The sequence below is a fragment of the Tachyglossus aculeatus genome, unplaced genomic scaffold, assembly GCF_015852505.1.
Source record: "Tachyglossus aculeatus isolate mTacAcu1 unplaced genomic scaffold, mTacAcu1.pri scaffold_166_arrow_ctg1, whole genome shotgun sequence".
Lineage (NCBI taxonomy): Eukaryota > Metazoa > Chordata > Mammalia > Monotremata > Tachyglossidae > Tachyglossus > Tachyglossus aculeatus.
The window spans coordinates 352,018-424,106 of NW_024044889.1; the positions used below are offsets into that span (position 1 = coordinate 352,018).

General features: G+C 44.9%; 2 protein-coding genes and 1 pseudogene across 2 annotated transcripts; all 3 read left to right on the forward strand.

Moving 5' to 3' along the window:
* Window positions 1-11,931: 11,931 nt before the first annotated feature.
* On the forward strand, window positions 11,932-13,122 carry LOC119923269. The gene has a single exon (XM_038742727.1). The coding sequence runs from the start codon at window positions 11,932-11,934 to the stop codon at window positions 13,120-13,122; it is 1,191 nt and encodes a 396-aa protein (XP_038598655.1).
* A 25,298-nt stretch (window positions 13,123-38,420) lies between these two features.
* LOC119923265 lies at window positions 38,421-39,630 on the forward strand (annotated as a pseudogene).
* Window positions 39,631-48,916: 9,286 nt separating this feature from the next.
* Window positions 48,917-49,846, forward strand: LOC119923270 (olfactory receptor 4P4-like). The gene has a single exon (XM_038742728.1). It carries the CDS (start codon window positions 48,917-48,919, stop codon window positions 49,844-49,846), a length of 930 nt encoding a protein of 309 aa, XP_038598656.1.
* Window positions 49,847-72,089: the final 22,243 nt, after the last annotated feature.

Here is a 72,089-nt window from a genome sequence, read left to right on the forward strand (position 1 = left end):
AGGAGGTAAGATGGGGGGATGGAGAGGGGGACGAGGGGGAGAGGAAGGAAGGGGCTCAGTCTGGGAAGGCCTCCTGGAGGAGGTGAGCTCTCAGTAGGGCTTTGAAGGGAGGAAGAAAGCTAGCTTGACAGATGGGCTGAGGGAGGGCATTCCAGGCCCGGGGGATGATGTGGGCCGAGGGTCGATGGTGGGACAGGCGAGAACGAGGTACGGTGAGGAGATTAGCATCGGAGGAGCGGAAGGAGCGGGCTGGGCTGTAGAAGGAGAGAAGGTAGGTGAGGTAGGAGGGGGCGAGGTGATGGAGAGCCTTGAAGCCCAGGGTGAGGAGTTTCTGCCTGATGCGCAGATTGATTGGTAGCCACTGGAGATTTTTGAGGAGGGGATTAACATGCCCAGAGCGTTTCTGGACAAAGACAATTCGGGCAGTAGCATGAAGTATTGATTGAAGTGGGGAGAGACACGAGGATGGGAGATCAGAGAGAAGGCTGATGCAGTAGTCCAGACGGGATAGAATGAGAGCTTGAATGAGCAGGGTAGCGGTATGGATGGAGAGGAAAGGGTGGATCTTGGCAATGTTGCGGAGCTGAGACCGGCAGGTTTTGGTGACGGCTTGGATGTGAGGGGTGAATGAGAGAGCGGAGTCAAGGATGACACCAAGGTTGTGGACTTGTGAGACGGGAAGGATGGTAGTGCCGTCAACAGAGATGGGAAAGTCAGGGAGAGGGCAGGGTTTGGAAGGAAAGACAAGGAGTTCAGTTTTGGACATGCTGTTTCTCAATGCTGAACTAGATGTTAGGCAAGTTCGAATGACAAATAAGGTAGAAAACAGAGGTGAATTCGATTCAGCCTCCTGAGCTGCAAGAGGAGAGTAAGAGTGAATATGTAGTTACTGGGTACCCCTGAGAGAGCCTAAAGTTGCTGCTCAATGTTAATTGCTTTTTTTGTTCAGGACCCTAACAGACATGCTCAGAACTGTTTGTTCCAGGGAAGACCCCTTGTGCTACAAGACTCTCCACGAGTTTCCTAGGAACTCTAGTAGTTTAGAGGTGCAGCATGGCTTAATGGAAAGAGTATGGGCCGGGGGGACAGAGGGCTTAGGCTCTAATCTACATGATTGCTGTATAATCTTAAGCAAGTCACTTCACTTCTCTGTGCCACGGTATGCTCATCTGCAAAAGTGGGAATTCAATGCCTGTTCTCCCTCCTATTTGTCTGTAAGCCCCATGGGGAGCAGGGACTGTGTCTACTATGATTACCATGGTTCTTCCCCAGGGCTTAAAACAGTGCTTAACAAATAGTAAAATTATTTATCTCTAGTTATCTGACCTATTCTGGGTAGTCTTTGAGAGTCCTGCTCACATTTGTTTGCTGTTTCACAGCAAAAGTGAAAAGACCATTCTCTACATTGCACACATACGGACCATAGACTCATGGTGGGGAGGGAATGTGTTCCCCAATTTTGTTATATTGTACTCCCCCAATCACAGAGTATAGTGCTCTGTGCATGGTAAGTGTTCACTAATACCATTAAATAAATGATTGAATGAACACGCTCTCTGCCCATGAAGATCTTACACTCTAATTGACAAGAGAGACATAAATATCTTTAGAACTAGGGCAGTAAAAATCAACGATTGGATGTACAATCAATCCATGGTGTTTATTGAATACTTCCTGTGTGCAGAGCACTGTACCAAGTTCTTGGGAACCTGGCCTGGGGCTGGAGTTGGTGCCAGCTGTTGGGGCCAATGCTACTAAGGTCAAAGGTTTCTGAGAGGGAGAGTCACCAGAGAAAGATGGGAGGTGGTGGGAGTGACAGGGTGGTGAGGCAAACAGGATGAATTGGTTTGGCTTTGAAGACCCACACTCTTCAGATAAGGGGAACAAATAATAATGATAAATGAGGTTTTTGTCAGGCACTTACTCTGTGGCAATCACTGTAATAATAATAATAATGAATAATAATCACTGTAATAATAAGAATAATCCAAAATCAATTATTCCAAATTTTCCCCTTTATGTCTTAGTAATACCACGGTTTGTAACCCAGAACATTTCTTTACACCAAATTTCCATTTACCCAATTCATTCAAAATTATGATGGAAAGGAGCACATAAGTTTTCTTTACATTCCTTTTTTTTTCGTTACACATAGTTCCACAGTGAACATAATAAGACAAATATCTTTTCTCAGGCCATCACCTTTATACTGGCCGGATATAAAGATGAACGTTTTCATTCAATTTGTTTATATATCCCTTTGCCAAGTTAGCAAAATCTACATAGTTAACACAGTAGAATCTCTGACACAGTATTTGAAGTACCATCTAACAGGCAAAACTATCACCTTCTTTGCATTTTCACGCTCAACCAATTGAGAATTCACTTTTCCCTTAACGAGGTCCATACTTCAAAATAAAGTGAGCTGATCACTGTTTGAGGTAGGCGCCTTCACTCAAAGAAATTTTCCCTTTTGATCTTCTAAAGTGGTAGCTCCAACCACACTCTCAAACTGTGGAGCTACGCAAATTCCATTAGGAATTCATCTCTTCCTCCACGCAGTACATATTTCCACACAGACAGACGGGTTCAGTCTATCCTTCCTGTCAAATGATAATTGCCCTAGGTTTGCACCCTGGAATTCCTCGGCAGGGAATTCCTCACCCACCTCCGGGCACGGGCCACCCAGCCCAACCTCCCCTCGTCCTCTTTTCTCTGGAGGCCTCTCCTGCCCTGGGCCAAATTTTTCTGGGCTTTTGGACCAGAGCCCCCAGCCAGCAGAACACCACCACCTGAGGCGGGCTCTGGGGAACGTACATGCTGGAGCCCCTCATATTTCTCCTCCTCCTTCTCATCTTCCTCCTCCTCCTCTGTCTTCTCCTTCTCATCTTCCTCCTCCTTCTCGTCTTCCTCCTCCTCCTCTGCCTTCTCCTCCTTCCTGTCTTCCTTGTCAATCAATCAATCAATCAATCAATCGTATTTATTGAGCGCTTACTATGTGCAGAGCACTGTACTAAGCGCTTGGGAAGTACAAATTGGCATCACATAGAGACAGTCCCTACCCAACAGTGGGCTCACAGTCTAAAAGGGGGAGACAGAGAACAGAACCAAACGTACCAACAAAATGAAATAAGTAGGATAGAAATGTACAAGTAAAATAAATAAATAAATAAATAAACAAACAAATAAATAAATAAATAAATAAATTGAGTAATAAATATGTACAACCATATATACATACATACAGGTGCTGTGGGGAAGGGAAGGAGGTAAGACGGGGGGATGGAGAGGGGGACGAGGGGGAGAGGAAAGAAGGGGCTCAGTCTGGGAAGGCCTCCTGGAGGAGGTGAGCTCTCAGCAGGGCCTTGAAGGGAGGAAGAGAGCTAGCTTGGCGGATGGGCAGAGGGAGGGCATTCCAGGCCCGGGGGATGACGTGGGCCGGGGGTCGATGGCGGGACAGGCGAGAGCGAGGTACAGTGAGGAGATTAGCGGTGGAGGAGCGGAGGGTGCGGGCTGGGCTGTAGAAGGAGAGAAGGGAGGTGAGGTAGGAGGGGGCGAGGTGATGGAGAGCCTTGAAGCCCAGGGTGAGGAGTTTCTGCCTTATGCGCAGATTGATCGGTAGCCATTGGAGGTTTTTGAGGAGGGGAGTAATATGTCCAGAGCGTTTCTGGACAAAGATAATCCGGGCAGCAGCATGAAGTATGGATTGAAGTGGAGAGAGACACGAGGATGGGAGATCAGACAGAAGGCTAGTGCAGTAGTCCAGACGGGAGAGGATGAGAGCTTGAATGAGCAGGGTAGCGGTTTGGATGGAGAGGAAAGGGCGGATCTTGGCAATGTTGCAGAGCTGAGACCGGCAGGTTTTGGTGACGGCTTGGATGTGAGGGGTGAATGAGAGAGCGGAGTCGAGGATGACACCAAGGTTGCGGGCTTGTGAGACGGGAAGGATGGTAGTGCCGTCAACAGAGATGGGAAAGTCAGGGAGAGGACAAGGTTTGGGAGGGAGGACAAGGAGCTCAGTCTTCGACATGTTGAGCTTTAGGTGGCGGGCGGACATCCAGATGGAGATGTCCTGAAGGCAGGAGGAGATGCGAGCCTGGAGGGAGGGGGAGAGAGCAGGGGCAGAGATGTAGATCTGGGTGTCATCAGCGTAGAGATGATAGTTGAAGCCGTGGGAGCGAGTGAGGTCACCAAGGGAGTGAGTGTAGATTGAGAACAGAAGGGGACCAAGCACTGAACCTTGGGGAACCCCCACAGTAAGAGGATGGGAGGGGGAGGAGGAGCCTGCAAAAGAGACTGAGAAAGAACGACCGGAGAGATAAGAGGAGAACCAGGAGAGGACGGAGTCTGTGAAGCCAAGGTCAGATAGCGTGTTGAGGAGAAGGGGGTGGTCCACAGTGTCAAAGGCAGCTGAGAGGTCGAGGAGGATTAGGACAGAGTATGAGCCGTTGGACATGGCAAGCAGGAGGTCATTGGTGACCTTTGAGAGGGCAGTTTCCGTGGAATGAAGGGGACGGAAGCCAGACTGGAGGGGGTCGAGGAGAGAGTTGTTGTCCTCCTCTGTCTTCTCCCTCCTTTTCTGTCTTCTCCTCCTCGTCTTTCTCCTCCTTGTCTTCCTCCTCCTCATCTTCTTCTTCCTTTTCTTCTTCCCCCTCCTGCTCTGTCTTCTCCTCATTCTCGTCTTCCTCTTCCTCCTCAGTCTTAACCTCCTTCTCGTCCTCCTCCTCCTATTCTGTCTTCTCTTTCTCGACTTCCTCCTCATATTCTATCTTCTTCTCCTCCTCTTCAACTGTTCCGGCCAAGTTTTGTAGAGCACCGTCCACTGTGGGGTATGCCCTGTGCTTGAAACTGTGGTGGTCAGAAGGATAAAGAATTAGGGACTGGGGACTCCTGGCATCCTCCCTCCACTGCCCCCATCTCCAGCCTGACCTGGGCGGAGTCTCTCTTTCAGCCCCCTATCCCTGGCTGGCCCAAAGACATATCGGACCACTCCTCGGCCCCCGACCGCCGCCTCCTAGTAGGGAGCCCTGTCCTGACCTTCCTCTTTCCCCATACCCAACCCCTTCCCCAGAGCCCCTCCACCCTCTCTCTGACCCTATTACTCCCTGGGGCTCTGCCAGGCTCCTTGTCTGACTCTCTCCGGTCTGATTATTCCTTCTTCTGATTCTCCCACATTTGACTTTCACTTGTCTGATCCTTCCCCTGGCTGACCCTCCCGGGTTCGACTCTCTCTCCATCTTCTCTCCCTTCCATTTCATTCTCTAGTGTGACTCTTCCCATCTGCTCTCCCTCATATGACCTTTTCCCCTTCAGACTCATCCCCATCTGACTCTCCCTTGTCTGAACTTTCCCCCCAACTGATTCTCCCGAGATCTGATTCTCTCCCTTCTGACTCGCCACCCCCCCACACCAGTATGACTCGACCCTCGTCTGACTCTCCTCCATCCAACCCTTCTGCATCCGGCTCAGATCCTTCCCCATCCTTCCCCAGACTGAGCCCCCTCCTTCCCAGACTGAGCCCTCTCCTCCCCAGGCTGAGCCCCCTCCTTCCTCTCCCCCTCCTCCTCCTCCCCATCCCCCCGCCTTACCTCCTTCTCCTCCGCAGAGCATCTGTAAATATGTATATATGTTTGCACATATTTATAACTCTATGTATTTTATTTGTACATATTTATTCTGTTTATTTTATTAATATGTTTTGTTTTGTTGTCTGTTTCCTCCTTCTAGACTGTGAGCCCGCTGTTGGGTACGGACCGTCTCTATACGTTGCCAACTTGTACTTCCCCAGAGCTTAGTACAGTGCTCTGCACACAGTAAGCACTCAAAGAATACAACTGAATGAATGAATGACTCTCCCCCTTGTGACATCACCCCATAAGACACTCACCTTATTTCCTCTCCCTCCTCTTCCTCCTCCTCCGTATCCTCCTCCTTCTCGTCTTCCTCCTCCGTCTTCTTCTTCTTGTCTTCCTCCTCCTCCTTTGTCTTCTCCTTCTCGTCTTCTTCCTTCTCTTCTATCTCCTCCTCGTCCTCTTCCACTATTCGGGCTAGATTTTGTACAGCCCCGGCCATTATGATGTATGTCCTATGCTCGTAACTGTGCTGGTCAGAAGGACGAAGAATTAGGGACTTGAGACTTCTGGTCTCCTCCCTCCACTGCCCCAATCTCCAGCCTTAACTGCGCGGAATCTCTCTTTCAGCCCCAGCCCCCGGCTGGCCCAGAGACATACGATCTTTTCCAATTCTGACTCGCCCCATCTGACTCACCCCCATCTGACTCTCCCAAGTCCGAACTTTTCCCCAACTAATTCTCCCTAGATCTGACTCTCCTCCTTCTATCCCTTCCCCATCTGACTCTCCCCCTTCTGAGACCACCCCATATGACTCTCTCCTTTATCTCCTCTTCCGCATCTGATTCTCCCCGCTTCTGACTCTTCCCTCAACTGGTCTTACCACCCCCTGTCTGATCCTCCTCCATCTGACTCTCCAAACCTGTTACCTCCCCACGACTGACATTGCTCCCCGCCTCTGATTCCCTCCCCTCATCATCCTCTCCACTGGGCCTAACCCTTCCCTCCGGCTGACTCTCCCCAGGATCCCCATCAGCTCAGGGTACCCGGGAAGCCGGGGAAGAGATCAGCATACGGCTCTGTACATAGTCAATGATCAATTGAAGGAGAGAATGGGGGGCCGGGACCTGGCCCAGTCCTTCACTTGGACTCCCCTCTTCCTCCTCCCTTCCTCCCAGGTCCGGAGCACCTCCAGGCCTTGTCTCTTCCCTGGACTTACCGCCTTTCCTTCTGGCACTTGCAGAATCTCTGCTGGCTCCGGATCTTCCAGTACTGATCCACCGTGGGTACTCCAGGAAGAAATCTGCCGCGCGGGAAAACGTACCATCAGTGGGGATGGGCGGTGGCCCTTTGCTCCCCGCCACGTTCCTCCGTCCCCATGTTGTATCGGCCCCTGCCAGGGCTGCCCTTGTGTTCTGCTTTATCATTTCCTTGCTCCCGATGTGTTTACCCCAGGCCTCTCCCCCGCCGAAATTGTTAGACCGGAAGACCCTAAGGGGCGAGGACCGAGCCTGATTCCAAGTCGGGGGTACTCACCCTGCGCTAATTTCAGTGTTCTTTCAACAGGAAGCACCCCATCGATGTCAACCCCGCCTTGTCGTTCCTGCACAGGGAACAGTGCCCTTTAGACGGCAGACCCCAAAGAGGCCCGGAATGAGACCCTCCCCCATCCCGCCAACCCAGGGACCCTACCCCGACAGTGAGGCCCCCATTTCCAGCCACTCCCCGAGACCCCCCTCCCACCCGCAAACACATTGATGCTCCTCACCAGGGCCGGGACGGGTCCTGGACTCGGTGCTAGGCACAAAAAAGTCAATACACGCAGGTTTAACGAAAACAAAATGGGTCCCAACTTGAGCCTAGTAACAGCAGACCTACTCGTTCAGCTTTCTCAGACAGACAGAGCCCACAGGGGCGGGGTCGGAAAGAGGGGGTTCACTTGCCATGCGTACAATTATTGAAGGGCGTGGCTCAGGGGAAAGAGCCCGGGCTTTGGAGTCATAGGCCATGGGTTCGAATCCCATCTCCGCCACTTCTCAGCTGTGTGACTTTGGGGAAGTCACTTCACTTCTCTGGGCCTCAGTTACCTCATCTATGAAATGGGAATTATGACTGTGATTCCCACGTGCGACAAACCTCATCATCTTATAACCTCCCCAGCGCTTAGAACAGCGATTCGCACATAGTAAGCGCTTAATTAATGTCATTATTATCATTATTATTGGTCAGTTGGGGGCGGGGCTGGTCATGAATGGACAGGACATCACCTGACCTTGGGCCCTGAAATGTGGCTAAAGAGCCCGGCCCTGGGATTCAGAGGATCTGGACTCTAATCGCGGCTCTGCCACTGTTGTGCCATGTGAGCTTGGGCAAGTCACCCCACTTGTCTAGGCCTCAATTCCCTCGTCTGTAAAATGGGGATTAAACTGTGAACCCCATGTTGGTCAGGGACTGTGTCTGAATTTTTGGATCTTGCACCTACCCCAGTGCTCAGTAATAATGATGATATTTGTTAAGCTTGATAAAGTGGTTGGTGCACAGAAATGCTTAATAAGTACCACAATCAGCATTGTTGTTATTATTTTTTATTATAATATAAAATGATAACAGTAACAATAAAATGATTGGGAACCAGGGACCCAAAGGTTAGCGCAGCCTGGGGAGGGACCGCAGAAATCTCTTAGCCAGAATCTACATTGGGAATTTCCCCTTTCCCACCAGGAATCTCCGTTCCCTCCCCACTTTTCATCTGCATCCTCTACTCTGGAACCCGATCAGACGAGCGCACTGAACCACCACTAACATGGTCATCACAACACCTTCTTTAGGATTTGGTAAACGCTTACAGTGTGTCAAGCAATGCACTAAGCACTGGGATAGCTACAGAGGGGCTCACTGGTAAGGAGAAGGAAGGACAGCATTTGAAATCCCTCTTGACAGATGGAAGCTGAGATACAGAGGCCTTAAGGAACGTATTCAAAGTCACTTAGTGGGCAAGTGACAGAGCTCGGATTAGAACTTTCTCTTATGAAATCTCTCGCTCCGTCCCTTCTCCCCTCCTTAACTTCCATCTTCAACCGCTCACTCTCCACTCGTTCCTTCCCTTCTGCCTTCAAAAATGTCCACGTCTCTCCCATCCTATAAAAATCCTCTCTTGAGCCCACCTCACCTTATAGCTATCGTCTTATCTCCCTCCTACCATTCCTTTCCAAACTCCTTGAACGAGTTCCACGGACACTACCCTCTCAAAGGTCACCAATGACTTCCTGCTTGCCAAATCCAACGGCTCAAACTCTATCCTAATCCTCCTCGACCTCTCAGCTGCCTTCGACACTGTGGACCACCCCCTTCTCCTCAACACACTATCCAACCTTGGCTGCACAGACTCCGTCCTCTCCAGGTTCTCCTCTTATCTCTCCGGCCATTCATTCTCAGTCTCTTTTGCGGACTCCTCCTCTCCCTCCCATCCCCTTACTGTGGGGGTTCCTCAAGGGTCAGTTCTCGGTCCCCTTCTGTTCTCTATCTACACTCACTCCCTCGGTGAACTCATTCGCTCCCACGGCTTCAACTATCATCTTTATGCTGATGACACCGAAATCTACATCTCTGCCCCTGCTCTCTCTCCCTCCCTCCAGGCTCGCATCTTCTCCTGCGTTCAGGACATCTCCACCTGGATGTCTGCCCGCCATCTAAACCTCAACATGTCCAAGACTGAACTCTTTATCTTCCCTCACAAACCCTGCCCTCTCCCTGACTTTCCCATCACTGTTGACGGCACTACCATCCTTCCCGTCTCACAAGCCCGTAACCTTGGTGTCATCCTCGACTCTGTTCTCTCCTTCACCCCTCACATCCAATCCGTCACCAAAACCTGCCGGTTTAACCTCCGCAACATTGTCAAGATCCGCTCTTTCCTCTCCATCCAAACCGGTACCCTGCTCTTTCAATCTCTCAACCTATCCCAACTGGATTACTGCATCAGCCTCCTCTCCGATCTCTCATCCTCCTGTCTCTCCCCACTTCAATCCATACTTCACGCCGCTGCCCGGATCGTCTTTGTGCAGAAACGCTCTGGGCATGTTACTCCCCTCCTCACAAATCTCCAGTGCCTACCAATCAACCTACGCATCAGGCAAAAACTCCTCACCCTCGGCTTCAAGGCTCTCCATCACCTCACCCCCTCCCACCTCACCTCCCTTCTCTCCTTTCCCAGCCCAGCCGGCACCCTCTGCTCCTCTGCCGCTAATCTCCTCACTGTGCCTCGTTCTCACCTGTCCCGCCGTCGACCCCTGGCCCATGTCCTCCCCCTGTCCCGGAATGCCCTCCCTCTGCACATCCGCCAAGCTAGGTCTCTTTCTCCCTTGAAAGCCCTACTGAGAGCTCACCTCCTCCAGGAGGCCTTCCCAGATTGAGCTCTCTCCTACCTCTCTCCTTCCCCCATCCCCCGCCTTACCTCCTTCCCCTCCCCACAGCACTTGTATATATGTATGTATGTCTTTATTACTCTATTTATATTATTTGTACATATTTATTCTATTTATTTCATTTTGTTAATATATTTTGTTTTGTTGTCTGTCTCCCTCCTCTAGACTGTGAGCCCGCTGTTGGGTAGGGACCGACCATCTCTATATGTTGCCAACTTGTACTTCCCAAGCGCTTAGTACAGTGCTCGGCACACAGTAAGCGCTCAATAAATACGATTGAATGAATGAATGAATGAACCTCGGTCTCCTGACTGCCAGTTCTCTGTAATGTCCACCAGGCTAAGCTACTACTACTATTACTATTACCACTACTACTGTGGTTCCTACTGCTTCTATTATTAGTATATCTGTTACTGTTTGCTACCCCTCTCGGTGGGGTGTAGCGTAGGTGTCACTGTCTCACTCTGTCTCTGCCTCTCTCTTTCCTCTCTCCATCTGTAGCTGGTTGCCCTCTTTCCCTGCGTGTGCTCTTTCTCTCTCTCTCTCTCTCTCTCTCTCTCTCTCTCTCTCTCTCTCTCTCTCTCTCTCTCTCTCCATCTCGCTCTCCGAAAAGCATCTCTGTAGATTTTCCTTCCAAGGAACTCGCTGGTTAACTTCCTCTGGCTACAAGGGTCTACCGAAATTCTGGGAATTATGGAAATGGGAAACAAAATAATGCGGATATTAGAAAGAGGATATAGTATCATCATCATCATCATCATCATCAATCGTATTTATTGAGCGCTTACTGTGTGCAGAGCACTGTACTAACCGCTTGGGAAGTACAAGTTGGCAACATATAGAGACAGTCCCTACCCAACAGTGGGCTCACAGTCTAAAAGGGGGAGACAGAGAACAAAACCAAACAGTATGTGTTTGACCACAGGGTTCCACACACATTTAGCGCACAAGAATGACTAGAGTGGCTGAATTAGAACATTTGATGGGCATTTATTCCCAGTTAAAACGTTACCTTTTTTAAAGCTCAATTCTTTTTTGAAATCACCTATCAGATTATCGACATTATAAACACTTTCAGAACGGACTATTTTTTCCATGATACGGTTTGTCTCTGTTGCCGAAATGTACTTTCCAAGCTCTTAGTACAGTGTTCTACAGTGTTCAGCGGTCAATAAATAAGATTGAATGAATGGATTTTCACCAGTCATGTATTTACATACTAGTTCTTCAGAAGACATTCCATTGATACATACCATAATTTTATTGGTAATTCAAGTGACAAACCATGAGGCGTTCTTCATCTTGTGGAAGCACATTTTCCAGTTTTTCTAGTCAAAAGTTTCTAATTAAAGAGTTTTATTTCACTAGAATGATAAATTGATAATTTATCAATTTAATGATTTATAATTTTAATGATTAGAGCAGAATCATTTTGCTGGGGAGCACTGTCAAACTCTTGAAACAAAGTGCTCATTTGGGAGAGATTTAGAGGAATCTTAAAATACTATGAAAATATGTGTATACATATATACATACATAGAGTTTGGGGTATTGTGGCAACTGCACATCTTTTGGGACACGAGAAGACAGGTCAAAGTAGAAAAATGGTCCTTTCAAATTACACCACAAACTTGGAAAAAGATGTGGAGAAAATGTGGAAGTTGGGTGAGTTCTCACTCAAGAGAGAATGACCTATGAGTTAAAGGTGAGAACACTGACTCCTTCACACATGGAACTTCCCAGAAGAGGGAGCACATTCTCTCTATTACAGCGAACTAGGAGGGCGTGACACAGAAACACTGATTCACACCTCTTTCTCTGAAGAGCCTCGGTGTCGGGAAGAGGGTCCATAAATACTGAGAGTTGAGACTTCGCGGTAGTTCTTCATTCGTCGCTGCCTGGACCTGTGCAGACTGCGAGCGGAACCCGTACAGAACATGAAGATCTCTGCGCCACAGAGACGCCTCTGTGGCATCATCTTCGGAGACTCCACTCCGGCCCCGGAGCACTGCTGCGAGCAACGCTGTTGCTGCGAGGGCCGGATCTACTGCCGCCAACTCTTTGGAAGCCCCGACCTGTGGGAGGACCAGAGAACCCCGGATGGAGAATCCGAGGCCAAGGAAGGCCTGAAAGAGCACAGATGGCCGGAAGAGACTCAGGTCCCTGCGAAGGGGGACGGGCTCAGTTCTGTGGTCCAGAAAGAGGATGACCTGGTGCGACAGGGGGAAGGTCAGAAAAGGCAGGAGAAACTGTGGAGGGATGAGGAGGAAAACCAAACAGAAGAACTTGGCCCACTGGAGCAAATGGCTCTAGAGTTGGAGAGGATGCGGGAAATGTATTGGGAAGAGAACGTTAAGCAGGACCTCCGGGAGACAGAACAAAGTCCCGAGGAATGGCAGACCGAGGAGAAGGGGACACAGACGGAGGAGGGGGAGCCGGAGTGGCCGGTGGAGATGGACAGTGAGGCGAGTGGCGAGCTGGTCCAGCAGGAGACAGAAGAAACTCCTGAGGATGCGTGGAGCAAGGAGAAGGGAACGCAGACGGAGGAGCAGGACTCCGTGGGCCCGGAAGAGGTGAAAGTGGAGGAGGCGGAGGAGCCGAGGCCCAGAGAGAAGCGGGAAGAATCAGCCGGGGAAGAAGATGGGCTGAGGGCCCGCGGAGCCCATGGGGGCGCCGGGCCCGGCCTTCGGAAGCTACCCACGGCTCCTTGGTTTCCGGGCGGGAGCCATTGCTGCGACTGGCTGTGTTCCTCCCTGGGATGGGACTTGTGCCTCCGTACGGGCCTCCCGGCCGATGTCCTGGCCCTGCTCCCTGGCGCCGAGGCCGAGGGAGGCCATGGAAGCTCCGGCCTGTGGGAAGCGGCTCGGGGGCCTCCTCGCGGGGACAGGCCCCAGCCTTTGCAGGAGGCCGCCCATCCCTCGAGGGAAGGATGGCGGGCGGAGCAGAGGGGAACGCAGACAGACCAACAAGACCCATTGGACCAAGAGGTTCTAGTGCTCGAGTGGGTGTGGGAGAAGGCCGGGGGCCGAAACGGCGAGCGGCATCACCGGGGGACATTGCTAAGACTGAATGTTCTGCTCGACGTGTCCGGGCCAACGGGCACTGCCTCCCCTCGGGGCGGGCGCTGACCGAGTGAGGCGGCCCCCGGGGAGCCCGACTGGGGTCTGGATTGAGGACCTTTGTTGGCTTGGGCTCCTCTGAAAGACTTTTTATGATCACGTGTGTGGCTTGTGGGGGTTAAGGGGTTTTTCAATAAAGTGCTATTTTAGTTACAGTTATGTCCCTGTCTCCTGTGCTGAAGAAGTGGATTTTACCTCGATTTGGGGCAAAGACATTATTGCCCTCATCGTAGGGCTGGGGTGCGTTTTGGGAGGGCTGGGGCTCTGCTCCGTGCTCACTAGTCAATATGATCGCAACTCTATGCCCCCACATACACTGTAAGGCCTTCTCCCTTCACATCCTAGAGAAAAGAGTTTTGCAATAAAGTGCAATTTTAGTGATCATTCTATCTCGTGTGTCCTATGCTGAATAACGAATGTACACTGATCAAGAGCAAAGGTAAATACCGTTGCCCTCATCCTAGAGGCAGGGGAAGGCCTTGGCCTGGCTGCGTTTGCCCTGAAGGGATTACAAAGGATTTACCACATTTTTGAAGTCATTCCACCTCTCCTACGTGGCGATGCCATACGCAGTTCGGCATGATGGCATCACGGTGTCCCACCGCACCACTCCACCAACATCGCAAATCCTTCTCCCTTCACATCACCAGATCACAGCCCTCCACTGACTCTAGGCTTTAAATTAAACGACGTTCACCACATCAAGATCTCCAAGGACATATGCTAGGATCTGTTGATCAAAGAGCGGTCGATCCAGGAAGAGATTGACAGCAAAGGGAAGGAACATCCTAGCCTCGGGTTGCGATAAACCCTGACACTTCTTTTTTCAGTCACCTCTCCCACTACCTTGTCCCATTGTCCAGGATAATAGTAATAATAATGATAATAGTATTTGTTAAGCGCTTACTACGTTCCAAGCACTGTTTTAAGCACTGAGGTTGATACAGTATAATTAGGTTGTCCCACGTGGGGCTCACGGTTTTAATCCCCATTGTAGAAATGAGTGAATTTAGGCACAAATGAGTAAAGTGACTTACCCAAGCCCATACAGTAGACAAGTGGTAGATCCTGTCTCTGTATGTTGCCAACTTGTACTTACCAAGCGCTTAGTACAATACTCTGCACACAGTGAGCGCTCAATAAATACGATTGATTGATTGAGAATTCACGTCTTCTGACTCCCAAGCCCGTGCGCTTTCCATTAAGCCACGCTGAAATGTGTCTCAGGAAAGGTGCTGGAGTATGATTGGCAGGGGTGGGACCATATCCAAAGAAGAGAAGACGGAAGATGGATGAAATGGGAGTTGGCAATGTTTCCAGTTGGGGACATGGCCTGCGGCTGCATGTCCGGCCCCATCTGAATCCCTCATACCCTAGGTTCAGTCCCTGGCTCTGCTCAGATCAGGTCAGGTCAGGACAAGGGAGAGAGACCTCTCCCATCAGCAGCCCTTCTGCCACCAGGAACTGTGTCTCTCTAGGGATTGTGGGGGTAAGCCACCGGAACATCTCGACTGAATTAGAATTAAATTAAAAGACGCTCACTGCATCAAAATCTCCAAGGACAAAAGCTGGAACCTGCTGATCAAAGAGCGGTCGATCCAGGAAGAGATTGACAGCAAAGAGAAGGAACACCCTCCCCTTGGGTTGCGATAAACAGTGACATTCCTTTTCTCAGTCACCTCTCCCACTACCTTATCCGTTTGTCCAGGGTAATAGTAATGATAATGATAATGGCATTTGTTAAGTGCTTACTATGTGCTAAGCACTGTTGGAAGCGCTGGGGTAGATACAGTGTAATCAGGTTGTCCCATGTGGGGCTCACAGTTTTAATCCCCATTGTATAAATGAGTGAATTTAGGCACTAATGAGTAAAGTGACTTACTCAAGGCCACACAGCAGACAGGTGGTAGATCCAAGGTGAGAATTCACGTCTTCTGACTCCCAGGCCCTGTGCTCTTTCCATTAAGCCATGCTGAAATGTGTCTCAGGAAAGGTGCAGGAGTATGTTTGGTGGGGGTGGGACCATATTCAAAGAAGAGAAGACAAGACAGGAGATGGATGAAATGGGAGTTGGCAATGTTTCCAGTTGGGGACCTGGCCTGCGGCTGCATTCCCGGCCCCACTCACCTGCGTCCCTTATCCCCTAGGTTCAGCACCTGGCTCTGCTCAAATCAGCTCAGGTCAGGACAAGGGAGAGAGACTTCTCCCATCATCAGCCCTTCTGCCACCAGGGACTGTGTCTCTCTAGGGATTGCGGAGGGAAGCCACTGGAACATGTCGATTAAATTAGAATTCTGTAGAATTAGAACATATGATGGACATTGATTCTCAGCTGAAACCTTACCTTTTTAAAGCTCAACTCTTTGAAATCATCTATCAGATTATCGACATTATAAACACTTTCAGAACGGACTATATTTTTCCATGATACGGATTGTCTCTGATGCCGAATTGTACTTTCCAAGCGCTTAGTACAGTGCTCTACACACAGTCAGCGCTCAATAAATAGATTGAATGAATAGATTTTCACCAGTAATGTATTGAAGTACTAGTTCTTAACAAGACATAGCATTGATACATACCATAATTTTTATTAGCAATTCAAGTGACAAACCATGAGGTGTTCTTCATCTTGTGAAAGCACATTTTCCAGTTTTTCTATACAAAAGTTTCTAATTAAAGAGTTTCTTGAGTAATTAGGCCTTCCTTTGCTCATAATAATAATAATAATGATGGCATTTATTAAGCACTTACTATGTGCAAAGCACTGTTCTAAGCGCTGGGGAGGTTACAAGGTGATCAGGTTGTCCCTCGTGGGGCTCACAGTCTTAATCCCCCTTTTACAGATGAGGTAACTGAGGCACAGAGAAGTTAAGTGACTTGCCCAAAGTCACACAGCTGACAACTGGCGGAGCTGGTATTTGAACCCCTGACCTCTGACTCCAAAGCCCGGGCTCTTTCCACTGAGCCACGCTGCTTCTCATGGCAGAGATACTCAATGTCATGATATGCTAACTAGTCAAACCCAAAAGCATATCAAGCATTATATGCGGAATGTATTTTCATGAAAAATGGGATGGAAAGTATGGGGTATCCAATGGGATAAGAATCTCTAAATCTCCTGCTACCCCACCCTGAGGAACGGTTGTCCAGGGGCAATTAATCCTGATATGTCACTGTAGAATTAGAACATGTGGTGGGTATTCATTTATTCGCAACTGAAACTCTTGCCTTCTCTACAGCTTAAATGTTTTCTTTTAAATCACCTAACGGATTATAATAACTTTCATTGGAAATTCAAGTGGCAAACCATGAGGCGCTCTACACCTTGTGAAAACACATTTTCCAATTTTTCTAGTCAAAAGTTTCTAATTAAAGAGTTTTATTTCATCAGTTTTATTTGATCAATAGTGAGTATGATTTGAGTGAAATTATTTTATGCTTGGCATATAGTAAGCGCTTAGCAAATATCATCATTATCATCATTATTTTTGTTCTAGGAGGGCACCGTCCAACTCTTGAAACTTAAAGTGCTCATTTGGAGATATATAGTGGAACCTTAATAAACTATGAAAATATATTTGTCCATATATATATATATATATATGTATACATACATATATATATAAAGAAAAGGAGTCCGGGGATTCTGGCAATTCCACAGAAGAGGGGAAACGAGAAAGGTCAAAAGTAGAAAGATTTAGGTAAGGCCATAGTCCTTTCAAATTGCACCACAAGCTTGGAAAAAGATTTGGAAAAGAGGTTGAAGATGGGTGAGTTCTCACCCCAGAGTGAATGACCTATGGTGTGAATTCTGCCTCCTTCACGCATAGAACTTCCCAGAAGAGGGAACACATTCTCTCTGTATTCCAGCGAACTAAGATTTAGAGGAATCTTAAAATACTATGAAAATATGTGTATGCATATCTACATACATAGAGTTTAGGGTATTCCGGCACCTGCACATCTTTTGGGACACGGGAAGACAGGTTAAAATTAGAAAAATTTAGGTAAGGCAGTGGTCCGTTCAAATTACACCACAAACCTGGAAAAAGATGTGGAGAAAAGGTGGAAGTTGGGTGAATGCTCACGCAAGAGAGAATGACCTATGGGTTAAAGGTGAGAACACTGACTCCTTCACACATGGGACTTCCGAGAAGAGGGAACACATTCTCTCTATTCCAGCAAACTAGGAAGGCGTGGCACAGAAACACGGATTCACACCTCTGTCTCTGAAGAGCCTCGGTGCCGGGAAGAGGGTCCATAAATACTGAGAGTTGGGACTTCGCGGTAGTTCTCCATTCGTCGCTTCCTGGACCGGTGCAGACTGCGAGAGGGACCCGGATAGAAACATGAAGATCTCCGCGTCACAGAGACGCCTTTGTGGCATCATCTTCGGAGAATCCACTCCGGCCCCGGAGCACTGCTGCGAGCAACGCTGTTGCTGCGTGGGGCGGATCTACTGCCGCCAACTCTTTGGAAGCCCCGACCTGTGGGAGGACCACAGAACCCGAGACGGAGAAGCCGAGGCCCAGGAAGGCCTGAAAGAGCACAGATGGCCGGAAGAGCCTCAGGTACCTGCGGAGGGGGACACACTCCGTTCTGTGGTCCAGAAAGAGGATGACCTGGTGCGACAGGGGGAAGGTCAGAAAAGGCAGGAGAAACTGTGGAGGGATGAGGAGGAAACCCAGGCAGAAGGACGTGACCCATTCGAGGAAATGGCTCTAGAGTTGGAGAGGATGCGGGGAATATATTGGGATGAGAACGGCAAGCAGGACCTCCGGGAGACAGAACAAAGTCCCGAGGGATGGCAGACTGAGGAGAAGGGGACACAGACGGAGGAGGGGGAGCCGGAGTGGGCGGAGGAGATGGTCAGTGAGGCGAGTGGCGAGCTGGTCCAGCAGGAGACAGAAGAAAATCCTGAGGATGCGTGGAGCAAGGAGAAGGGAACGCAGATGGAGGAGCAGGACCCCGTCAGCCCGGAAGAGGTGGAAGTGGAGGAGGCGGAGGAGCCGAGGCCCAGAGAGAAGCGGGAAGAATCAGCCGGGGAAGAAGATGGGCTGAGGGCCCGCGGAGCCCATGGGGGCGCCGGGCCCGGCCTTCGGAAGCTTCCCACGGCTCCTTGGTTCCCGGGCGGGAGCCTTTGCTGCGACTGGCTGTGTTCCTTCCTGGGATGGGACTTGTGCCTCCGCACGGGCCTCCCGGCAGATGTCCTGGCCCTGCTCCCTGGCGCCGAGGCCGAGGGAGGCCATGGAAGCTCCGGCCTGCGGGAAGCGGCTCGGGGGCCTTCTCCCTGGTTCAGGCCCCAGCCTTTGCAGGAGGTCGCCCAGCCCACACGGGAAGGCTTTCTGGCGGAGCAGAGGGGAACGCAGACCGACCAACAAGACCCACTGGGCCAAGAGGTTCTAGTGCTCGAGTGGGTGTGGGAGAAGTCCAGGAGCCGAAACCGCGAGCGACATCACCGGGGGACATTGCCGAGACTGAATGTTCGGCTGGAAGTGTCCGGGCCAACGGGCACTGCCTCCTCTCAGGGTGGGCGCTGACCGACTGAGGCGGCCCCTGGGGAGCCCAACTGGGGTCCGGACTGAGGACCTTTGTTGGAATGGGCTCCTCTGAAAGCCTTTTTATGATCACGTGCGTGGCTTGTGGGGGTTAAGGGGTTTTTCAATAAAGTTTAGTTACAGTTATGTTGCAGTTATGGTTATGTAAATTTTAGTTACAGTTTTGTCCCTGTTTCCTGTGTTGAAGAAGTGGATTTTACCTCGATTTGGGGCAAAAACATTATTGCCCTCATCGTAGGGCTGGGGTGGGTTTTGGAAGGGCTGGGGCTCTGATCCGTGGTCACCTAGTCAGCATGATCGCAACTCCTATGCCCCCACATACACTGCAAGGCCTTCTCCCTTCACATCCTAGAGAAAAGAGTTTTTTTAATAAAGTGCTCGCCTGGGGTCCGCACTGAGGACCTTTGTTGTCATGGGCTTCCCTGAAACAAGTGTTCTATGAACATCTACGCTGCTTGTGCGGCGTAAGGGTTTTTTAAATAAAGTGCTATTTTAGTTACAGTTATGTCTCTGTCTCCTGTGTTACAGAAGGGACTTTACATCGATTTGGAGCAAAACACCCTAATCCTAGGGCTGGGATGGGTTTTGGGAGGGCTGGGGCTCTGCTCCGTGGTCACCTACTGTGCATGATCGTAACTATGACCTAATATATGTCCTAATATACCACTGTAAGGCCTTCTCCCTTAACATCCTAGAGAAAGGAGTTTTGCAATACAGTGCTATTATAGTGATCATTCTATCTCGTGTGTCCCATGCTGAATAACTGGAATGTACACTGATCAAAAGCAAAACACCGTTGCCCTCATCTTAGAGGCAGGGGAAGGGGCAGCCTTGGCCTGGCTGCGTTTGACCTGAAGGGATTACAAATGACTTACCTCTTTTTGGAAGTCATTCCATCTCTTCAAACCAAGCTTTGGATTCCAATGAGTGTTGAAACTGTTATCGGGTTGGGAGGGCATTAGAAGCCTGCTGCAGTAATGAAGGTGAAACCTTTGGTAAAGGCTTCAATGAGCGTTTTAGCAGTTGGTCTGCAGAGGAACGAGCAGAGTTCAGCAATGTCAGGGAGATATAGCTTCAGGATCTGGTGAGAGACTCAATATGTGGGTTGATTGAGGCAGCAGAGCAAAGGCGCTTGCCAACGCTATGGAGTTGTCATACAGAGAGAAAGATAGCGTCATCGACAGTGGCAGGAAGGGCAGGCAGACAGGAGAGAGCTGGCTATGAGTGGGAAGGGGAGGTGTTGTGTTTTGGACATGATCAGCGTCATAAAGGATGGAGAAGTTGTTTTGGGGCAGAGCAGAAGGTTGAACTAACGCAGGTGAGGGAGGGGTTGCTATGGCACTTGCGTTTAGACAGGGGGCTAATTGTCATAGAAGGTGGTATTGATTTATGACTAGTTGTCGGGATCAAGGCTCTGTTTTGATGAATCCTTTCTCTGGTACGACCCCATAGGTTTCGACCCCGCGCAGGTGCTGAAAATCATGCTAAACATGGCAACTAGGTTCTGACTGCTGGTTGGATTCCCTCTCAATAGGGCCGTCCACGACATCCATACTGTATCACTCAGGTGATACATCTCTGGGTGGAAATCATAGTAGGCGTGGGGGTGGGCAGGGGTTTCCGTTGTATGATTCATTTATATCATTATCTGGACTGTAAGCTCATCGTGGACAGGAAATTTTGTCTGTTATGTTGTTATGTTCTTGTCCCCATGCGCTTATTACAATGTCCTGCACACAGTAAGCACTCAGAAAAATTGGACTGATTGATTCTCAATTTCTTTCTTCCTTTCACTCATTCTTTCTCTTTCATTCATTGTATTTCTCTCATTATAGCTCTCTTTCTTTATTACTCCCTCCCTCCCTCCCTTCCTTCCTTCCTGCCTTCCTTCCTGCCTTCCTTCCTGCCTTCCTTCCTGCCTTCCTTCTTGCCTTTCTTCCTTCCGCCCTCCCCTGTTGGCGTGATTTCTTGAGATTCTCTCATCTATCCAAATTTAGCCTTTGTTCTCCTTTTTCATGAGTGTTCCTTTCCAACAGAATATGGTACCAGTCTTTGTTACTTTCCCGGCATTAGGAGGTGATTCCTTGAATCACATTACAGCCCTGGTTTCCTGTGAGTGTTCTTGGCTCGGATGTTCTCTTCCCATTTACCGGGAACGTGGATCTACACGCCAACTGCTACTACTGGCTAGTTTCTTTCTGCTGAGCACGGTAGTCCCTGTTCCCGACACACTCTACTGCTCATATTCCTAAGGTGTACAGCACAAGGAAATGTAGAATTCATCAGAGTTGGCAGGCACGTTCCGTACCTATAATGAGCTTGGTGTCAAAAGAAGTAACGTGGCTCAGTGGAAATAGCACGGGCTTTGGAGCCAGAGGTCGTGGGTTCAAATCTCTGCTCTGCCGACAATTGTCAGCTGTCTGACTTTGGCGCAAGTCACCTAATTTATCTGAGAGGGCTCATCACCCTGTGGATATGTTTTGAGCAATAACAACCTACAAGGCTGCATCATTTCACTGGACTGTCCCTGATGCTATGTCTATTCTTTGAATTCAGAGAGGATTGCTGCAGTCCCCCAATGAATTTATCATCTTCCATGTGAGCCTGACTGGGGTTCAGACTCTGAAGAGACTCTTGGGGATAAAAACATCATCAAGGTGAATTCCTACTGTGGACAAAACATCTGCCAGTGGTTCATCCAACATTGAAGTTCACAAAAGGTGTTCATTGAATGGTGCACTTCCCTTGAGAGCTTTTGATAGAATAGAGAGCCTTCCAATCTCTGCCATTCAGAATGGCAGGACCACCCCAGGTGATTGACAGCTGCTTCTGGGAAGTCTCCCAAGTCTTCCTACTCAGTCTAGAAATTCCCAGCAATGAGGAGCCTCTATCTGCAGGCTGGACCAGGAAAGAGAGGCAATGGACAGACCACCTAGATAAAAAATAGTAATCATTATGGTATTTATTAAGCTCTTACTCTGTGCCAGACACTGTATTACGTGCCGGGATGGGTAGAAGCAAATCAGACTGGGCACAGTCCCTTGTCCAACTTGGGGCTCACCCACATATTTGGTCTTTTAGTTGTCACTACAGTGAATCAATCTTTGCAATACTTCTTGTCTCTCATTTTGTCATTTTAACTTCCTTGAAATCTCTCAGGTCTGAGGGGAGATGCACAGCTGTTTCACTTGCACTACCCACATCACTGTTATCTTATTTTTAGTACATTTTATCTTTGTGTGTGTTTGTAACCTACATCCAACCCTGTCCATCAATGACTGACAGCAGTATTTTATTCTATTATAAGTCCCATGTTAAACCCCTAAACATACATTCTGAGAAATTCAGAAGTGAAAAGCTTCATGGAAGAGGTATGGTGCAGGAAAGTGACTGTTATCACCCATAAATGTCTCAGTACCAAATTAATTTATTGGTATTTGCAGAAATTTGTTAAAATAGATTTTCTGTTGATTTTTTGAGGAGAAATTTCCCCACTATTGATCAAGAAGATGCTTGACACTGAAATAAGTAGATCATACACGCAGACAAGCACAGTCACCCTTCTCTCCCATATTTCATGTTCATATTAATGTCAGTCTCCACATCTAGACTGTAAGCTCATTATGGGCAGGGAATGTGCCTGCTAATTCTCTTGTATTACACTCTCCCAAGTGCTTAGAACAGTGCTCTGCACACAGTAAACACTCAATAAATACGATTCTTTGATTGATTGATTAATTGATTGTTGGCAGAGAGAGTGGGTGATCCAAGAGTCAAGTCAACGAAGTCGTCTTCTCCATGTTCGGTAGCTGTCACAAGGGAGTGGTGGAGAACACCTTCCCTGCCCCTAAACCTGGATTCAGAGATGCTGAGATGCTTTAATTCTCTTGGGGGAATGATTTGGGCTGGGAAATAGATAGGCAGGGATAGGGCTTTGGTGATTTGCTCCAGCATTCCTTAGCTCCCCCAAAATGCCCCAGACATAGCCTTTTACCTCATTGATTTTTCAATGCTTCGAGAGGCCTTACTTTGGCCAGCAAGTAGCCAGGACTTGCTGGTTGTGAGTGGCCAATCAATTCTCTGAAGTAACCAAATGCAAACCTCCTATAGAGATGGAGAGGGATAGAAGGAAGAGTTGAGATGTTCTTTCAAGTAAGAGGGGAAGAATCACACCTTACTTGTAAACTTCAATTTCAAAATTTGCTTACAAATGGGTCTCCAAATATTAGATCCTGCTGGACATGCTCCCTCTAGTTATTTGTAGCATATCCCGTGGCTTGCTGGAAAGAACCCGGGCTTTGGAGTCAGAGGTCATGGGTTCAAATCCCGGCACGGCTAATTGTCAACTGTTTGACTTTGAGCAAGTCACTTCACTTCTCTGTGCCTCAGTTTCCTCATCTGTGAAATGGGGATTAAGACTGTGAATTCCCCGTGGGATACCGTGATCACCTTGTAACCTCCCCTGCTCTTAGAACAGTGCTTTGCACATAGTAAGCACTTCGTAAATGCCATTATTATGATTAATATCTCAAGAGCCCAATTCTCCCTTCCTGCTGATCCTGGTGCCAGGTCATACTTGTCAGTTTCTTGCACTCACTACCGAGTCCCCGAAAGGGTATGGCCTCCACGGTATCCTCAGCAGGATACATATGAAATAGTAATGATAATTATAATTGTGATATTTGCTAAGGGCTTACTATGTGCCAGGCACTGTACTAAGTACATACGCAAATCGGGTTGGTTGCTATCCCTTTCCCATGCACGATTCACAGTCTCAATCCCCATTTTACAGATGAGGTAACTGAGGCTCAGAGAAGTGAAGTGACTGTCCCAAAGCAGCAGATAAGTGTTGGAATATGTTGAAATGATATTAACTCTTTAACCAGCAGCAGGTATGTGACAGACAGAGAAGGGGTTGACGGGTGGTGTTATTTGCCTAAGAGGTATTTGATTGGATTATGGATGTACCTGGGCTCCCCTACCAAATTGACCTCCATCTTGTTAAAGGGGGTGATTTACAACTTGCTAATGAGTCTTGCTAATGAGTTGACGAATCCTTTGGAAGATTTCTCAGTTCTAGAATGCAAACTGAAGCAACCTGGGAGGACTTGGGTTCTATACCTGGCTTTGCCACTTGTCTGCTTTAGGTCCTTGTGTAAATCAGTTTTCTGTGTCTCAGTGACCTCATTTATAAAATGGGGATTATGTCAGTAAACCCCATGTCGGATGTGGACTGTATCCAACCTGATTAGCTTGTACTTACCCCAACACTTATTACAGGGCCTCTATATACCGTGATTTATTTATTTATTTATATACCTATTTATTTATTTCTATTAATATCTCTCTCCCCATCTGGACTATGAGCTCTTTGTGGGTAAGGAATGTCTCTGCTTGTTGTTTTACCATACTGTCCCACGTGCTTAGTTTAGTATAGTGCTTTAGACACAGTAAGCACTCAATAAATACAATTGAATGAATTAATGAATGCCTGGCATACAGTATGCACCAAAAAATACCATTAAAAAATAAAACATTACAAAACAAAAGAAAAAAACAAACTCGACAGTTTCTTACCTCTTTTCACCAAGACATAGTAGAGCATAAGGGATGTGGTTTCAGCCAGTCAGGAAATCATATTTATCGAGTGCTTACTGTGTGCAGAGCTCTTAACTTAGCGCTTGGGAGAGTAAAATATAACATTATAACAGACACATTCCCTGCACACAATGAGCTTTAAGTCTAGAGGGGGAGACAGACGTTAATATAAATAAAATTATAGATGTGTATGTAAGTTTTGTGGGGCTGGGAGGGAGAAATAATAAAGGGAGCAAGTCAAGGTGACGCAAAATGGAGTGGAAGAGGAAAGGAGGGATTAGTCAGGGAAGGCTTTTTGGAAGAAATGTAATTTCAATGAGACTTCAAAGAGGGGGAGAGTAATAGCCTGTTGGATATGAAAAGGAAGAGCATTGCAAACCAGAGGCGAGATGTGGGTGAGAGGTCGATTGCGAGATAGATGAGATTGAGGTACAGTGAGAACGTTGACATTAGTAATAGGAGAATGAAGTCTACAGGAAGATACCAAGTGACCTGGGGCCTTGTGTGCTTTGAAAGACCACTTTAATGGGACACCATCTGTACTGCTGACTGATTCCCATTCTTAAGTGGATGTTATCTACATAGACCTTCAGTGTAGATGAGCTGGCATTTGTGAACAATATTTTCATCCGTGCATTCTGTCAGAATTAATGCATTATTTTTGGCTAAATCCGTGTAATACCCTTGAGGAAAGGTTCTCTGTGGGTGTGAAATATTCCTCCCCCACAAAATGCGGTCACTGGGGGCCAAGGATTGGGTAGGTTTGGGAACAGAACAGGGAGCATCCATGAATACGACTGGTGAATCTGGACTAAGCTGCCCATCAGAAAGACTCTTGCCTATCAGGCAAGCAGGAAGGCAAGGTTGGAGTGCAAGCCCAACTTTTGCCTGAATTTAAAGAGAAATCTGTTAGAGAACAAAATAGAACATTCAGTAACACCAAGTGGATTTACCATGTATAATAAGACCAAATGTTAAATCAACCTGAAATGGATTAGTTTTAATAGATCCTGTCCTCTCTTCATCTTTGTTTTTGTTTTCTGAACTGATAATTTTGCTTCCTGTTGCCAAGATGTAGCACTGGCTCCTTTCCTAAGGAAGCATTCTATTTGTCAGATTCAACTCTTTTGTCCTCTAGATTATAAGCTTGTTGTGGGCAGTGAATGTGTCTTCCAACTCTGTTATATTTTACTCTACCGAGCACTTAGTACAATGCTCTGCTCAGAGGAAGTGCTCAATAAATACCATTGATTGATTGTGGCTATTAACAATGTTATCAACCTAAAGTGCCCACTGATGTTGTCTTCACTTGACAAATGTGTGAAATCAGAGATGCAAGTCAGGCAAGCAAGTGAGCATTCTCTTTTGCTTGAAATACATAGACAAATGAGCTGGAAAATTTCCCTCCAAAATTTTTCTCAGCTATCTCCTCTAAATCACCAGTGGATATTTGATTGCAAGGTTCTGGTGATTGGCAATTTGATGATGATCATAAGGGGAACAGAAAGGATTTCTCTTTTGGGATCAAAATCCAGTGAAAATATGTTTTTCCTCCCTTGCATCTATATTCATTTTTCTAAAGCAAAATTCAGTTTGGCATAATCTTGGGCAAACCTTCCGCTAGGGGAGACTGGTCATAATCCCATGAGGCTGATTGGACAGAATGTCATGAGGTTCCTGAATATCTGCAGAATCCAGTTTAAATGTGAGAAGAGAAACAGTGAACCTAATGACTCTGCTTCAGGGCAGACCTAGAGCAAGGATGGACAAATCGAGTCCGGTAGAGATGTTTGTCACAGTCCGGGCAAACTATATTCTTTCTGACTGACCTGGAGAAGTCACCAAGTTTTTAGTGCACTTAGAAGTCCTCCTTCATAAAGGATCCAGATGTTCTGAGAGGAGGATCTTGACCTACTATTGCAGAGAAAGATTGGCAATCAAAGGAAATAGGACTAAAATTCATTGCTGCTCTAAATCCAGACTTTACTCCAAGAAATGAGATCTCAGATTACGTTTGCGTTTATCCAGAAGCCACCTGGGATGTTATGGAATCTCCGACCTGGTGTTTTTCTAGTTTCTAGAATTTGGTATCTTTGTTAGGGGTAAGAAAACGAGGCTGAGAAACATGGTTGTGGCTGGAGAGTGGCCACCAGTTCCACGTTAACCGTGTTAGGCTTGTGTCTGTTCTACCTCAAGGAGACTGTAACTGGGGCAAGCCGTTGCTGGAGTTGGGTGAACAGGGAACAGAGGAAGAAATCCATATCTACAAAGGCACAGGAAGTGAGCATTTGGATGGGTCTTTAATCACTCCTCCCAAGCAAAAGAAGTCACACTTTGGTTTTATCTTGGAGCAATCAGGATACTATAAATTGATCAATTTACTGAGCACCTACTGTGTGCAGAGCACTGTATTAAGCACTTGGGAGAGTACAATGGAATTAACAGACATGGTTCTTGCACTTAAGGAGCTTGCATTTTAGGAAGGAAAATAGATACTGAAACAATGTAGAGAGAGGAGGAAAGAGCAAAAGGGGAGGTCTACATGAATTAATGCTTGAAGAATTTATTATATAAGATGTGGACATAAGTGTTATGGAAGCTTGCGTTTGTAGGTACTCCGATGGCACCGAAGTGCTGAGATGGCAATTGAAAGAAACATAGCCTGAAGAGAGGAAATAATTAATCAGAGTAGATCTCTTTATCAGAGATATGATTTCAGTAAAACTTTGAAATTGGGGAGTTGGAGGACGAGGGGAAGAAGGTTCTGTAGGATTTGCAGAGGAAGGGAGTTCCAGGCAGAAAGAAAAAACATGAGAAAGTGATCCCTAGCAGAAGACAAAAGAATGCAGCACCGTCTGGGAGGAGCGAAGAGTGCTCTTTGGATGCAGTGAGGAAAGAGAGTGGATAAGTACGAAGGACTGAGTTTATTGAGTGTTTTAAAGCCAACGATTAGGAGTCCCTACTTAATGTGGAGAGAACTGAAAAACCATTGGAGGTTTTTGAGGAGTAGAGAGATGTGGCAGAACAACATATTAAAAAGATCAACATTTTAGAGAACCAATGTGGTCTAATGGATAGAGCAGAAAGAAGGACCTGAGTTCTAATCCCTGCCCTGTCTTTAGCTTGCTATGAGACCTTGGGCAAGTCACTTCACTTCTTTGTGCCTCAATTACCTCATCTGTAAAAATGGGATTAGGACTGTGAGCCCACTTTGGGACATGAATTGTGTCCAACCTGATTAGCATGTATCTATCCCAGCACTTAGTATAGTGCCTGGCACATAGTAAGCACAGAACAAATATAATAAAAAATAAATGTTGGGCTCAGAATGAAATATGGATAGGAGAGGAGAGTGACTGATGCATCTGTCAATCCATGAGTATGTCTCTGAGAGGGAATATGTCGCCTGCTACTAGCTAAAGTAGTTTAGCAAATCAATCAATCAATCAATCAATCGTATTTATTGAGTACTTACTGTGTGCAGAGCACTGTACGAAGCGCTTGGTAAGTACAAGTTGGCAACATATAGAGACAGTTCCTACCCAACAGCGGGTTCACAGTTTAAAAGGGGGGAGACAGAGAACAAAACCAAACATATTAACAAAATAAAATAGAATAGATATGTACAAGTAAAATAAATAAATAAATAAATAGAGTAATAAATATGTACAAACGTATATACATATCTACAGGTGCTGTGGGGAAGGGAAGGAGGTACAATGAGGGGATGGAGAAGGGGACGAGGGGGAGAGGAAGGAAGGGGCTCAGTCAGGGAAGGCCTCCTGGAGGAGTTTAGCTCTAAGTAGGGCCTTGAAGGGAGGAAGAGAGCTAGCTTGGTTGATGGGCAGAGGGAGGGCATTCCAGGGCCGGGGGATGACGTGTGCCGGGGGTCGACGGCGGGACAGGCGAGAACGAGGCACGGTGAGGAGATTAGCGGCAGAGGAGCGGAGGGTGCAGACTGGGCTGTAGAAGGAGAGAAGGGAGGTGAGGTAGGAGGGGGCGAGCTGATGTAGAGCCTTGAAGCCGAGAGTGAGGAGTTTCTGCCTGATGCGCAGATTGATTGGCAGCCACTGGAGATTTTTGAGGAGGGGAGTAACATGCCCAGAGCGTTGCTGGACAAAGACAATCCGGACAGCAGCATGAAGTATGGATTGAAGTGGGGAGAGACACGAGGATGGGAGATCAGAGAGAAGGCTGATGCAGTAGTCCAGACGGGATAGGATGAGAGCTTGAACGAGCAGGGTAGCGGTATGGATGGAGAGGAAAGGGCGGATCTTGGCAATGTTGCAGAGCTGAGACTGGCAGGTTTTGGTGACGGCTTGGATGTGAGTGACGGCTTGGATGTAGCAAATGAGCTATTGAGGTTGGGGGACAATACTACAAACATCATAGGAAATTATCCACTTTGGTATTGCACATTTAACAAATATATCTCTTCCATTCTGGCTGATCATGACTTCAATTACTTTTTTTTCATCTCATTCAAAGGAATTTTATTCTAACTCTTATTGGCCAGCATTTTTCTTTAATGATGATCATGTCTGGAGATTGTAAAGTCCGTATGAATGTCTGTTTCTCCTTCATGTGCTTATATCAAGGCAGCTAATTGGAAAACCACTTATTTAGGGCACCAGTAAGCCCCATAAAACTGTGAATAAAATTATTAATTGAACTTATTTGTTGCAAATCCAAAGCCAGTTTTGAAACGACTCCAGGGAATAGTTATGTGTCCATTGGAAATCTCAGGTGCTCAAAAATGCCTTTTTCACTGCATTTATATTTGGCCCTTCAGAAATTATTGCCCATATTTTTCCTTTCCCAAGCACTCAGTAACCAACCAATCAACCACATTTATTAAGTGTTTGCTGTATGTAGAGTACTGTACTAAGCGCTTGGGAGAGTGTAGTATAGCAGAGTTAATAGATATGTTCCCTACCCTCAATGAGTTTACAGGCTAGAGGGAGAGACAGACAATATAATAATAATAATAATAATGATATTTGTTAAGTGCTTACTATGTGCCAAGCACTGTTCTAAGCGCTGAGGTAGATACAAATAAATAAATTACAGTTATGTACATAAATGCTGTGAATCTGAGGGAGTGATGCAAATCCAAATGCAAAGGTGACACAGAGGGGAGTGGTAAAGGAGGAAATCAGGGCTTATTCAGGAAAATTCTCTTGGAGATGTGCCTTCAACGAGGCTTTGAAGGTGGGGATAGTGATTGTCTGTTGCATATGAAGAAGAAGGGCAACCAGAATAGAGGCAGAATATGGGCAAGAGGTCGGCAACGAGATAGACGAGATCAAGGTACAGTGAGTAGGTTAGCACGAGAGGGGAGAAGTGTCTGGGCTGTGTTAGAGTAGGAAGAAGTGAGGTAACAGTAATAATAATGATGGCATTTATTAATCGCTTACTATATGCAAAGCACTGTTCAAAGCGCTGGGGAGGTGACAAGGTGATCAGGTTGTCCCACGTGGGGCTTACAGTCTTAATCCTCATTTTACAAATGAGGTAACTGAGGCCCAGAGAAGTTATTTGACTTGCCTAAAGTCATACAGCTGACAATTAGCAGAGCAGGGATTTGAACCCATGACCTCTGACTCCAAAGCCCGGGCTCTTTCCACTGAGCCACACTGCTTCCCCAGGTAAGGTAGAAGGGGGCAAGGTGATTACGTGCCTTAAAGCTGATGGTAAGGAGTTCCTGTTTGACGTGGAAGTTCTTGAAGAGTGGGGAATCATGGACAGAATATTTTTTGTAGAAAAGTAGTCTGGGCAACAGAATGAAGTATGGATTGGAGTGGAGAGAAATGGGAGGCAGGGAGGTTGGAAAGAAGGCGAATACAGTGATCAAGATGGGATAGGACAGTACTTGGATTAACATCGTAACAGTTTGGATGGAGAGGAAAAGGCAGATTTTAGCGATGTTGTAAAGGTTGGATGGACAGGATTTAGTGACAGATTGAATATCTGAGTTGAATGAGAGAGTTGAGTCGAGGATAACACCAAGGTTATGAGCTTGTGAGGCAGGAAGGATGGTAGTGTTGTGTACAGTGATGGGAAAATCATGGGGAGGACAGAGTTCGGGTGGGAAAATAAGATAGTGCTGTTTAGGACATGTTACATTTGAGGTGTCGGTGGTACATCTAAGTAGAGATGTCTTGAAGGCAGAAGTAAATATGAGGAGAGAGATCTGGGTTGGAGATGTAGATCTGGGAAACTTTCACATAGAGATGGTAGGTAGTTGGAGCCATGGAAGCAAATGAGTGGGAGTGGGTGTAGATGGGCAATAGTAGGGGACCCAGAACTGAACCATGAGGGACCCCCACAGTTAGAGGATGTGAGACAGAGGAGGAGCCTGTGAAAGGGACTGAGACTGAGCGGTCAGAGAGATAGGAGGAGAACCAGGAATACCAGGACAATAGACATTCAATACATGGATTGATTGAGTGAGTGCTTAGTAAAGTGCTCTGCACACAGTAAGTACTCAATAAATACGATTTAATGAATGAGTGACTGATTGATGTAAAGAGTGGATGGACATTGAAAGTTTGAGAGAAAGATTGCAGGATATAGGATACAAGGAATCTAAGGAGTTGAGAATTATTTGTTAAAGAGGGAGAACATGAAGTGGGGAGGGGCAAGGGCAATGCTTTAAAAGAAGAGTACTACATATTTCCAAGTTTTCGTCTGGGAAACAGAAGCCCAAGACGGGATTGAGTAGAAATTTATGCCTGGAAGGAAAGGAGTTAACTCCCAGGTATGTTTCTTGTTGTGACTGTCCTTTTTTTCTGAGAGGACTACTCTCCCCATTTTCAAATCCCTTCTAAAATCAGGTCACCTCCATGAGGCTTTTCCTGACTATGACCCCACTTCTCCAATTTTTCTTCTCTTCTGCATTACCTGCGCTTGGGTCTCTAACCTTTCAGCACTTTGACATTCATCGCAGCCCCACAGCACTTATGGGCATAATCATCTATCCTTTATTTTAATGTTTAACTCCCCCTCCATTTTGTAAGCTACTTGTGGGCAGGGATCAGGTCTACCTACTCTAGTCAGTTACTCATATTTATTGAGCATTTAGTATGTGCACAGTACTATACTACGCGCTTGGGAGAGTAGAATATAGCAATATGACAGACACATTCCCTGCTCACAACGAGTTTACAATCTCTATTGTATTGTATTCTCCCAGGTATTGAATATAGCACTCCAGGCATTCGATAAATACCATTGATTGAATGGCTGATTGATAATAGGACAAGAAAGAGAATCCAATATGTTAATTCAATAATTAAAACCCTCATTTTGAGAATGAAAAAGCAGACAGATTGTAGTTTTATGGATTATGAACGTTTTTAGGAATACTTGTGGCTATTTGTTTCCTCTCACCAATAGAACCCATTACCTATAAGGGAGTCTCTCTCAAGTGGAATCACAGAAGCAGGATAGACTGAAAGAGGAACGTTTATTTGTCCTAACATGTGCCACAAGATGCATTCACAGTGAGAGGAGGGAATAAATTTAACCTAACAGTAAATACCCCTTGTCTACTAAAAAGAGACAACAGTTTTCTAAAGAAAATAATTCAACAAGCCTATTCGTGGCTTAGTGGAAAGAACACGGGCTTGGGAGTCAGAAGTCGTGGGTTCTAATCCCAGCCCTGCCACTTCTCAGCCGCGTGATTTTGGGCAATGCACTTAACTTCTCTGTGCCTCAGTACCTCATTTGTAAAATGGGGATTAAGACTGAGAACCCAACGTGGGACAACCTGATCACCTTGTATCTGCTGCAGTGCTTAGAACAGTGCTTGGTACATAGTAAGTGCTTTACAAATGCCATTATTATTATTATTATCATTATGATCATTTCTCAGTAAAGAAAAATGGCTTCTGTCGGGAGCTCCAGTGTGCTGTGAAATCCATCAGTCAATCAATCACATTTATTGAGCACTTACTGTGTGCAGAGCACTGATGATGACGCTATTTGTTATGTGCTTAATTTGTGCCAAGCACTGTTCTAAGCGCTGGGGTAGATACAAGGTAATCATGTTGTCCCACATGGGGCTCACTGTCTTCATCCCCATTTTCCAGATGGGGGAACTGAGGCACAGAGGACATAACTGACTTGTCCAGGGTCACACAGCTGACAAGTGGCAGAGCAGGCATTAGAACTCATGACCTCTAACTCCCAAGCCCGTGCTCTTTCCAGTAGGCCACACTGCTGCTCAAGCACTCTAATAGGTGCTTAGAAAAATACAATATAACAGAGTTGGTAGACATGTTCCCTGCTCACAGTGAGCTCAATTATAAATAAATAAATTGCAGGTAGATGCATAAGTTCTATGGGGCTAAGGTAGGGGTGAATAAAGGATGAAAATACAAGTGAAATGCTACCAATGGTACTAGCCATGCTGGTTAACAAGCTCTGAACTAAGTGGTATAACAAAAGTTACATGGCTTGATTTTTCTTTTTGTCGAATGGGACCAAGGTGTTTTAAGAATAAGTGAAATATTATGTAGTAGAAATAAAGTATCTTGGGTTCCATGCGAAAAAAAAACAGTACTAAAGAAATTCAGTTATCTTTATCTTTGAAAAGGTAAACCAGTTCTCTGTCGTGCAAGCTCACTAGTATGTTCATCACCAACACTGAATCGATGGAAAAGGCAACAATGTGACCAAATTAATTCTCCTAGGACTTACCCAGAATCCAGAGTTGCAGAAACTTTTCTTTTGTTCCTATTCATCTATCAGGTAACTCTTTTGGGAAACCTGCTTATGGTCATAACCATCAAGGCCAGCCAAAATCTCAGCTCCCCATGTACTACTTCCTCACATACTTATCTTTCATAGACGCCATCTACTCATTCATTCATTCATTCAATCGTATTTATTGAGTGCTTACTGTGTGCAGAGCACTGTACTAAGCGCTTGGGAAGTACAAGTTGGCAACATATAGAGACGGTCCCTTACCCAACAGCGGGCTCACAGTCTAGAATTATTCTATTATTATTCTAATAAATAATAAATAAATAAATACTCCTCTTCTAGTACTCCAAAAATGATTGTAGACAGCCTGTCTGCCAGGAAAGCCATCTCTTATGATGGCTGTACGGTGCAGCTCTTTGTATTACACTTCTTTGGAGGGACAGAGGCCATCCTTCTCATTTTGATGGCCTATGACCGTTAAGTGGCCATCTGCAAACCTCTGCACTATTTGATCATCATGAACCAGCAGGTGTGTATCCTAATGGTGGGGGTGGCCTGGGTAGTGGGCTTCTTTTATTCAGTAATTCAGATTCTCTTCCTAGTCTGGCTGCCCTTCTATGGTCCCAATGTCAATTATTATTTTCTCTGTCACATGTACCCTGTGTTGGAACTTGCCTGCACAGACACCTATGTCGTGGGCCTGTCAGTGGCTGCCAACGGCGGCCTTATATACAATCTCTGTTTCCTCATGTTGGTAATCTCCTACGTTGTCATCTTGAACTCCCTAAAAAGTAATAGTTCAGAGGGAAGGCACAAAGCCCTCTCCACCTGTGGCTCTCACATCATGGTCTTCACACGGTTCTTCGTTCCCTGTATCTTCACCTACATGAGGCCTGTCTCCACCTTCCCCATGGATAAAGCAGTGGCCGTATTCTATGTTTTCATTACTCCCATGTTAAACCCCTTGATTTACACCATGAGAAATGTGGAGGTGAAAAATGCCATGAGGAAGTTATGGAGACAAATAATGACTTCAGGACAGAAGTGAATCACTTTCTGAGAATTATGTTGTTGCTTTTTTCAGTGAGAGAAGAAGGAATCAGCGGGTTCTTCAGATGCTTTAAGAAACCTCATTGTGGCTTAATCTCTTCTCAAAGAACCACACTTGAAGGGTTTCATGTATTCTGAATTGTCGGAACAATGAATGTCATTTCCTTTATGTGTATAAGTCTTCCTTCTCATTATACACATCGATTAAAAGACTGTTTTCAGTACATGCTAGTGGTAATTGGAATCCTCTTAAGGGATGAATATTCATTCAATCGTTCATTCAATCGTATTTATTGAGCGCTTATATTTATTGAGCACAGAGCACCGTACTGAGGGCTTCAGAAGTACAGGTCGGCAACATATATTGATGGTCCCTACCCAACAACGGGCTGTAGGTTGACAGGCAACCACTGGAGATTTTTGAGGAGGGGAGTAACATGTCCAGAGAGTTTCTGCACAAAGATGATCTGGGCAGCAGCGTGAAGTATAGACTAAAGCGGGGAGAGACAGGAGGATGGGAGATCAGAGAGGAGGCTGACGCAGTAATCCAGTCGGGATAAGATGAGAGATTGAACCAGCAAGGTAGCGGTTTGGATGGAGAGGAAAGGGCAGTTCTTGACGATATTGTGGAGGTGAGACCGGCAGGTATTTGTGACGGATTGGATGTGTGGGGTGAACGAGAAAGCAGAGTAGAGGATGACACCAAGGTTGCTGGTTCTAGAGACGGGAAGGATGGTAGTGCTGTCTACAGTGATGGGAAAGTCAAAGAAAGAGCAGGGTTTGGGAGGGTAGATAAGGAGTTCAGTCTTGGACATATTGAGTTTTAGATGGAGGGCAGACACCCAGATCGAGATGTCCTGAAGACAGGAGGAAATACGAACCTGAAGGGAGGGAGAGGGAGCAGGGGCAGATATGTAGATTTGGGTGTCATCAGAGTAGAGATGACAGTTGAAGCCGTTGGAGCGAATGGGTTCGTCAAGGGACTGAATGTGGATAGAGAACAGAAGGGGACCAAGAACTGACCCTTGAGGAACCCCTGTAGTAAAGTGATGGGAAGGGGAGGAAGAGCCCGCAAAAGAGACTGAGAATGAACGGCCAGAGAGATAAGAGGAAAACCAGTAGAGGACAGAGTCTGTGAAGCCAAGGTTGGATAACGTGTTGAGGAGAAGGGGGTGGTCCACAGTGTCGAAGGCAGCTGAGAATTCGAGGAGGATTACGGTACAGTAGGAGCCATTGGATTTTGCAAGCAGGAGGTCATTGGTGACCTTTGAGAGGGCAGTTTCGGTGGACTGTAGGGGACGGAGATCAGATTGGAGGGGGTCGAGGAGAGAGTTGGCATTGAGGAATTCGAGCCAGCGTGTGTAGACGACTAGTTCTAGGAGTTTGGAAAGGAAGGGTAGGAGGGAGATAAGTCGATAACTAGAAGGGGAGGTGGGGTCAAGAGAGGGTTTTTTTAGGATGGGGGAGACGTGGGCATGTGTGAAGGCAGAGGGGAAAGAGTCAGGGGAGAGTGAGCAGTTGAAGATGGAAGTTAAGGAGGAGAGGAGGGACGGAGCAAGGTATTTCATAAGATGGGAGGGAATGGGGTCTGAAGCACAGGTGGATGTAGTAACAGTTGAGAGGAGGGAGGAGAGCTCATCTGAAGATAGTGCTGGGAAGGATGGGAGAGTAGCGGAGAGGGTTGACGGGGGGGAGTTGGAGAAGGGGGAGGAGTGAACTACTCCAGCCACCTGTGCTTCTGACCTCCACACATCTGCCAAGCTCGATCTCTTCCTCCCTTCAAAGCCCTACTGAGAGCTCACCTCCACCAGGAGGCCTTCTTAGACTGAGCCCCCTCTTTCCTCTCCTCCTCCCCATCGCCCCCGCCCTACCTCCTTCCCCTCCCCTCTGCACCTGTATATATGTTTGTACAGATTTATTACTCTATTTTACTTGTACATATTTACTATTCTATTTATTTTGTTACTGATGTGCACCTAGCTTTACTTCTATTTATTCTTGTTAGGTAGGGACCGTCTCCATATGTTGCCAACTTGTACTTCCCAAGCGCTTATTACAGTACTCTACAAACAGTAAGCGCTAATAAATACGATTGAATGAATGAATGAATGAATGAATGAACTAATCCACTCTCTTCTCTCTCTACACTCCAGCTCACAGTCTTCATTCCTCTCAAATAAAACTACTCATTATACCTCATTGTTATCCCACTTCTGACGTCTTGATCATGCTCTTCCCCTTGCCTGGAAATCTCTCCTTCTTCAAATTCAACAGAATGCAGCTCTTCCCAACCCCAAAGCACTTCCGAAGTCACACCTCTTACAAGAAGCTTTGTCAATTCATTTTTAATCTCTCCATATTAGAATCTCCTCTACTGCCACTTCAACACTTCTACAGTCAATCAATCAATCAATCAATCAGTGGTATTTATTGAGCACTTACTATATGCAGGGCACTGTACTAAGTGTTTGGGAGAGCATAATACAACATAATTAACAGACACGTTCCCTACCCATAACGAGCTTACAATATAGAGGGGAAGCACTATTTAATATGAATAAATAATTTAAAATTCTGCATTGCCTAAACATTGGTTTTACACAACTGCCTGAAGCATATAATAATGATGAAATAATAATTGTGGTATGTGTTAAGCACTTACTATGAGCCAAGCATTTGACAAAATGCTGGGGTAGGTACAAGATCATCAAGTATAACTTGTGGGTCACAGTCAAAGTAGGAGAAGGAACTGAGATGAGGGAACTGTGGCACAGAGAAGTAAAAAGACTCGCCCAATGCCAGACAGTAGAAAAGTGGCCAAGGAGGGATTAGAACCCAAGTCCTCTGACTCCCAGGCCAGTGTTCCTTTTTCAAGGTTACACTGCTTCTCGACTTATATTCATAGTTTACAAACCTCATTTAATTAATTATAAACCCATGCACAAATCTCCTTTTCCTTCTTCCTACTGCCTATACTTTATTTGCAAATTATTTTAATGTCTGTCTAACCCTTCTAGATTAAGTAGCAGTGAATAGAGCATGGGCTTGGGAGTCAAAGGACCTGGGTTCTAATGGTTCTAATCCCAGCTCTGCCACAAGTATGCTGTGTGACCTTGGGCAATTTACTTAATTTCTCTGTGCCTCCTTTACCCCATCTGTAAAAAATGAGGATTAAGAGTATGATCTCAATGCTGGTATAGGGACTGTGTCCAATCTGATTAACTTGTATCTACCCCAGTGCTTAGAACAGGCTTGGTACAGAGGTGCTTAGAACAGGCTATGTACAGAGTTAGCCCTTAACACGTATCATAGTTAGTTATTAGATTATCAACTCCTTGAGGGCAGGGTCATGTGAATGAACTTTATCTTACTCTATCAAGTGCATAGTACAGTATCCTGCATGAGATAGGCAGTCAATAAATATTCTTCATTGATTTTAAAATCGTATTTTCCCTTTGACATCTAGATTAAGGCACTTTTAAATTCCACCCCAAAGCCATGAAAATAAAGTAGAATACAGGTCTTCCTTGTTTTCTGTTGTATTGTACTCTCCCAAGTTCTTCGTACAGGACTTACAGTCTAGAATCTACAGTCTCTGGCTAATAAAGTCCTGAAACTCCACCTAATGCTATATATGCAAAGAGATTATTACCATGTCAAAAGGACCTGAGTTTGGCTAATATGCTTTCGGTAACAGCGTACAATACACTTTCCCAAGGATAATTGTTTTTCTATCTGCCCAGTGTTCACACAGTAAGAAAAGGTAGAGAGTCCATGAATGTTTAATTGTTCCCCTTGATTTTCATTTTATGGAGCCCAGGCTATGATGAAATAACTAAGCATTTGGCTTAGAATTTAGGGAACCTGTTTCATTTAGTCTAGGTAGCCTGGCAAAATGTAATTTTTGAGCAATCCATTTCCCCATCTGTGGCTGAATACCTGTTTGGAGTCTTCTGTTTCATTCAATGGCTTTTACTGAGCACTTACTGGGTCCTAGGCACTGTATTCAGCGCTAGTAGTATAGAACTCAAACCCTGGGTCCTGAGCCTAGAGACATCAGTTCTTTCTTCTTATCGGTGTCTTCAATGAACTGATGAAGCAATCCTGCTTATCTTTGAAATTCTGCTCCTTTATTTCTACTTCAAAATCCTTCAAAAGATGCTTGTCTTACTGAAGAAAACCATGCCTAGCAATGTCTTCGATACCGACTAAAAATCACAAATGAAATGGCAGACTTCAAGAGTAAAAATGTATGATTAGTCTTGGTTAATGTGAGGGAACTTTAGAGAGCTAAAGTGAAGATATGGATGCTTTATCTTATTGGCTATGTTTCAATATTTTATCATTTCAGGCAAAGTCACGAATTCCAGGACAGCCTTTGCTGACTTCATGGTAAACCAGAACAATAGTTCAGAATTTATTCTCTTGGGACTTTCCCCAAATCCTACGATGCAGGTTGTCTGTTTCGAGCTATTTATGCTCCTTTTCATTGGCATCGTGATGGGCAATCTGCTCATTCTCCTCACTAGCTAGTTTAGCCACCTAATCAATCAGCCGATGCATTTCTTCCTCAGTTACTTGTCCCTTGAGGATCTCTGCTGAACCTCCACCATCTCCCCTAAACTCGTCGCTGAGTTGATGATGGAGAGGAGGACCATTTGCTTCCCCAGCTGTATGACCCAGTTTTTTGCTTCTCACTTCTTTGGTGGTGTTGAGATCTTCATCCTGGTTTGGATGGCTTATGATCGTTTCGTGGCCATCTGCAAGCCACTGCAATGTACAGTCGTCATGAACCAGCGGGAGTGTAACGGCATGCTGCTTCTCCCCTTCGTTGTGACATTTGTACATTCGATGGCTCAGTCAATCCTCACCCTCCAGTTGCCTTTTTGTGGGCCCAATCATATCGATCACTATTTTTGTGATGTGAACCTATGCTGAAACTCGCCTGCACTGACCCCTCTGTTGTATGTCTGTTGGAGTTGGCCAACACAGGAATGATCGCCACGTTCACCTTTGTGGTGTTGCTTATTTCTTACATAGTCATATTATTTTCCCTAAGAATATGCTCCCCTCACAGTCAGCTCAAAGCCCTGTCCACCAGCGGTTCCCATATCACTGTACTGGTCTTATTCTTTGGGCCCTGCATCTTCATCTACATATGTCTACATCAACATCAGGAAAAAACTCCTCACTCTCGGCTGTATATATGTATATATGTTTGTACATATTTATTACTCTATTTTACTTGTACATATTAATTCTATTTATTTCATTTTGTTAATATGTTTTGTTTTGTTGTCTGTCTCCCCCTTCTAGACTGTGAGCCCACTGTTGGGTAGGGACTGTCTCTATATGTTGCTAACTTGTACTTCCCAAGCGCTTAGTACAGTGCTCTGCACACAGTAAGAGCTCAGTAAATACGATTGAATGAATGAATGAATATGTCCAGCCACCACCTTCATGGCGGACAAAGTACTAGCTGTTTTACACCATAAATGTTCCCATGTTCAACCCTCTCATTTACACGTTGAGAAACACAGAGATGAAAAGTGCCATCAGAAAGGTGTGGTGCAGGAGGGTGTATCCTGGGGGGAAATAAAGGTTTTCTTGCTTGTGACTCCCATCACATGTTCCCATTGATTCAATCAATCATATTTATTGAGCACTTACTGTGTGCAGAGCACCGCACTAAGCGCTTGGGAAGTACAATTCAGCAACGAAGAAAGAAAATCCCTGCCCACAACGGGCTCAAAGTCAAGAATGTCCTTCAGCATCCCCTAATCTCTTTGGTCACACCAAAGCAGCATGGTCTAACGTCTGGAGTACCAGGCTGTAAATTAGGCGGACATGTTCTTCTAATTCTGAATCTGTCACTTCTCTGCTGTGGGACCTTGGAAAGTCATGTAACTTCTTTGCTTCTTTGAGAAGCAGTGTGGCCCAGTAGAAAGAGCCCGGGCTTGGGAGTCAGAGGTCATGAGTTCTAATCTTGACTCTGCCACTGGTCAGCTGTGTGACGATGGCCAAGTCACTTAACTTCTCTGCACCCTCAGTTACCTCATCTGTAAAATTGGGATTAAGGCTGTGACCTCAAAGGGGACAACCTGATCACCTTGTATTCCCCCCGGCGCTTACAACAGTGCTTCACACATAGTAAATGCTTAACAGATGCCATCATCATCATCATTATTATTATTATGATAGTATTATTATTATTATTCTCTGGGGCTCAGTTACCTCTTCTGTAAAATGCGGATTAAGATTGTGAGCCCCATGAAGGACATGGACTGTGTCCAACCAGATTAGTTTTTATCTACCCCAGAGCTTAATACAGTCCCTGACACAGAGTAAGCACCAAAGAAGAAATCCTATCCACGTCCTACAATCTCCAGGTCACAGATTTTATGTTTCCAAAGGAATTTTAATGGTTTTAACCATTGCTCTATTGTCCCGGCGAGGGCCATTGCCGGGTTCCCTAAACTGGTAAGGCACCGTGCCAAAAGGACATCTTCCCATTGCAGCTTGTAGCCACTTAAATACACAATGGGCCTCTTAGGGCTCCTGCCCTCCTGTCTAGAGACTGAATCATTTCTGGAGTTGCCAGAACGGTCATGACAAGAGAACTAGCCCTCAGTTGGCCCCGGTGGTCCAACGGACTTTCTGGTGGCTAGCTTAATCCCGTAATCTTCCTAAGGTTTCCAATTTATTAGAATGGAAAATTGGGAGAAAGAACAAACAGTAGGAAGCACAGGTCACCTAATTTTTCCTCTCCCTCATCAGCAGCCTTCTTTTTTTGCCTATCCTTCTTCTCACTTGCTCCATCTGATTCTCACTCCTGACAGTATTTGATATTATTCATTACTGTCTCAGAATACGAATTTTTAAAAAATGTCCAGACTTCATGTGTCTATTTTTGAAGTAAAGTGGAGTTTGTCCCTGAGCAGGTTTGGCAAATTCCTGGGTCCCCAGGCTTCTGACAGCATTCTTGTGGTAGAACTGTAGGAGATTTGTCCTACCCAAAATGCATCATGTATTCTAGCTCTGTTGCATTCTCCCAGGCATTTGGTGCAGTGCTCTGCACACAGGTCCTCAGTACTTGCTATTGATTGACCAGTGTGGTGTAGTGGGGGCATAGCTGAGAATCTATCAGTCAATTATTTTGATATGTAGCAGTCAGAGAGGTCTGGATCAGTTTAAAGTAATTATAGACAAAGCAAGCAGCAACAACAGTCAAGGGCCGATGTTTCTGATTTTTTAAAAAACCATGCTTAACCCAGTGAATGTTAGCATGAAATGCTGTCATTGAATCATCACTGGAGAGGCCTAATAAAGGGCAGAGCACAAGCTTAGCTCTGCAGTTCATTGCTCTATACTTCCCTTCCATGTTCCCCCTCCTCAATTATCTGGGTTTGTCCTCCAGGCCAGAGTTTGACCCTTAAGCAAAGGAAGATATTTATGTCCTTCTGAAGTTATGCTCTCTTCTAGCTATTTTATGCCGGGCAATTTCCCCAGTTAATTTTCCTCGCCTTAAGTTATATACTTCCAACATTTGCATCCATACATATGAATGCACAAACAGTAACCGCCTCTATAAATACTGAAGTATGCCCTTTAGCTTTGAAGAAGTTCCTCATCTTCATATCTATCTTTCCATTTTTGTCTTCTTCGTATCTGTAAATGTGTTTATATCAGTCTTACCTTTTAGTTTGAAAGATCACTGAGAAAAGGGATCCTGCCTCTCATGGTAGGAAGCAGCTTGGCAATATCACAGGTCTGGGAGACCGAGGGCCCAAATTATAATCCTGGCTCCACCACTTGCTTGCTGTGTGTCCTTTGCTTAGTTACTTAACTTCTCTGTGCCTCAGTATCATCAACTGCAAAATGGTGATTCAATACCTGTTCTCCCTCTTACTAGACTGTGAATCCCATGTGGATCAGGGACTGTACTTCACCTGATTCAGTTGTATTAACCCCAGTGCTTAGAGTGGTGCATGACACATAGCAAGTGCATACCAAATACTATTAAAACTAAATTAAATGAAAGAAAAACTTTACCATACTCTCCCAGGTCCCTAGAACAGTGCTCTGCAATGCTCTGCTCATTGGTTGACTGATTAATTGATTACTTTGTGTTTTCTCCTCTATCTCTATAGCATGTAATTTACTTGAGGAGAGGGGCCTTTCCTCTTACTTTTATTGTATGGTCTAAAACAATTGGTACAGAAGGAGCTCAGTGGTGATCATGATGATGGTGGTGATGAGGGGTCAGGCTGGCACTTCTTTGAGCGTAGAGCTGAGGGCACAGGGTGGAGGAGGGAAGAAGGATTCATTGCTGACCGAGATTGTACCCTTTAGATTGTAACCTCACTGTGGGCCGGGAATGTGTTTACAAATCTGTTATATTTTCTCTTCCCCAGCTCTTAGTACAGTGCCCTTCTCCCAGTAAATGCTCAATAAATGTGACATTATTGATCCATGTATATAGATGATTAGGCAAGGTAGGTGAGAGTGCAGCTTCTACTACAACTGAAACCCCGACCCCTTCCTATCTGAGCTGGAATGTCAGAGAAGTTTGACCTCCAATGGAAGGAGAGGTTGAATTAAATTGACATGGTAACTTTCTTATTGCATTTAATTCCCTGTATGGGACACTCAACAGGTTATTAAAACTCACTCGGTGCCCCACTCAAATCCTGACAAGCTTGAACAGTAAAAATCCCAATACACTACATTGCTTCCCCCTACCATGATTTATTTTAGTCTCCTCCACTAAATTGTCAGCAACGTAAGGACAGGGATCATGCCCAGTAATAATAATATTAATAATATTAATAATAATAATAATAATAATAATAACATTTGTTAAACGCTTACTATGTGCCAAGCTCTGTTCTAAGCACTAGAGTAGATTCAAGGTAATAAGGTTGTCTCACGTGGGGCTTACAATCTTAAACCCCATTTTACAGATGAGGTAACTGAGGCACAAAGAAGTTAAGTGACTTGCCCAAAGTCACACAGCTGACAGTTGGCAGAGGCGGTATTAGAACCAATAACCTCTTACTCCCAAGCCTGTGCTCTTTCCTCCAAGCCACACTGCTTCTCTATTGTATTCTTCCAAGCACTTAGGACAGTATTCGTCACAGAGGAAGCACTCACAAAATACCAGTGATTGAGTACTAGAATGAGGGGGCACCCACTGACGTGAGGTTCAAGATTAACAAGCCATTCTTTTATAGAACGGATATTGAGCATAGTGACCACAAGGTCTTTGGGGCCAGAAACCTGCATACTAATTCCAAATTGAACAGCCCTCCATTGTTTCACCTTGAGTAAGACGTTCAACTTCTCTGTAATTCCATTTTCTCATCTTTGAAATGGGATTATTGCCCAGAAAGACTCTTTCTAAGAGAACTTTTCCCTTAAAAATTACTTGTAATTTTAAAATTAATAATCACCAATGTATCTCATTGCATTCTAAACTATCATTACCGAGATTTGTATTGAAGTTGAAAACACCTCAGGAGAATGATTACCTTGAATCTACCCAAGTGCTTACCACGGTGTTTGGCACATAGTAAGTGTTTAAACAAATCTCACAGTTACTATTATTATTGTTATATAATTGTTTTAATCAAGGAATGTCTTTGAAAATTTAATGAAATAGCATGATGTATACAATTGGTGCTTTATGAGCCCTGGAAGGGACAGGAACCTTGTCTAATTTCCACCTCTCCCAGGGCCTAGTACAGTACTGAACAGTAGTAGAGTACACGGTAAGAACTTTAATACTGTTGCCACTACGGAGCATGTGAAGTGGACTGTAAGCATGAGTAAGGAAGGCTGAAAAGCTGGGTTAAAATCCCCAGTGAATCAAAGATTAGTTCTATACAGCATCTAAATGATTCATTCATTCATTCAGCAATGTATATTGATCGCTTTTTGTGTGCAGAGCACTGTACTATGCACTGGGGAAGTACAAGGGGGCAACGTATAAAGATGGTTCCTACCCAACAACGGGCTCACAGTCTAGAAGGGGAAGACAGACAAGACAAAGCATGTAGACAGGTGTCAAAACCATCAGAATAAATAGAATTATAGCTATATGTACATCATTAACAAAATAGAGCAGTAAATATGTACAAGTAAAATAAATAGAGTAATAAAACTGTACAAATATGTACAAGTGCTTTGGGGAGGGGAAGGAGGTAGGGCACATACAGGGGGGTGGGGAATGGGGATTCATGGTACAATGCTTTATCCAAATTTTCTAAAGAAATAGGTGTGAAATACCCTCAGGCATAACTCTCAAGATCCCTTAAGGGAATTTAAATATTCCTCTCTAAATATCCCTCTCTATCCATTTAGCACAGGCTTTCACAGAAACTCCAAAGTCTGTGGGCTCTGAGCCTACTGACTGCTGTTACGAACAGCCATTGCTGTTTCAGGAGTGAAGAGGAAAGTGTAGACAAACATCAGCTCAAATGTCTCAAACCTTTGCTCCCTCTAAAAGCTGCCTCTCAACCAGGAATGCCTGGAAATCAAATCTGAGAGCCAATTGTTGTACTATACCAAGAGATCAGTAGAGTGCTCTGCACACGGTAAGTGCCCAATAAATACATATTGATTGACTGAATGAATTAAAGGCACAGTTGTTGAGATCAAATGAAGTAAATGTTTGTCTGTGGTGAATATGGCTGTCGAGTCCAGACTATTTTTCTGGCGTTGTTTTTCATGCTGAAATAGAAGATTTAACCTGCCTTCGGGAAAGAGTTGGAGAAGCCACTTAAACGTCTTGGAGTTGGTAGATCCAAAAACCGTAAGTTTTCTGAAATATCTGTGTCTCATTTAGGAGTAGTAGTAGTAGTAGTAGTAGTGGTACATGTACAGTGCTAAGCACTTTACGTATGACAGGAGCATCAGACACATTCCTTGTCTACAGGAACTGCCACCTCTATAAGGGAAAAAGGCATAATAATGTTTACAAAGTGGGGAATCAAAACGAAATATTTGAAAATGGCATTAAAATGCTAAAGATGGGTTAGAAGATTTATATCCTGCTGAGCTGAGGTTGGTTTAGAAATTAATACACTAGTGTTAGAGTTGGCTGTGAGGTTTATGCCACTCAGGGAGTTGGTAAAAAATTTGGGGAAGGCTTTTTGGAGAAGGTGGGATTTTAGGCAGGCTACTAACATGTAGATTGTTGAGTTCTGATGAGTTTGTGGAGGAAAGAAGTTTCAAGCTGTGGGGCAGGGAGAGCGAGATATAAGAGTTTTCAATAATTGCGATTGATTAATAGACTGGAAAACGGCGAGAATTCTAGACGGGGAAGAGTATGAATTGATAAGCAACGTAGCTGTGTGGATAGAATGCGGACCTGGGAGTGAAAAAAACTGGCTTCAAATCCTAGCTCCACCACTTGTCTGCTTTGTGACCTTGGGCAAGTGACTTCACTTCCCTGTGTTTCAGTAACCTCTTCTGTAAAATGGGGATTAAGACTGTGAGTCCCATGTGGAACATGGACTGTGTCCAACCTGAGTAGCTTGTATCTCCCCCATGCTTAGTGCAATGCATGGCATATAGTAAGTACTTAACAAATACCATAAAAAACTAAACGAAACAAAAAACCCTGGAGTTTAGCAAGTTAGAAGGGCCAATATGTAAAATGGAGAACACCAATGGTAGGAGTTTATTGTCTGACGCAGGGAAAAGTGGGCAAACATTGGAAAGTTTTGAGGAGGGGGAAAAGTACTTAGCTTCAGGAAGATCAATCACTCAATCAGTGGTATTTATTGAGCACTTACTGTGTGCAGAGCACTGTACTCGGTGCTTGGGAGCATACAATGTAAGAGAGTTGTTAGACATGTTCCCCGTCTTCACTGAGCTTACAGTAAAGAGGAAGACGACCTAGGAAACAACGTGGAATATGGGCTGAAACTCAAGAAGGCACCAAGGATGTTACTTTCAGATACTGGGATGAGGGTAATGTTGACAATGGAGATTTAAGCACTTTGATCCTCATCTGACACTCACCCCAACACTTATTACACATATCCTCATATTCATTCATTCACTCATTCAATTGTATTTATTGAGCACTTACTGTGTGCAGAGTACTGTACTAAGCGCTCAGGAAGTACAAGTCGGCAACATATAGAGACGGTCCCTACTCAACAACGGGCTCACAGCCTAGAAGGGGGTGACAGACAACAAAACAGAACATGTAGAGAGGTGTCAAAATCGTCAGAATAAATAGAATTAAAGCTATATGCACATCATTAACAAAATAAATAAAATAGTAAATATGTACTAGTAAAATAACTAGAGTAATAAATCTGTACAAATATATACAAGCGCTGTGGGGAGGAGAAAGAGGTAGGGCAGGGGCAATGGGGAGGAGGAGAGGAAAAAGGGGGCTCAGTTTGGGAAGGCCTCCTGGAGGAGGTGAGCACACAGTAGGGCTTTGAAAGGAGGAAGAGAGCTAGCTTGGTGGACGTGTGGAGGGAGGGCATTCCATGACAGGGGGTCGACAGTGGGATAGGCGAGAATGAGGTAAAGTGAGGAGGTTAGCAGCAGAGGAGCAGAGGGTGCTTGCTGGGTTGTTGAAGGAGAGAAGGGAGGTGAGGTAGGAGGGGGCGAGGTGATGGAGAGCCTTGAAGACGAGAGTGAGGAGTTTTTGCTTGATTCGTAGGTTGACAGGCAGCCACTGGAGATTGTTGAGGAGGGGAGTGACATGCCCAGAGCGTTTCTGCACAAAGATAATCCGGACAGCAGAGTGAAGTATAGACTGAAGTGTGGAGAGACAGGAGGATGGGAGATCAGAGAGGAAGCCTATCCAGTTGGGTTAGGATGAGAGATTGAACCAGCAAGGTAACGATTTGGATGGAGAGAAAAGGGCAGATCTTGACGATGTTGTGGAGGTGAGACCGGCAGATTTTTGTGACGGATTGGATGTGTGGGGTGAATGAGAGAGCGAAGTCGATGATGACACCAAGGTTGCGGGCTTGTGAGACGGGAAGGATGGTAGTGCCATCTACAGTGATGAGAAAGTCAGGGAGAGGGCACGGTTTGGAAGGGCAGATAAGGAGTTCAGTCTTGGACATATTGAGTTTTAGATGGAGGGCAGACATCCAGATGGAGATGTCCTGAAGGGAACGAGTGAGTTGAGTTGAGTGGAGAGGGTGGGAGTTGAGAGCAGTGATCTGGTCATCAAGATTGGGTAGAGCGGATAGGGAGATGACGTGGGGTGCGATGTGCTGAAGCATATACCCTTGCATCCTCTACCTGTACTTTATTTTAATGTATTTCCCTGACTGTTTCCCTGTTCAACAAATCTATTGTTTTCTTCTAAACGTTTAGTAGATTTTTTTCACCCATAGTGAGTGTTCAGTAAATACATCTGATTGATCGATTGATTGATTGATTGTAGATGGACAGGAATGGAAGAGAAGAGGATTAGAAGGGAAGCTGAGAAGTTCAATTTTAGATTTTGACAAATGTACATGATGTGGAGGCAGGAGGAGATGGGGGTTGGATAGGGTGTGGGAAGTCATGACTACAGAGATAGCTTGGGGCGATCAGGGAGTAGCTGCAATCATGTTTTTGGATGAATTCTCTTCGTGAGAATAATGTCACATAAGCAATATCTTCAACTCCTCCCTCTCCTTCAACCCAAATATTCAGGCTGTTGCCAATTGCTTTTGGTTTTACAACTACAACATTCCCAGACCGGCCTCTTCCTCTTCACCCAAATGGCCACCACACTCATCTAGGCACTTTTCTTATCCGGACATAACAACTATACCAGCCCTCCTCACTCATCTCCCAGCTGCCTTTTTCTCTTTCCTCCGGTCCATTACTTCACTCTGTTTCCCAGATCACTTCTCTGGAATGTTCTACCCACAGCTCTTCACTTGTTAAAGATGTTGTTTTTTAATGTATTAATGTAAGGCTCTCTACCTGAAAGGTCTTGCTAATAGGACTCTTCTGAAGATGAATCTAAGTTTATCAGACAGCTCTCTCCTGCCCTGCCTCCTTTATCTCTGTCTCTTTATTTTTCTGTCTTTATGACTGCTTATGCATCTCTCTTTAACTCTCTTTCTTTTCGGTCCTGGCATCCAATCTGCACCTCAGATCTCCTCGTATTTGAAAATACTAGGAGAAACTCTGTATAACTAAGTAATGTTGAACTTGTAAAAACTGGTAAACAAAATGCATCCTGAAAATACTTAGTGATAGTGGGGTTGAGAAATGTCATAGACTCCATTTATATCTTGAACTGCTTACAGTAAATTTCTAAACAGTGAATTGTGAGGGATCCAATGACCTTTCCAGTAGGTTTTCACTTAGAACAATGATCTCAGCAAATATTAAGGGATGAGGTATTAATTAGTAGAAAGAGCCCAGGACTCTGGCTTTTAGTCCTAGTTGTGTAATTTGACTGCTGTGGGTGAGTTCCTTAACTTCTCAGTGCCTCTGTTTCTTCATCCGTACAATGGGATAAAATTTCCCCTGGAGGCGTACAGTCTAAGAGGAAAGGGGTACAGATATTTTATCCCCATTGTGCAGATGAAGAAACTGAGGCACCGAGAAGCTAAGGAACTTGCTCAAATCTAGGTTGTGTCTGATTTGATTACCTTGTGTCTCCCTAATGTTTAGTATAGCCCTGGAAACTTCCTAGTGCCTTTCTCACTCCCTTCATAATCATCATATTCATATTATTATTATATTTCAATGTATTCTTAATAGTACAGCAGTCCCTCCATTCCTATTCAGAATGAGGACCTGTGTTCTGAGCTAGTGGTTTGAAATTAATAATGCTTGATATTTCTCAATTTGGCTGATTCAGTTAAATATCCATCTGCTGTACACTCATCACGTTGGCCGACCTGATGGAGAAATCAAAGAACATCACAAAGTTTGTCTTCGGGGGTCTGCTCCCAAACCAAAAGGGGAAGGTAACTTGTTTCGTGCTGTTCTTACTCTGTTATTTAGCCATCTTACTGGGCAACCTTCTTATCCTCATCACCATCAGAAACAGCCATCTTGGTCAGCAGCCTATGTACGTTTTCCTCAGTTCCTTGTCCACCATGGACCTCTGCCTCACCTCCACAGTTGCTCCTAAAATGATCGCGGGCCTATTGGTGGAAAGAAAAATCATCTCCTACAACTCCTGCATGGTCCAACTCTTTGGTGCTCATTTCTTCAGCGATGCAAAGATATTCATCCTAGTGGCCATGGCTTACGATCGCTACGTCGCCATCTGCAAGCCTCCCCACTACCTGATGGTTATGAGCCGGCAGACTTGCCACACGTTGGTCTTGGCCTCCTTTGTAGGGGCATTTGTGCATTCGATCGTGCAGATTTTCATCATGGTGCAGCTACCATTCTGTGGCCCCAATCAGATTGATCACTATTTCTGTGACGTGTTTCCTCTGCTGAAGCTCATCTGTACCGAGACCTATTTTGTCAACGTCTCAATCATTGCCAGCACGGGTGCTCTGTCCCTACTACCTTTTTTTGCCTTGATCGTTTCCTATCTCTTCATTTTATCCGTCCTGAGAAAACACTCCACAGAGGGTCGGCACAAAGCTCTCTCTACCTGTGGTTCGCACATCACCGTGGTACTCATGCTTTTCTTGCCCCTCATCTTGACTTATATTCCCTTGGGCGATTCCGTCAGCAAGGATAAAGTGTTTGCCTTCTTTTACACCATCATCGCCCCCATGTTCAACCCCTTCATCTACACAGTGAGATACACCGATATGAAAAATGCCATGAGAAAGGTGTGGTGTACGAAAGTGTTAACAGAAAGAAAATAAGTGCATAAAATTGACTTCCATTTCTTACATTTTCTGTACACTTTAGCATAGCATTGTGCATTAGCTCTCCTCTCCTTCTCCTCTCCTCCCTGTCACCACCCCCCTTTGCCCTACTCCCTTCCCCTCCCCACAGCAATTGTATATATTTGTACACATTTATTACTCTATTTCATTTGTACATATTAACCATATTTATTTTATTAATGAGTGTATATAGCTATAATTCCATTTATTCTGATGGTATTGACACCTATCTACTTGTTTTGTTTTGTTGTCTGTCTCCCCTTTCTAGACTGTGAGCCCGTTGTTGGGTCGGGACCATCTCTATATGTTGCCCATTTGTACTTCCCAAGCACTTAGTAAAGTGCTCTGCATACAGTAAGAGCTCAATAAATACGCTTGAATGAATAAATTAGCATTAGTATGTGTTTTCTGCACACATTATTCCACAATAGCATATCCATGGGTTGTACTTCCAGACCCCTTTCTTGTACCAATCACTCAGTGGTATTTATTGAGTGCCTTAAGTGTGCAGAGCACTGTACTAAGTGCCTGGGATAGTAAAATACCACAGAGTTGGTAGACATGATCCTTGATATCGTATAGATCAAATGATCATCAGCATGTCTGCTCTCTTTGTGGCAGAGTTAACATCACACGGCTATCAAACTTTCTATGGCATGCTTCAGCCAAGGCTTCTCCTCTTCCAAAATCTTCAAGATCATGGAGCTCTTCATGTCTTTCTTGAAACAATTTTCCATGATTGTCATTTGCATGTGTAATGGCTCCTCGAACAGTTATCATTTAGTAATTAAAATATAAAACCAGGTGTTTTATGTGATTCATTTCAACGTGCTTGTGGCATAATGGTTCCTCTCAGTGGGACAGTAAGTTACCTTTGCAAATTACTTTCAAAAATATTCAGACCTGAAAAATTCATTTGCTCTGCATACGTTGTATCAGCCCTGCCTGCATTTATCATAATTCCACCCTCACAAGTCTGACACTGGCTCCATAAAGTTAAGAGACCAGTATCCAGAGCTTGGTACAGTGTCTTGCACAGAGTAAGTGCTTAACAAAAACTGTAATTAATTATTATTGTTAATGTGCTAAAGCTTGCAAATCCCAGCGTGAATTCATTATGGAAACTAATATTGAAGGAAATTATTAGAGGACCAATTCTTGCTTTCTGTGTCTCTTTTGCCATTAATTTTCATAAGACTGAATGATTTTTCCCCCTCACTGGATGAAAGGAAGTAGGCATTATGTGGGAGGTATCATGACTGGAACCCGTTAATCTAATTGTGTAGCCAAATGGAAAGAGGCACAGGATTTAGAGTTAGGAGGCCCAGGTGTGACTGTCCTCAAGTTGCTTAAATGTTCTTTACTTCAGTTTCCTCATCTGAAAAGCTGAATCAGAAACCTATTTCTCAACCCTCTAGGCTGTGATCCCTGCCTAGAACAGGGACTATGTCCATCTGATTGTTTTGTCTTTACCCCCGCACTTAGCAAAGTATTGGACACCCACTAATCACTGAATGAATATTATTATCATTAACATTATTGTTATTATCCAATTTCCCATTGCTAAGAAAAGGGGACTATATTAATCTCTCAGGCTGATAGAGCAGAATTGGAAGCAGATAATTTATTCTTAACTATTTCCCTTCAATGAATATATGTATTTAAATATTTTCTGACCCTAGCAATCAATTCATCACACTTATTTAGCCCTTTATTATATGCAGAGCACTGTAATAAAAGCTTGGGAAAGTACAGTGTAGCAATGTAATAGGTGAGAGTGCTGCCTTTGAACCAATACATTTTCTATTTCTCTCTCTCTCTCTCTCCCTTCCCCTTTTCCTCCCTCTCTCTTTCTCTCTATCTCTACACACTGTGTGACCAGTCCCAGGTTTAGATTATAACTAATGTTTAGGTTAGGGCTAAAATGATGGTTCTTTTTAGCTTTAAACTCCAAACCCATTACAATCTAAGCCCATGGCAGTCCACAAACGGCCAGAAAAGTTTCAAGCTTCACTAATTAACCAGCCACATGCATATGGGCTCTTGTATATAGAGATCAATCAATGTGAAAACACATCCTCTGCCTTTATTGGGTGTTCTATGATGGAATCCTGCCAGGGCCATCAACAACACAACATTATCAAGGAACTAAGACCCGAACAGATACATTTGCAAGAAGATACTGACTCTCGCTAACATTTGAAGTCAAAAGAATGGTTTACAGTAACAGTAACAGCTTTTATTAAGCACTCACTGTGTGGGCCACTGTATTAAGGTCTGGGAGAAAATCCACAGATTCATTCATTCAATCATATTTATGCATTCATTCACAGATGGGAATTGGACCCTGACTCTGTCCCTCAGGGGTTTCACAATCCAAATCCATCAGATCTCTCAAGTTAACCTGGCCACCGAGCACCTGATTTCAGTTCAGTGAATGAGATGTTTGGCTCTCTCAGGACAAACCCGAACCTCTTCAAATAGTTTAGGGGAGCACTAGATCAAGAGGACTTGAGGGGAGGCTGAGATGAGGCAAGAAGGAAGGAACTGATTAGTAGAAAGCAGCAACAATATAGGTAGTGTAAAAAAGAAGGGAGCTAGAAGGGAGAAGAAAGAAGAGAAGACGTGTGCCTAGTTGAAAGAACACAGGCCCGGGTTCTAATCCTGACTCCTCCACTTGTCTTCTGTGTGATCTTAGGCAAGTCATTTCATTTATCTGTGCCTCAGTTACCTCATCTATAAAATGCGGATTAAGACTGTGAGCCCCATGTGGGACAGTGTCCTACTTGATGATCTTTTATCTACCCCAGTGTTTTGTACAGTGTCTGGCACACAGTGAGCACTTAACCCGTACCATTAAGAAAAAGAGAGAGTAGGAGGGTGAGTTGGAGGAGATGAAGAAAATAACTCATCATGTTGAAGCAGCATGGCTCAGTGGAAAGAGCAAGGGTTTGGAAGTCATAGATTTTGGGTTCTAATCCTGGCTCCACCACTTGTCAGCTGTGTGACTTTGGGCAAATTATTTAACTTCTGTGTGCCTCAGTTCCCTCATCTGTAAAATGGGGATTAAGACTGTGAGCCCCACGTGGTACAACTTGATCACCTTGTTTCCGCCCAGAGTTTAGAATAGTGCTTTGCACATAGTAGGTGCTTAACAAATACGATTATTATTTCAATTGGCTTTTCTGCATTTCCTAGTATGTAAAGTAGCTGAGATTTGGTTTCCTGAATTAGGAAGGAAGCAACTGCCACCTAACAGCTTTTCTGTTATTCCTGAGCTCAGGAGGATGAGAAAGATTGACTCAGCAGGCTCAGGCATTTTGGCTTCTAAGAGTTTATTGCTGTACTTTAGAAGCGACGGGCTGCAGATTTCATTGGGATCCTCCTGCCCACAGATGCCGTCCTAGGCCATTGGGTGAGATAAGCTGCTTGGAACCAACTATCTATGTTGCAGCATCACTGAGCAGTGACCAAAGTAAAGATGAGGAGCTCAGCTGCCAGGGGTTGAACGTGTTGGGGAGAAGACTGGGAGGAGGCAGCCAAGATGTCAGTCGGCAGGAAGTCAGGTCTTTCCGCTCGACTTCTACAGATGCCCCGTAAACCTTCTGTGCATTTCAGATCTTGTGGGCCATCTTACTCCCTCACTCTACAGTCCCATTCATCCAGTAAACATTTCTGAAAGGGATCGGTACAACTAACCTCTTTTGTATCTGAGATTCCTCCTGCAACATTTAGCAATTGGAATATTTTTGTTTCATTCTAGATTTTTCTATTTGCAGAAATGATTACAATTTGCTTAGCGGTGCAGCAGTCAGGTTGAACTGAAGTCCTGATTTGGAATGAAAATATTCTAACATAACAATCTATTAATAATAATTGATGATAGTAATTGTGCCTCTATTTGCTAAGCACTGTGTTAACTGCAATGTAATCAGATCCCACAAAGGCTTCCTAGTCTAAGTAGAAGAGAGAACAGGATTGAATCCCCATTTTTTAGATGAGTAAACTAAGGCCCAGATAAGTGAAGTGACTTGCCCAAGGTCACACAGCAGGTACATGACGGAGCTGGGATTAGAACCACATTCCTCTAAGGTAAAGAATCACTTACATGAACCAGACATTGAAAACAAATGATTAAGTTTGTATATATGGTATTATTTCAGATCATTTAAAGCTTTCCTGCCCCCTCACTGATTTTACTGAAAACAAGGACAGCAGCATCACTAAATTTGTTCTCATGGGAATTTCCCCAAACCTGGAGATCCAAAAACTGTACTCTGTTCTGTTCTTAGCATGTTAGCTTATAGTCTTCCTGGGAAATCTTCTCATTTTCACACTATCAGACGTAGCCATCTGATCGAACAGCCTATGTATTTATTTCTCAGTCTGTTGCCTGCCATGGATCTCTACTATACCTCCGCCATTGTTCCCCAGATGATCCGAAACCTACTTGTTGGGAGCAAAACAATTTCTTTTTCCAACTCTATGTCTCAACTCTTTGCTGCGCATTTCTTTGGCGGGGTTGAGAACTTCATTCTAGTGGAAATGGCTTACAACCGTTACATTGTGATCTGCAAACCCCTACACTACCTGGCAGGGTGAAGTTTCTATTTGGCCATCTTTATATGATGCCCAGATATTAGGTGCTATAAGCCAAACCTCCTTTTCTTGAGGTGTTTGTTAAGTGCTTACTATGAGTCAACCAGTATTCTAAGGACTGGGGAGAGTACAGTGTAGCAGAGTTGGTACACACATTCTCTGACACATACATACAGTCTAAATAGGAGGGGCAACAGGCATTTATTTTATTGCCATTTGACAGTTGAGGAGACTGAGGCCCAGAGAAGTTAAGAGATTTGCCCAAGGTCAAACAGCAGCCAGGTGACAGATCCAGAAATAGAATCCAGATCCTTCTGATTCCCAGCCCTGTTCTTTATCCACTAGGCCATGTTGCTTCTCTGTCTCACAAGGATGTAACTTTGGCCTTCTCCTCAACTCATTTCTCTTACTCAACTCACATATTAAATCTGTCACCAAATCCGGTAGGTTCTTCCTTCCCAGATCATTAAATTCTGCCCTTTCCTCTCCAACCAAACTGCTAAAATCTTGATCCAAGCTCTTATCTTATCTCTCCTTGATTACTGCATCAGCTCCATGCTGACCTCCCTACCTCCTCACTCTCTCCACTCTAGTCCATACTTCACTCAATTGCCTGGAACATTTTTTCTACAAGACCATTCTATCCATGTTTCACCGCTCCTCAGGAACCTCTAGTGGTTACCCATTCACCTCTGCATCAAACAGAACCTCCTTACCATTGGAATTTGAACACTTAACCACCTTGTCCCCTCCTATCATACCTCCCTGATTTCCTACTTTAGCCCAGGACGCACACTTTGATCCTCTCACACCAAGCTATTTACTGTACTTTGATCTCATCTATCTCACCAGTGACCCCTCGCCCATATCCTGCCTCTGGCCTGGAATTTCCTTCTCCTATATATACTACAGACTACCACTTTCCCCACCTTCACGTCTTTTTAAACTCACATCTCATGCTAGAGGCCTTCCTTGACAAAACCCTCATTTTCCCGACTCCCTCTCATTTTCTGCATCACTTTTGCACTTGGATTCACAACATTTACTTACCCCACCCTCAGCCTTCCACCACTTGTGTACATATCGACAATTTTCTATGTATACTAATGTCTCTCCTCCCCCCTAGACTGTAAGCTACTTGTGGGAAGGGAATGAATGTGACCAACAACTCTCTTATATTATACTCTTTGCTTAGTAAAGTGCTCTGCACATAACATAAGCACCCAATAAATATGATTGTTTGATTCTCACTGTGCCTTTCTCTCACCTCTCCTGCATTCACCCCATTACTCACAACTTTCCTCCTGCCTTCCTCCAGGGACCTGGGTATATGGGGGAAGGATTCTTTTAAGGAGGATTTGGCTATCCACTGACTATGGGGAATGAGAGAGGAATAAAGGATAAACCCACAATTGTTGGCGTTCGAAATGGGGATGGTATCTGCGCTGTCAGCTGTGATGGGAAGTTAGGTGGAGGAGAAGATGTGGGAAGGATAAAGGTTGGATATATATTGCCCTTGGTACTCGGCATCTTCTAGATGGTTTTCCCAAAAGAATATATAGTAATTCAAGAAAATGGGACAGAAAAGAATCCAAGATTATCTTTGATATCTTTGATGAAATTAACTCCTCGACTCCATAAATGCCTCCTGCCCAGAACTTGCCTGATTTCAGCTGTGTAGCTCCCAATGACTGTTTCCAGTAAGGCCGATGGGTAAGGGAGAAAATCTCTCCTTGGAATATGTTGGCCTCACTTAGAGCTCAGGGACAGAAGATTGAGATGGAATGGTGGCAGAGGTCAGACGGTTAACTAAAATGCAAATTAAGTGCATGAGACAAAGTTTCTGGATTGAAATAAAAACAGTTAGCTCCAAGCCCCAAAAGGCACTGGTATATAGTAAGTACTTAACAAATGCATCAATAATCTATTTATTGAGCGCTTACTATGTGCAGAGCACTGTACTAAGCGCTTGGGAAGTACAAATTGGCAACATATAGAGACAGTACCTACCCAATAGTGGGCTCACAGTCTAAAAGGGGGAGACAGAGAACAAAACCAAACATACTAACAAAATAAAATAAATAGAATAGATATGTACAAATAAAATAAATAAATAAATAGAGTAATAAATATGTACAAACATATATACATATATACAGGTGCTGTGGGGAAGGGAAGGAGGTAAGATGGGGGGGGATGGAGAGGAGGACGAGGGGGAGAGGAAGGAAGGGGCTCAGTCTGGGAAGGCCTCCTGGAGGAGGTGAGCTCTCAGCAGAGCCTTGAAGGGAGGAAGAGAGCTAGCTTGGCGGATGGGCAGAGGGAGGGCATTCCAGGCCCGGGGGATGACGTGGGCCGGGGGTCGATGTCGGGACAGGCGAGAACGAGGTACGGTGAGGAGATTAGCGGTGGAGTAGCGGAGGGTGCGGGCTGGGCAGTAGAAGGAGAGAAGGGAGGTGAGGTAGGAGGGGGCGAGGTGATGGAGAGCCTTGAAGCCCAGGGTGAGGAGTTTCTGCCTGATGCGCAGATTGATTGGTAGCCATTGGAGGTTTTTGAGGAGGGGAGTGATATGCCCAGAGCATTTCTGGACAAAGATAATCCGGGCAGCAGCATGAAGTATGGACTGAAGTGGAGAGAGACACGAGGATGGGAGATCAGAGAGAAGGCTGGTGCAGTAGTCCAGACGGGATAGGATGAGAGCTTGAATGAGCAGGGTAGCAGTTTGGATTGAGAGGAAAGGGCGGATCTTGGCAATGTTGCGGAGCTGAGACCGGCAGGTTTTGGTGACGGCTTGGATGTGAGGGGTGAATGAGAGAGCGGAGTCGAGGATGACACCAAGGTTGCGGGCTTGTGAGACGGGAAGGATGGTAGTGCCGTCAACAGAGATGGGAAAGTCAGGGAGAGGACAAGGGAGAGGACATTATTACTGTGATTTTGATTGGCTCTGATACTTCTGACACTACTGGATAGAGAACGGGCCTGGGAGTGGATTCCAATACCATCTCCACCACTTGTCAGCTATGTGACCTTGGGCAAGTCACAACTTTTCTTTGCCTCAGTCACCTCATTTGTAAAATGGGAATTAATGTTGTGAGCCCCATGTGGCACAAGAACCGTGTCCAACCTGATTAGCTTCCATCTTCTCAATGCTTAGTACAGTACCTGTCATATAGTAAGTGTTTAACAAATATCAATAGAGATTGTGCAAATTTCCAGATTTCTTCCGTGGAGTCTTCCCAGGAAGTCATTCCCTGGCCCTTTAAGTGCCTTTAAGTACACAGAGTCTGTTCAGCAAAGATTGTCCCGAGACAGTTTCTGCTCTGGGCCTTAGTGGATTCAAGAATGGGGGCTATAGACCTAGCCTTATTGAGTGTTTTCTGTGCTCAAACCCAACTGGATGAAAAAGAGGTCAGAAAGACTTTTCCGTAGCTTCGCTCATGAAACCCAGAAGCTACTTGATATTCAGGACCTCCGGTTTCTAAGAAGTTGTTCTTGTGTAAGTACTTCATTTTTTTAAGCAAGCAAAAGATCCAGCAGTGCTTTCTATGTATCCCTGAAAATCTTTACTAGTTCCCCAAAAAGGAACTGGTAAACTGACCAGAGAACCACTGAGAAATCCTTCACTAAAAGGGTAGGGGTTTATGTTCGCCATACTTATTCTTTATGTCTCCTAGTTCTAGGTATTGTCTATCTATAAAAAAGCATTTTGTTCATTCATTCAATCTTATTTATTAAACTCTTACTGTGCGCAGGGCACTGTAATAAGCTCTTGGGAAGGTACAATACAACAATAAACAGTGACATTCCTGTGAGCTCGTTGTTGGATAGGGACGGTCTCTATATGTTGCCGATTTGTACTTCCCAAGCACTTAGTACAGTGTTCTGCGCACAGTAAGCGCTCAATAAATATGATTGAATGAATGAATTCCCTGCCTAAAACGAGGTTTTCGTTTGAATGCAAAAGAGTATTTCCTTGTCAAGCACTGGTACATTTTCCTGGATAAGAGATATGTTCTCTTGGGATAAAACTCTGTTCTTTCTACCAGTTATCTGCTGGGAAATTGTCATAAGGTCATTGACACTCACATACATGTTCTGATTTTAGCACATTAGATGAAGCTCTGTAAACTGTATCTTTTGCTAGAGGAACTCATCTGGACAAAGTTCACATTTCGGGATTTGAATCACCCCCTTTCTATGTTAGTATGGTGTCTTGTGTCCACCATCCTCAGACTTTGTCAGAAAAAAATCCTAAATATTTGACACAATATCAATCTCTTCTTTTTTTGTCTTGTCCAAAGTCAGTCAGCGACATACGAAAAGAGAATTGTAAAAAGAAAAATTATGCTTCTAGAATTGCTTAGCTTCTCCCCCTAGATCTTCTCTGAAGATATTCTGGTTCCATCAGGCAGCTTTTAAAGGAATCCCAAACACATCGACTCCTTTGAAGACTAACCGTGACAGAACATGATTATGTACATATCAATATGTAATTTTTTCCCAGTTCAAATGTGAAATAGCTTCAAATGAGCCAAAAACGTTTAATTTCAGCTGTCTATTTCTAATAGAATGAGGTATGGCAACCGAGACTTTAAAATTCATTTGAAAGTCATTGGCCATTAATTTCCTTGGTATTTTTCCCTATGGACAGGATTTGAATGGGGCTCAATTTACAGAATGTTATCACTCAAAGGACAGATGTGTTGAATAGAGAGGTTATGAAAATTTGGATTTGAACACTCCTAGTTTTGCCAATAACTGCAAAACTGCAAACTGTTGCAGTTTGGTTAAAAGGCTTGGGTGAGAAATCACATATAATAAAAACTATGCAACTTTGTATATACTATCTATGATATTTCTGTTTACAATCATTACAGATAAATGCTCCTAATTCACAGGATGGAAAATAACAGGAACAATATCACAGAATTTGTTCTCTTAGGTCTGTCCAGTGATAGAAATTTGCAGATATTCTGCTTTGGATTGCTCCTCTCTTGTTACATTGCCATCCTCTTAGGAAATTTCCTCATCCTTATCACCATCAAATGGAGCCCCCTCTTCAAGCAACCCATGTACTTCTTCCTCTTCCACTTGTCCCTCATGGACGTCTGCTATACTTCCACAGTAACTCCCCAACCAGTCAGAGATATGCTGTCTGAGAAGAAAACCATCTCTTTCGACCACTGTATGATGCAACTCTTCACCTTGCACTTATTTGGAGGGGTTGAGAGCTTCATTTTCGTGGGGATGGCTATGATCATTATGTTGCCATCTGCAAATCCTTACACTATATGGTCATCATGAACGTGCAGCGATGTGCCACAGTGGTTGCAGTGTGCTGGGGAGGAGCATTTCTCCATTCCATCGTCCAGTGGTTTCTTGTCAATTTTTTGCCCTTCTGTGATCCTAATAAGATTGACCACTATTTCTGTGATGTTTACCCTCTCTGGGAACTGGATTTATCGGATACGTATGTGACTGGATTTTTAGTCCTCGCCAGTTTAGGAACAATTGTGCTAGCTACTTTTGCAGTTTTAGTCTTCTCTTATGTCACCATTTTAGCCAGTCTGAGGACCTGCTCTTCGGAAGGATGTCCCAAAGCCCGCTCGAACTGTGTTTCCCACATCACGGTGGTGGCATTGCTTTTCTTGCCCTCCATCTTCATTTACCTCTGCCCAGCCCAGATATTCCACGAGGATAAGGTGTTTGCTCTGTTTTTCACCATCACCGCCCCCATGTTCAACACCCTCATCTACACTTTGAGAACTAGAGAGATGAAAACGTCCATGAGAAAGGTGTGGTGTTGGAAGCCATGTTTGAAGGGAAAATCAGGAAGGTGAAATAGATGTCCACATGTTCTGTCTTTCCCTCCTACATTTGGCTTACTCCATCCACCCAACTCTTTTCCGTACAATCAACCCAGGTTTTTCCTCAGCTGAGGGGAAACAAGAACTCTTACTGTTTACCGGATTGTAAACATCCCTTCCTCCACCTCAATGCCTATATTTAATACAGCCATCCATTATCCTTTGCCATTTTAAATAAAATATTTTCAAGAAAAGGAATATCTCCTTGCTTAATGGAATGGAGAGCTTAGTACTGTCTTCAATTGATGTTGAAATTAATTGTAAGCATCTATGGAGAGGGAGTTACATCTTTGATGTGTGCTATGCAGCAGTGGCAAATGTGGGTTTTAATAGATATGGTTTCTATTAAATACTTCTGTGTAAAGCAGGTTTCTCAGTGGGTTCTACTCATACAGTTGCCTCAGTCCCACCTTGCTAGTAGATGAGGCACAGAACGGGGGTTGAAAATTCTTTTCAGACATGGGTGGGGGGAAGAATTTATGATTTTCAATGGGAAGTAGTGTGATTAGTGGTAAGAGCACAAGTCTAGTAGTCAGAGGTTTTGTTCTAATACTGTTTTTGCCACTTGTGTCCTGTGTGACCTTGTGCCAGTCAATTAACTTTTTTCTGTGCCTCAGTTACATCCTCTGTAAAATGGAAATTGAGACTCTGAGCCCTATGTGGAATCTAGACAGTGTCCAAAATGATTATCTTATTTTTACCCTAGTGCTTAGTTCAGTGTCTGGCACACAGTAAGTCCTTAAAAAACTGATCATTAAAAATCATCTTTACATCACTTAATGCATGTCATTGGTCTATAATATGGTTAAGGAACTAATTCATTAGGCTGAGTTCTTTTAAACAAGTTGGGTCTTCCTGGAATTGTTCAGTGGGAAGGGATTTATTTGAGATCATATTTTTCTTTGAAGGAAAGGGGGTAGTGTTCTTGGTAGTACGTTCTTCTGCAGTTGAAACTATGATGGGAGAATTTATGACTCGAAAGAAAAAGAAACTGCTATTCAGACAGGAGATGTCTGCTGTTAACATAAAATGGAAAGCCTACTAGAATGGAAGATAAATACATGGAAAAGTAGCTTTCAGAATGATGGAGACAATAATGTGCGTGTCCATGCAGTTTAAAAAATATGATGTAGACGTAAGAGGAGCAGTAAGGAGCTATCCCCATGAGAATGTTCACATATCTTTGTTGCAGCTTTATGTTATAATGTGAGAAGCAATTTGTCCCCCACTTGGCAGGTAGACAATTAGTAGTGGACTATCTGAAAGATGATTTTTGCAAGCAAAATGCATAGTAGTAGGGTCAGAATTTTTCTTCTTTTTGTCTTATTTCTAAAGGTATTTCAATCAATCAATCAATCAATCGTATTTATTGAGCGCTTACTGTGTGCAGAGCACTGTACTAAGCGCTAGGGAAGTACAAGTTGGCAACATATAGAAGCAGTCCTTACCCAACAGTGGGCTCACAGTCTAGAAGGGGGAGACAGAGAACAAAACCAAACATATTAAAAAAATAAAATAATTAGAATAGATATGTACAGATAAAATAAATAAACAGAGTAATAAATATGTACAAACATATATACATATATACAGGTGCTGTGGGGAAGGGAAGGAGGTAAGACGGGGGATGTGGGGAGCGAGGGGAAGAGGAAGGAGGGGGCTCAGTCTGGGAAGGCCTCCTGGAGGAGGTGAACTCTCAGTAGGGCCTTGAAGGGAGCAAGAGAGCTAGCTTGGTGGGTGTGCGGAGGGAGGGCTTTCCAGGCCAGAGGGATGACGTGGGCCGGGGGTCGACGGCGGGACAAGCGAGAACGAGGCACAGTGAGGAGTTTAGCGGCAGAGAAGCGGAGGGTGCAGGCTGGGCTGTAGAAGGAGAGAAGGGAGGTGAGGTAGGAGGAGGCGAGGTGATGGAGAGCCACCGCTACCCTGCTAATTCAAGCTCTCATCCTATCCCGTCTGGACTACTGCACTAGCCTTCTCTCTGATCTCCCATCCTCGTGTCTCTCTCCACTTCAATCCATACTTCATGCTGCTGCCCGGATTATCTTTGTCCAGAAACGCTCTGGACATATCACTCCCCTCCTCAAAAACCTCCAATGGCTACCGATCAATCTGCGCATCAGGCAGAAACTCCTCACCCTGGGCTTCAAGGCTGTCTATCACCTCGCCCCCTCCTACCTCACCTCCCTTCTCTCCTTCTACTGCCCAGCCCGCACCCTCCGCTCCTCCACCACTAATCTCCTCACTGTACCTCGCTCTCGCCTGTCCCGCCATCGACCCCCGGCCCACGTCATCCCCCGGGCCTGGAATGCCCTCCCTCTGCCCATCCGCCAAGCTAGCTCTCTTCCTCCCTTCAAGGCCCTGCTGAGAGCTCACCTCCTCCAGGAGGCCTTCCCAGATTGAGCCCCTTCTTTCCTCTCCCCCTCGTCCCCCTCTCCATCCCCCCCTCCATCCCCCCGCCTTACCGCCTTCCCCTCCCCACAGCACCTGTATATATGTATATATGGTTGTACATATTTATTACTCTGTTTATTTATTTATTTATTTATTTTACTTGTACATTTCTATCCTACTTATTTTATTTTGTTGGTATGTTTGGTTCTGTTCTCTGTCTCCCCCTTTTAGACTGTGAGCCCACTATCGGGTAGGGACTGTCTCTATGTGATGCCAATTTGTACTTCCCAAGCGCTTAGTACAGTGCTCTGCACATAGTAAGCGCTCAATAAATACGATTGATTGATTGATTGATTGATTGAAGCCGAGGGTGAGGAGTTTCTTCCTGATGTGCGGATTGATTGGTAGCCACTAGAGATTTTTGAGGTGGGGAGTAACATGCCCAGAGCGTTTCTGGACAAAGACAATCCGGGCAGCAGCATGAAGTATGGATTGAAGTGGGGAGAGACACGAGGATGGGAGATCGGACAGGAGGCTAATACAGTAATCTACACGGGATAGGATGAGAGCCTGAACGAGCAGGGTAGCGGTTTGGATGGAGAAGAAAGGGCGGATCTTGGCAATGTTGCGGAGCTGAGACTGGCAGGTTTTGGTGACTGCTTGGATGTGAGGGGTGAATGAGAGAGCGGAGTCGAGGATGACACCAGGTTTGCGGGCTTGTGAGACGGGAAGGGTGGTAGTGCCGTCAACAGTGATGGGAAAGTCAGGAAGAGGGCAGGGTTTGGGAGGGAAGACAAGGAGTTCAGTCTTGGACATGTTGAGTTTTAGATGGCAGGCAGACATCCAGATGGAGATGTCCTGAAGGCAGGAGTAGATGCGAGCCTGGAGGGAGGGGGAGAGAGCAGGGGCAGACATGTAGATTTGGGTGTCATCAGCGTAGAGATGATAGTTGAAGCCGTGGGGGTGAATGAGGTCACCAAGGTTGTGAGTGTAGATCGAGAACAGAAGGGGACCAAGACCTGAACCTTGGGGAACCCCCACAGCTAAGTATGTAGTTAAGTGCTTACTATCTGTCAGGCACAGTACTTAAGCACTGGGGTAGATACAAGCTAATGAAGTTGGACAGAGTCCGTGTCCCATTTTACAGGTGATGTAACTGAGGCATAGAGAAGTTCAGTGACTTGCTTAAGGTCAAACACATTCATTAATTCAATGGTATTTATTGAACACTTACTGTATGCAGAACATTGTACTAAGCGTTTGGAAAGTACAATTTGGCAAAAGATAGAGGCGGTCCCTACTCAGGATGAGAATCCAGTTCCTTCTGATTCCCTGGCCCTTGTTATATCCTCTAGGCCAGGCCACAAGAGTTAGACCTATGACTCAGACCGGGGCTCTGGTTGGACCTTGGTCTAGATTTCAAGCTGGATTTAGATCCCAAGAGAGAATAGAATGTCAATCCCGGCTTCTCTTAAGTAGCATGGGGTGGCTTGTAGCCATACAGTAAGCACATAACAACTACAATAATAATAATAAAAATAAAGATCACTTACTTTCCATGAGACGTTTGGCACATCCCTTAACTTCTCTGTGTTTCCATTTTCTCATCTGTAAACTGGGGATTCAATACCTGCTCTCCTTCCTACTTTAACTGCGAGTCCTGTAAGGAACAGGGACTGTGTCTGAGCTGATTATTTTCCATATACCCCGGTGCTAAGTACAATGTTTTGCACATAGTGAGCACTTAACAAATATCACATTTCCAACTATTACTTCTCTTAGACCTCCAGTAACTATAGAGAACCTTTACAAAAGGGACCGGAATATAGGAGGTTCTGAGAGAAGTCTTTGTTTCCCTCTGAGACACAGAGCGCTGGAGCGTGGCTTAGTGGATAGAACACGGGTCTGGGAGTCAGAAGGATCTGAGGTCTGATCCCAGCACCACACCCGTCTGCTGTGTGACTCTGGGAAAGCCACTTCACTTCTCTGTGCCTCAGTGACCTCATCTGTCAAATGGGAATAAGGGTTTGAGTCCTACGTGGGACAGGGACTGTGTCCAACAGGATTAAATTGTATCTACCCCAGCTCCTAGAACAGTGTTTGGCACATAGTCAGCTTTTAACAAGTACCATCATGATTATCAGTATTCCCTTGGGAAAACAGTGCTGGGTGATAGTAGCACAATACCTGAGCTCGGGAGGGGACGATTCTAATCAATCAAGCAATCAATCAATCATTTTTTGTTATTGAGCACTTACGTGTAGAGCATAAATTCATTTCATTCAATTGTATTTATTGACAGCTTACTGTGCACAAAGCACTGTACTAAGGAATTGGAAAGTACACTACAGCAATAGAGTCATTTCCTGCCTAAAATGTTCTTGAGTCGTATTCATTGAGCATTTACTGTGTGCAAACCACTGTACTAAGAGATTGGAGCACTTTACAAGGCGCTTGGGAAAGTGCAATAGAACAGAATTGGTAGACATTTCCCCTGCCCACAGTTAGCTAACAGTTTACAGGGGGAGATAGACATCAAAATCAATTATAGCTAGGGAAACATTAGAGCATAAGGAGGTGTACTATAAATGATGGGGGTTGAGGCAAAAACCAAAGGTATACAGCCAAGTGCAGAGTCATTGCAGAGCAAATGGTGGAGAAGGTAACTGAAGAGAGAGCTCATTCAGGGAGGGCCTCCTGGGGGAGACCTTCTCCATTCACGGCTGGTCTGTGTGTTTATGACCTGCTCTTTGCTCCACATGCTGAGGTGAGCTGTGCTAAGGAGGGAGACACAAACTCCATGAGTAAATTTCCAGTTGATTCTTTGATTCTGAAAAAATTTAAAGACCACCTGCAAATACTTCTTCCATGATTAAGAAATACGTAAACCTGAGTTTCAATGCATGTGGATGATGTATAATTTATTATTTCCAAAGGGCATTTTTAACCAGCTTCTGTTTAAACAAGACACCTTAGCTATATGATTTGTGAGTTTCTTCAATGTTTTCATAACTGTATAATTCTGTAGCCAACTAGCAAAAGGTGAATGAACATTTATCCTTTATGTTGACCATCAGGGTTATCATATGCTTTCTGTAACTGGCTCATAAAACAATCAATCCATAGGATTTCCTGAGTATCAACTGCATGCAGAGCATATAGCTAAGCTCTTGAAGGAGTATAATAAAGATAAAAGACATGATCCCTGGACTCAAGGAACATACAATCTATTGGCTGTGAGAGGTACAGAATAATTTCCAATTGGATGAAATAAAAGTGGAAAGATGGTTAAATAAGTCTTTAAATTCTTTAATAGTGCCTAATGTGTATGGCTGGCTGTGAATGCAAATGAACTGACTGGGTAGTTGAGAGGGTATAATCTGGGAGAAGAAAATAATCAACAAATGGTTAAATTATAATAAAAAATATGGCCAAAGTTGCAGAATTGATAGCAGTGCCCATGAAGCTGTATCAGACTTGTTTTCAACGTGATGAAGAAAAGTTCCTGGGTTTGTTCCACCCCCACCTCTGATAAAGAAGATCTTCAGGGACTTTGGGACCTGGAAGAGTCTCTGGACCTTTAAAATGTTTAGCTTTAGTAGCTGGGTCTTCTAAGCAAAGTTTTGTCCAAAGTTATCTCTGCATCAAGCATTTGCTGGAACGAGGGGGAAAACTTTGTAGTTGGGTTTTTTCCCTCTGAGCTCAGACATAGGTGGGTGAGGTTGCGTGTCTCAGACAGCGCCAAGGATACAAATTTTACTCTCAGGAAACCAGAGATGACTCGAGATTTAGAAACTCCAGTTTTTTTGGAAACTGCCTCCATCCAATGTGAAGGGTGGATTTCCACTGAGACTTGAGTTATGTCCTGATTCAGCTCTGAGAAGAGTTTGGTTCCCGTGACTGGACATAAAGATCCAAGCACACAGAAATGCATCACTGTGGGAAGACTAACAAAAGGGTAAGGTTTTTTTTCTTTTTTATAACGGCAGAGTTTTCTCTTAATTTCTCAGTTCTCACTCTAAGATTCCCTCATTCCTTCTCATCTTATGAAAACTATCGCCCCTTCCCTGCTCCCCTCCTTAACGTCCATCTTCAGCTGCTCAATCTCCACTGTTTCCCTCCTCTCTGACTTCAAACATGCCCTCTTCTCCCCGATCCTAAAAAAGAAAACCCTCACTTGACCCCAACTCCCCTTCTAGTTATCGCCCTATCTCCCTCCTACCTTTCCTTTCCAAACTCATAAAACGAGTCGTCTACACTCGCTGCCTCGAATTCCTCAAATCCAACTCTCTCCTGGACCCCCTCCAATCTGCCTTCCATCCCCTACACTACAACGAAATTGCCCTCTCAAAGGTTACCAATGACCTCCTTCTTGCCAAATTCAATGGCTGCTACTCTATCCCAACCATCCTCGACCTTTCAGCTTCCGTCGACACTGTGGACCACCACCTTCTCCTCAACACGCTATCCAACCTTGGCTTCACAGACTCCGTCCTCTCCTGGATCTCCTCTTATCCTTCTGGCCGTTCATTCTCAGTGTCCTTCGCGGGCTCCTCTTCCCGCTCCTATCCCCATACTGTAGGGGTTCCTCGAGGGTCAGTTCTTGGTCCCCTTCTGTTCTCTATCTATACTCACTCCCTTGGTGAACTCATTCGGTTCCACGGCTTCAACTATCATCTCTATGCTGATGACACCCAAATCTACATCTCCACCACCCCTGCTCTCTCTCTCTCCCTCCATGTTAGTATCTCCTCCTGCCTTCAGTTCACCTCCATCTGGATGTCTTCCCGCCATCTTAAACTCAACATGTCCAAGATTGAGCTCCTTATCTTCCCTCCCAAACCCTGTCCTCTCCCTGACTTTTTTGTCACTGTAGACGGCACTGCCATCCTTCCCATCTCACAAGCCCGCAACCTTGGTGTCATTCTCGACTCCACTCTCTCGTTCACCCCACAAATCCAATCCGTCACCAAAACCTGCCAGTTTCACCTCCACAACATCGCCAAGATCCACCCTATCCTCTCCATCCAAACCACTATTTTGCTGGCTCAATCTCTCATCCTATCCCGACTGGATCACTGCATCAGCCTCCTCTCTGATCTCCCATTCTCCTGTCTCTCCCCACTTCAGTCTATACTTCACTCTGCTATGTGGATTATCTTTGTACAGAAAGACTTAGGGCATATCACTTCCCTCCTCAATATTCTCCAGTGGATGCCTGTCAACCTACGAATCAAGCAAAAGCTCCTTACTCTCGACTTCAAGGATCTTCATCACCTTGCCCCCGCCTACCTCACCTCCCTTCTCTCCTTTAACAGCCCAGCCCACACTCTCCACTCGTCTGCTGCTAACCTCCTCACTGTGTCTCGTTCTTGCCCATCCCTCCATAGACCCCTGGCACACGTCCTTCCCCTTGCCTGGAATGCCCTTCCTCCACACATCCGCCAAACTAGCTCTCTTCCTCCCTTCAAAGCCCTACTGAGAACTCACCTCCTCCAGGAGGCCTTCCCAGACTGAGCCCCCTTTTTTCTCTCCTCCTCCCTTCTCCATTGCCCTCCACTCTGCCCTATGGCACTTGTATATACTTGTACATATTTGTTACTCCATTTATTTTCCTTGTATATATTTACTACTCTATGTATTTTACTAATGATGTACATATAGCTATAATTCTATTTATTCTGATGATATTGACACCTGTCTGCATGTTTTGTTTTGTTGTCTGTCTCCCCCTTCTTGACCATGAGCCCGTTGTTGGGTAGGCACCATCTCTATGTGTTGCCCACTTGTACTTCCCAAGCGCTTTAATAGAGTCCTCTGCACACAGTAAGCATTCAATTAATATGATTGATTGAATGAATGAATGAATAAATGTGTGCATCACCTCTGTTATATTGTACTCTCCAATGCACTTAGTACAGTGCTCTGCACATAGTAAGTGCTCAATAAATAGGATTGATTGCTTGTTTTATAATATATATGGTATTTGTTAAGCATTTGCTCTGTGTTATACACAGGAATAAATTCAGGATGATTATTGCTGTTATTATTTTTATTATTCTATTTGTTAAGTCCTATGTGTTAAGCACTGTACTAAGTATTAGGATGGATAAAAGATAATCCGTACAAGGCTTGCAGTGTGATCCAGTGAATAAAGCATGGGCCTGTCCCGAGGTGACCCTGGGGTACCGGCCATCTCAAGGTCAAATATCATCTCGTGACCAACTGAGCCAGCAGGCAGAACTCGGAAGTGAGGGTGGAATACTGCCCCCACAACCAAAACTGCTAGATTGACAGCCCAAGCCGGGAATACAGAAGGTGTCCCTCGCCCCCGTGCCAATCAAATTAGGTATGGAGGAGGGGGGAGGGCAGAGATTGGATAGACTGAGGCCGGAAGCTGGAATGGCCTAGGGGCACAGGCAATAAATGCCTGTCGCCTCTTACCTTCGGGGTCAGAACACCAAGACACGCAGCAGCCCGAGGAGCAGCCGTTGCAGCAACAGCAACCCACGTGTCTCTCTCTGCCCAGAAGTCCAGACGCCTGCTCTGCAACCAGAACCAACACACTGAGGCAAGAGCCGTGGGAGGTGTGAGTGTCTCGTGGGTGGGACCCTGGTACCACGCTGCTGATGGGAATCATGAGTGGATTCCTCCCATGTAGGGAGAGCACATGGTGAGAGCTAGCCATGAAATGAATTCTTCCCGAGTGGGAAGTGCACATGAGTGAGAGCTAGCCACCTCACCCACGTGCGATTAACGTATGATTGTGTTCCTCCCATGTACGGAAGCTCTAATATTGCTAATTGATTATATTCCTCCCGAAAGGGAAGTTCAATCCATTGCACCTAAACAATTACATAAGTTCAAATCGCCTCGCGGAATAAATTTTATATAAAACTCAGGCTTTCCATCCCCGGCGTCTCTCTCTCTCTCTCTCGCCTCACCAATCACTGAACGAACCCGTCCCCGGACGACAGCTGACAGGGCCTTGGAGTCAGAAGGACCAGGGTTCTAATCCTGGCTCCACCACTTGTCTGCCGCTTGACCTTGGGCAAATCACTTATATATAGTAATAACAATGGCTTTTTAAAGTACTTATTATGTGCCAAGCACTGTTCTTAAACCTGGAGTAGGTACAAACTAATCAGATTGTACCATGTGTGGCTCACACTCCTAAACCCCATTTTACAGAAGAGGTAACTGAGGCACAGTGACGTTAAATGACTTGTCCAAAGTTGCACTGCTGACAAGTGGCAGAGCCGGGATGAGAACCCACTACCTCTGACTTCCAACACCAGCCTCTTTCCACTAAGCCAGGATGCTTCTACATGTCAGCATGTGGGACACAGATCCTGTCCAACCTGATTAGCACTGTTCAAGTGCTTAGACCAATGCCTGGCACATAGTAAGCACTTAACAAATAACATTAAAAAATGGGGGCACGGGGTCTAAGTAGGAGAGAGGTAGAATTTAATCCTCATTACACAGATGGGGAAAATGTGGCACAGAGTCGTTCGATGAGTTGGTCAAGATCACACAGCAGGCAGGTGGGAGAGCTGGAATTAGAACCCAAATCTTGTGTCTCCTAGGCCTGTGCTTCTGCATTGCAAAATGGGGATACAATTTTCCATCTCCCTTCTTAGATGGTGAGCCCTATATGGAAAAAGGACTGTTTCCTGCCTTATTAGCATGCATTCCAGTACTTAAGACAATGCCTGGCATATGGTAAGCTCTTAATGAAAAATTATGTTTTTATCATCTCAGTAGATATGAAAAGAATGTATATCCAGAAAAGATATAAAGTTTATCTTGCAGTGTTCTCACATACATTGACACAGTATTGTTGTGATATTTAATTATAAATACAATGAACTTGTCACTGAAATTTTCTAAATTTTATTTATGATGTTTCATTTTGCAATAATTTCAGGGAAATATTCCTCATTCCCAGGATGGAAAATAGGAAAAACGTCACTGAATTTGTTCTTTTAGGTCTGTCTAGTAATAGAAATTTGCAGATATTCTTCATTGGGGCTGTTCCTCTCCTGTTACATTGCAATGATCGTAGGGAATCTCATCATCCTCATCACCATCAGAGGCAGTTCCCTCATCAAACAGCTCATGCACTTCTTCCTTTGCCACTTCTCGCTCACGGACCTCTGCTACACTTCCAACGTGACTCCCAAACTGGTCAGAGATTCGGTGTTCTAGAAGAAAATCATTCCTTTCGACCACTGCACGATGCAACTCTTCACCTTGCACTTATTTGGTGGGTTGGAGATCTTCATTTTCATGGGGATGGCCAATGATCGCTATGCTGCCATCTGCAAACCCTTAAACTATATGGTCATCATGACCACGCAGCGATGTGTCACAGTGGTTGAAGTGTGCTAGGGAGGAGCACTTCTTCATTCCTCGGTCCAGTGGCTCCTTGTCTTTTTTTGCCCTTCTGTGGCCCTAGTAAGATTGATCACTATTTGTGCGATGTTTACACTCTCCTGGAACTGGCTTGCTCAGATACCTACGTGACTGGATTTTTAGTCCTCGTCAATACAGGTAGAGTTGTGTCGGTTTCTTTAGCAATCTTGGTCTTCTCTTACATCACCATTTTAGCCAGTCTAAGGACCCACTCTTTCGAAGGACGTCACAAAGCCCTCTCCACCTGTGCTTCCCATGTAACCGTGGTGGCATTGTTTTCCTTGCCCTGCAACTTAATTTACCTCCGGCCAGCCCAGACCTTCCCAGAGGATAAGGTGTTTACTCTGTTTTACACCATCATCGCCCCCATGTTCAACGCCCTCATCTACACGTTGAGGAACAGAGAGTTGAAAACGGCCATGAAAAAGGTGTGGTGTTGGAAGCTTCGTTTGGAGGGAAAATCAGACAGGTGAAATGGATGTCCACATGTCCTGTCTTCCCCTCCTGCATTTGGCTTACTTTATCTACCCACCTCTTCTCTGTACCATCAACCCAGGTTTTCTCCTAGGATCAGAGGAAAGGAGAATTCTTACTGTTTATCAGACAGTAAACATCCCTTTCTCCACCTCAATGCCTATATTTAACACATCCATCCATTATCCTATGCCATTTCAAATAAAATATTTTCAAGAAACAGAATAACCCCTGCTTAATAAGATGGATTGCTAATTATGGCCTTCATTTGATGTTAAAATTAATTGTAAGCTTCAAGGGAGAGGGAGTTACATCTTTTACGTACACTGTGCAGCGATGGCAGATGTGGGTTTTAGCAGATATAGTTTCTACTAAATGCTTCTGTGCAAAGCAGGGTTGTCAGTGGGTTCTACTCATATAATTGCCTCAGTCCTTCCTTGCTGGTAGATGAGGCACAGAAGGGGATTTGAAAA

Coding starts and splice junctions, on each gene's coding strand:
- LOC119923269 (XM_038742727.1), top strand. CDS start 11,932: ATGAAGATCTCTGCGCCACAGAGACGCCTCTGTGGCATCATCTTCGGA.
- LOC119923270 (XM_038742728.1), top strand. CDS start 48,917: ATGGAGAAATCAAAGAACATCACAAAGTTTGTCTTCGGGGGTCTGCTC.